At 46.3% G+C, this 71,134-nt stretch overlaps 2 protein-coding genes across 4 annotated transcripts in view; one reads left to right on the plus strand and one right to left on the minus strand.

Annotated features, from left to right (window-relative positions):
- Positions 1 to 15,985: 15,985 nt before the first annotated feature.
- Pafah2 (platelet activating factor acetylhydrolase 2) lies at positions 15,986 to 50,114 on the minus strand. 3 transcript variants are annotated; one of them, XM_042688711.1, is made up of 11 exons: positions 50,047 to 50,114; positions 42,950 to 43,090; positions 41,810 to 41,963; positions 40,798 to 40,894; positions 34,764 to 34,832; positions 33,983 to 34,124; positions 31,078 to 31,191; positions 28,410 to 28,501; positions 27,911 to 28,081; positions 24,317 to 24,471; positions 15,986 to 17,675 (listed from the first exon to the last, which is right to left on the minus strand). In XM_042688711.1, the coding sequence occupies exons 2-11, from the start codon at positions 43,037 to 43,039 to the stop codon at positions 17,581 to 17,583; spliced, it is 1,179 nt and encodes a 392-aa protein (XP_042544645.1). In that variant the 5' UTR covers positions 43,040 to 43,090; positions 50,047 to 50,114; the 3' UTR covers positions 15,986 to 17,580. The 3 variants fall into 3 exon arrangements, with proteins under 3 accessions (XP_042544645.1, XP_042544646.1, XP_042544647.1); XM_042688712.1 differs by lacking the exon at positions 24,317 to 24,471; XM_042688713.1 differs by lacking the exons at positions 41,810 to 41,963; positions 50,047 to 50,114 and having other exon boundaries at positions 42,950 to 43,019.
- A 20,380-nt stretch (positions 50,115 to 70,494) lies between these two features.
- Extl1 (exostosin like glycosyltransferase 1) overlaps positions 70,495 to 71,134 on the plus strand; it is an 11,457-nt gene continuing 10,817 nt past the window's right edge. Inside the window, exon 1 of the mRNA XM_042688677.1 lies at positions 70,495 to 71,134. This exon is cut by the window's right edge and continues 203 nt beyond it. Coding sequence (XP_042544611.1) covers positions 70,556 to 71,134 — 579 coding nt within the window. The 5' untranslated portion in view covers positions 70,495 to 70,555.

Here is a 71,134-nt window from a genome sequence, read left to right on the forward strand (position 1 = left end):
GACTGCAGGTGCGGGCAGAGAATAGGGTAAGTATTCCCTTACCCAAGGTCTCAAGCTTTTTAATGTTCAGAGAGCTCTACATCGGTCTTGCCTAGAAGGTCTGACCTTCACAGATACAGTGTTTTAGTCTTCCAATCTCTTAACCTTTTCCTGGCCTCACAGCTTGGCCTCAGAGCCTTACACGCTGGGCCCACATGGAATGCTTACAGCCAGGCTCAGGTAGATTGTTCCTGCCTGTGTCAGGCAGTCTGCGCATGTCTTTGGTGGCTTGCCTGATATCTGTATGCACTTGGGAAAACGGGGTGGGGGGGTGCTAATCCTTCATATTCCATCTTTGGATACATAGGAAGAATGGGCTAAGAGGGGAGAGACAAGTCCTTCAAAATACACATGGTCACAGGTTGGGAAGGTGGCTTAGTGGTAGAGTGCTTGCCTAGCATGCATGAAACCTCGGGTTCAATTCCTCAGTATCATATACACAGAAAAAGCCAGGAGTGGCGCTGTGGCTCATATGGTAGAGTACTATCCTTGAACAGAAGTAGCTCAGGGACAGTGCCCAGGCCCTGGCAAAAAAAGAATATACATGGGCTGGGAAGGTGGCTCAGTGGTAGAGTGCTTACCTTGCATGAGGCCCTGGGTTCAATTCCTCAGCACCACATACACAGAAAAAGCCAGAAGTAGGTGCTGCGGCTCAAGTGGCAGAGCACTAGCCTTGAGCTGAAGAGCTGAGGGACAGCACCCAGGCCCAGAGTTCAAGCTCCACAACCATGATATCAAGCCACCTTTAGTCACTAGAGGCCAGGGTTCTGGGTGGCCAGGATGAGTGCTTGATTATTCTAAAAACATGAAGATGTGAGCTGGGCCTACCCAGAAAACAGGGAAGATTGGTACATTTCAAGACATTTTCCCTTTGCTAGACATGTCCTCCAATTTCCTTCCTCTTTACCCATTTGAGAAGCGTTTCCAGCTTTTAACATCTCAGAGGAAACTCTACCAGTTGTCTTTCCATATTTCACAACCAAACTTTTTTTCTTTTTAATCCATCAAAGTCTTCTATCAAAAAGATGCCACTATTAGACATTAGTGTCTGATCTGTAAAGTTTAAAGGCCTTCAAAGTTTCCAAACACAAAGGACCAAAATTCAGACTAGAAGCTGGGTATGGTGGCACTGCTTATAATCCCTACTACTCAGAAGGAGGCAGGGGGTTCTTGAGTTCAAGGCCAGTGTGGGCTACAAAGCAAGACTGTGTCCAAGACAACATAAGGGGATTGGACATTGTGGTTCAAGTCTGTAATCCTAGCCACTTGGGAAGCAGAAGTAAAGAGGATCTAAATCTGAGGCCAGCTTTAGGCTCTCTGAAAAATGAACCAAAGCAAAAAAGGGTTGTGGATATGGTGGCTCAGGTGGTAGAACTCTTGCTTCACAAGGCCTGAATTCATTCTCCAGTACCACAAAGCAAACAAATAAGACTGATATTAAGCTGGGCACTGGTGGCTCACGCCTGTAATCCTAGCTGCTACGGAGGCTGAGATCTGGGGACCACGGTTCAAAGCCGGCCCAGGCAGGAAAGCCCTTGAGACTCTTATCTCAATAAACCACCAGAAAACCTGAAGTGGTGCTGTGGTTCAAGTGGTAGAGCGCTTGCCTTGAGCTGAAGAGCTGAGGGACAGTGCCCAGGCCCAGAGTTCAAGCCCCATGACCGACCCCTCCTCCACACCCCCCCAAAAAAAGAGATCAGCACCAGATAGATCTCTTACCAACCAAATTGCACATTGGAAGGTGAGTTTCTCATCTTCATAGATGAGATGTGCCTAGAATTCTGTATTTAGTATGTTTAAGCAGAGACACATTAGTGGCACCCAGCCCTTTTCAAGGGGCTAAACATATCCGAGCATGAAAAGAATGAAACTGTTAAGCACAGTCAAGAATGTTTATTTAAATACTGTTTAACTGAAAAAAAAAAGTTAATTCCAAGTCAGGTGCAGTAGCTCACCCTTGTAATCCTAGCTCCTTGCAAAGCTGGCAGCTGGAGGGTTTGGGTGCCAGATCCACAAGGGAAGAGAAGTCCCCAGGACCCCAGTTTCATGAGAGGGGAGCTGCATTTGGTGGTGCAGGGCATTGCCCCAACCTAGTGAGTGGGAGGCCCTGAATTCAAGTCCCAGTACTGCTAACAAGGGGCACCAAACAGGGGGCTGAGGACTTCCAGGGACAGAGGGGAGCAGGGACAGTACAGCCAACAAAATGCCATGAAGGACAGAGAGAATGGAAGTACTGAGCCAGGCGCCGGTGGCTCACGCCTGTCATCCTCGCTACTCAGGAGGCTGAGCTCTGAGGATCGTGGTTCAAAGCCAGCCCAGGCAGGAAACTCCATGAGAATTAGCCACCAGAAAACCAGAAGTGGTGCTGTGGCTCAAGTGGTTGGGTGCCCAGGCCCAGAGTTCAAGCCCCCCAACCAACAAAAAAAAAAAAGGAAAGCTATGAGGAACACGGACCCCATCATTAGAAGAGTTCCAGGAACTACCAAGCCTTAAGACCAAAGGTCCCACCACCAGCTGGAACACTGGACAAATGCTACCGCCATGAACTGCTGCTAAGAGCTGAGGATTACACTAGCTACTGAGTGCTGGTCATCAAAGCCGGGGCAGAACAACCTCCAACCTAAGCATCTACAGCTTTAAGGACCTTAAGCCTTGAGGACCAAGAGCCACAGCCTTTAGTTCTCAGGATTGAAGCCACAGAGCTTCTATGTCTATCAGCCCTACCTATAAACAAGCCTTTGGTCCTCAAGTGTTTGCCAACACTAGAAGAGTTACTCTTGGCCTTTCTAGATTTTTATCTGAGTAGAGCAAGAGGACCTCAAGCAGCTGGATTGTAACAAAGCCAGGTTGGTTTAAATGAACTGGCCTGGGGCAGGGTGGGGGTGGAGGGGTATGTTCAGGAAGTACTTTGTGTTAAATGGGAACCAGCATATATAAATCAGTATACATATTTATAGATAAGTCTGTGTGTGTGTGTGTGTGTGTGTATGTGTGTGTGTGTGTGTGTGTGTTCTAGCTACTGAAGATGCTGAGATCCAGAAGACTGAGGTTTAAGGCCAGCCAGGCAGAAAAATCCATGAGATTCTGTCTCCAAAAATACCAGCAGAAAGCAAAGCTTTCTGTATGTGTATCTCCAGAATGCCAGCCTAGCAAGTACAAGCCCCCGAGGTTTAAAAAAACCAACAGGGCTGGGAATGTGGCTGAGTGGTAGAGTGTTTGCCTAGCATGCATGAAGCCCTGGGTTCGATTCCTCAGAACCACATACACAGAAAAAGCCAGAAGTAGTGCTGGGGCTTAAGTGGTAGAGCGCTAGCTTTGAGCAAAAGAAGCTCAGGGACAGTGCCCCGGCCCTGATTCAGTCCCCAGGATGGAAGGAAGGAAGGACAACAGAAACCCTCACAGGTTTGAAGATTGGATGGAGGCGCTTCCTCCCAGCCGAAGGTCAGCCTGTGTGAGCTTGCCCCGAGGAGTCTGAACCGTAGGAGACTCAGTGAAGAGCAGACGTGAGAGGTGATTTCAGTCTCTGGTCTGTTCCAAAGCTTTAAAATGGCAATGAATCCTTAAGCAGTCAGGGAGCAAATGTAAGGAAATACTTTGAGTACGAGGAGTATAAATACAGAGAAGAAAGATAAACTCACAGACCAACAGGTTTCAGTGGATGGGAAACCTGAGAAGGGGACTAAGACTTCTTCAGCCCCACTGAAGAATTGGAACCCTTCCCTTGCCACTTAAGTCTCTTTTAATTACACAAAGCAGTGAAGTCAGGTGGGGCAAGAGGTCAGGGGTAGTTCCTATCACATGGATGGGGCAGGAGGCTCCTCCTGCAGAGATGGAGGCAGGCTAGGAGAGCAATCTTATCTTGAGTTACAGACAGGAAAGCTTTCTTTTTTTTTCTGCATGTTTTTAGCAGACAAGTCAACAAAGGGTATGGCCCTTAGTTCACAGGTTACCTCATTTACAGCCACAAGGTGTGTTTGGGGAGGGGTAGGAGGGGAGATGTTCCAGCAAGGGCTATAGTAAGGCAGTTCTAAGATTAGCTGAGGGGAAGGTGAATGTGTTTAGTTTAGCTCATTTTCTGTCAGAGAAGATGGGTGTGCTTGGCAGAAAAGAATTCGATCTAGAGAAGAAGCTGAAAAAGAAAAGAAGTTGATTAAATAAAACTACCAAATTGAATCAGGACCTAGGTGGCAAGTGTTGAGTAAGTAACACAGAATGATCTCAAAGAGGCTTGCCTCACAAACGTAGCTTACTTAGCTTAATGCTAAGTAAGTTGTACAAGACAGACCATACAGCCAGGAAGTGGGAGTGTTGGATTTGAAGCTTTTATTGACCCCAAAGTCTAGGTTCTTAGCCACAATGCTCTGGGAATAATCGCCATCTGTTACATAATATTAGTTACCTCACTTAATCCACACACAACCCCTGAGCTGGATTTGACCACCACTTAACTCTTCCAGGCTCACCTGCCTGCTCCCAGAATCCTCTCCTCAGTATCATCCTAGGAGTCAGAAGGTGAGGGGCCCAGCTCTGCACCTGATCAAGCTTTATTGCTGAACTTGGGAGGCTTTGTTTTTCATAGAGCAGAGTAAGGTCAGAGACTGATTTTATGTGCCTGTGGGGGGGGGGGGGCGCACACCAATCCTGGGATTTGAACTTAGGGCTTAGATGTTGTCCCTGAGCTTCTTTTGCTCAAAGCTGAGCACTTTACCACTTGAGCGAGAGCTCCACTTCTGGCTTTTTGGGGGTAGTTTATTGGCAATAAATAGGAGCCTCACGCACTTTCCTGCCAAGGCTAGCTTCAAACTGTGATTCTCAGATCTCAGCCTCCTAAATAGCTAGGGTTATAGGTGTGAGCACCAGTGCCTGGCTCTTATGTGCCTTTTTAAGTTCCACTGTTCTGATTGCTGCGGAGAAGTCAGTGTTTCAAGTAGGAAAGAGGGATGTGTCTAAGTCAGGCAGGATTTCCATCCCCATAGGACCACAGAACAACCCACAGAGATGCAGAGGCGCCGAGAGATGAAGCCAGGTCTCCAAACATTAGTCATTGTCTGCATCCATTTCCCGGGGGGGGGGGGGATGTCAGGGACACTGCTCCAATTATCCTGGATTGATGAGGGACTTCCAGGATGATGAAAGAGAGGGAGGGGAGACGGTCAGAGCACACAGCCAGAGCTCTGAACCATTCAGCCTGGAGAAGGCAAGAAGGCCATGACTGACTGCAGGTCTCCAGTGAGTAGGAGCTAGGTGGCAGAGTAAGAAGAACAGGAGGCCAAGGCTCAGGGTGTCTGGGACCTGGTCCCATTCCTGGCTCTGTCATTAAAAGCAGTATGACTTGCTTGACAAGTTAACTTATTTCTCCAATCTTCAGCTCCTATAGCTGAACAATAAAAGACATTCTATAGTATATATATATATATATATATATATATAATGTATAGTGTAGCTAAAGCTAGAAAGTACTTCAAGTAACCTGGCAATAAGAACTGCTAAGAGCACAAATGTGCGTGCATGGGTGTGTGTGTGCATGGGTGTGTCTGTGAGGGGAGTTAATTCAACAGAATATCATTATGCCATTTGGATACTGGAATGTTGAATAATTTTTTTTTTGGCTGAGATCAGGACTCAAACTCTTTTTGTTGTTGTTATTGTTATTGGTTGTGGGGCTTGAACTCTGGGCCTGGGCGCTGTCCCTCAGCTCTTCAGCTCAAGGCTAGCACTCTACCACTTGAGCCACAGTGCCACTTTGGGTTTCTGGTGGTTTATTGGAGGTAAGAGTTTCAGACTTTCCTGCCCGGGCTGGCTTTGAACCTCGATCCTCAGATCTCAGCCTCCTGAGTAGCTAGGATTACAGGCGTGAGCCACCGGCACTCGGCTTCGGGACTCAAACTCTTGATCAGACACTTTCACTCATTGTCTGACACTTTACCACCTGAGCCATATCTCCAACCCCCCTCCCCACAATTGAATAATGTTTATTGAACACTAACTACATGCATCCTCTGGGAGTGGTGTTATTTTCTTTTTTTTTATTAGTGGGATTTTGAACCCAGGGCCTTGCTTGCTAAGCTTTGCTTGTTCAGCAGGCCCTCTACCATGTGGGCTACACCTCCAGCTCTGGTGTGTGTGTGTGTGTGTGTGTGTGTGTGTGTGTGTGTTTTCTGCTGGTTTTTTGGAGATGGAGTCTGGTCTTTTCTGTCTAGCTTGGCTTTGACCCTCACTTCTCTTGATCTCAGCCTCCAAGGATTACAAGGGTTAGCTGGCACAGCAGGTGTTATCATTTTCTAACTGAAGGCTTGAGAAGTTAAATCACCTAACCAGTTGATAAGTGAAAGAATGGGGACTCCCATAAAGAAGTCAGTAGGACTCAGAAGCCCATGTCTAGAACCTTCACTTTTATACTTCATTGGCTTGTGCCATTGGTACAGGGAAAGAACAAGTACACACCTGCCAATGTGAGTAGGGAGTGAGTATGATAACAGAATGTTGCCATCGATAGCAGCTCTAGAGGTTTGTAATTATGACTTATGTGACTGTAACCCCTCTGAACATCACCTTATAATGATTTTTTTTTTAAAGAAGTTTGTAGGCCGGGTGCTAGTGGTTCATGCCTATAATCCTAGCTACTTAGGAGGCTGAGATCTGAGGATCGTGGTTCAAAGCCAGCTGAGGCAGGGAAGTCTTATCTCCAATTAATCACCAGAAAACCAGAAATGGCGCTGTGGCTCAAGTGGTAGAGCACTCGCCTTGAGCTGAAGAGCTGAGGGACAGAGCCCAGGCCCAGAGTTCAAGCTCCATAACCAACAGGGGTGGGGTGGGGGAAAGGAGTTTGTAAATAGACCTATGTCTACTGTAAGTAGACCTCATGTTTTCTTTCCTATGTGGAAGCTAGATCTAAAATACAAACATACATGATCACATATACAGGGTTTCATGCATATATACACGCACTGTCTACAGGATGGTATACATTGGGGAGAAATCCAAAGGTGTAACTCTTCTGAACAATTCCCTAACTGTTTAACAGAATGAGTAACAGGAAGTGGAAACATGTTGTGGGGAGGCAATGAGTGGGGTACACGAATGGGAGGGTGAGCACATGCAGTCATTGTGTTCAATGTGCATCATGTAAAAATGAACCATATAACTTGAGGGTAGAGGGGGGGGGACATGGGGAGAATGATAGAAGAGGTGACACTGACCCAGATGCATTGTGCTCATAGCCTGACTTATTGAATTTTAACCTCTGTACAACTACATACTACTACTACTACTATTACCGAAGTTTGTAAATAATGGGTCATTTAGGATTCTGGCGCTGCTACAGTTTAGCTGTTTCTGCTTCACTGTTGATTAGAGATGTTGAATGGTAACAGCTGAGGCGGGGGGGGGGGGGTAGCACACATGCCAGGGCTCTTCCAGCTCTGATACTGCATTTCCTGGATGAGAAGAGGAAGAAGGTACAGCCAAATTCTCTATCCCTGTGGAGACTGAAAGTCAGGTCTCCAGAAATCTCCTGCTTTGAGATTTTCAGCTGACTTCATGTTGCAACTTGGAATGCATATTGGAATTATCTAGACAATTTAAAAAAGTACTAGTGTCAGGCACCCTCTCTGAGATTCTGATTTAATTCATCTGGGTGGAGCTTTGGCACTGGCATCGGGGACACAAACTCTATGGGATTAAGGCTGGCTTCACTAAATAGAAGGCTCTTCATGGGGAATAGCAGATGCTGATGCCCAGGGATGTTTCTCTACACCACACTCCAAGTGAGAGCTTCTAGGAGTGTGTGTGTGTGTGTGTGTGTGTGTGTGTGTGTGTTTATCTGTCATAAGGCTTGAACTCAGGGCTTGGGCACTGTCCCTGAGCTCTTTTGTTCAAAGCTAGCACTCTATCACATTGAGCCACAGCTCCACTTCTGGTTTTCCGATGGTTAACTGGAGATAAGAGTCTCACAGACTTTCCTGCCCAGGCTGGCTTTGAACTGCAATCCTCAAATCTCAACCTTCTGAGTAGCTAGGATTACAGGTGTGAGCCATTGGTGCTCAGCTTCTAGGTGTTTCTTGTTGCTTTTGGTTCCATCCTAATGTGCCAAAACGCTACCACCAGTAGCCCTAGATTTTAATTCAAGTCTGTCAACTTCTTGCGGATCTTCTCTGAGCTCTGTGTTCCTCATGAACCAAAATACTTAGTCTTCCAATTTTAAATTCAATGATTTGATATTTTCAGCTAGCTCTTTCTCTTGCTCCCCCTAAAAGAGAAAATAGACTGATGGGCTTTACATCATTGCAAGGGTTCTCCAAGCTTACCTTGCCTTTTCCAGGAGATTATCACACACATCTGCTCCCTACCCAGGACAGTCTGGAATCAGCCTCCAGATTCACCCTCCATGGCCAGGGCATCTGTATTTTATACAGTAGTGATTGTGGAATCACTGATCTACAATATGTGGCTTAGAGATTTAAAAAAAAAAAAAGGGGCTGGGAAGATGGCTCAGTGGTAGAGTGCTTGCCTTGCATGCCTGAGGCCCTGGGTTCGATTCCTCAGCACCACATAAGCAAAAAGAAAAAAGCCGGAAGTGGCGCTGTGGCTCAAGTGGTAGAGCGCTAGCCTTGAGCTGAAGAGCTGAGGGACAGCACCCAGGCCCAGAGTTCAGGCCCCACGACCGGACCCCCCCAAAAAAGGGGGGGTAGTTGAGGAGGTGGGAGGGAAGGGATGGTAGGGGGAAAACAAAGGAGGAGGCAACAATGCTCAATAGGAAATGTACTCATTACCTTGCTCATGTAACTGTAACCCCTCTGTACAGCATTTTTACAATAAAAAACATACAAAAATAAAAACCCCTCAACTGGACCCTGATGCCTCAAACCTGTAATCCTAGCTACTCACGAGGCTGAGATCTGATGATAGAGGTTCAAAGGTAGCCTGGATAGAAAACTCCTTGAGATTCTTATCCTCAAATAGCAAAAAAAGTAAAAAGGAAAAAAGAAAAAACAAAAACAAAAACAGAAGTGAAGGTGTGGCTCAAGTAGTAGAGTGTCAGCCTTGAAGGGAAAGCATGATGTCCAGATTTCGACCTCTAGTACTGGTGCACAGAAGTGAGCACACATATGCACACATGCACACACATGTACAAATCCAGAAAACAAACAAACAACAACAACAACAACAAAAACACACCCTGTTGCAGTGAGTTGGCTCCCTGGTTTTGTGTCCTGAACTCTCCACTCTGTGAAGATGTATGAATGCATGATGCTCACTTATTTTTTTTTTTAGGGGGTGGTCAGTCATGGGGTTTGAACTCTGGGCCTGGGCACTGTCCCCGAGCTGTTCAGCTCAAGGCTAAAGTTCTACCACTTTGAGCCACAGCGCCACTTGCGGTTTTCTGGTGGTTTATTGGAGATAAGAGTCTCACAGACTTTCCTGCCCAGGCTGGCTTTGAACCATGATCCTCAGATCTCAGCCTCCTGAGTAGCTAGGATTACAGGCGTGAGCCACCAGTGCCCAACTAGTGCTCACTCTTATTGCCAGGAAAGTAGTTCAAGAGTGCATCTTCAGTCAGGATAGAAATAGTTCTTTGTATGACCCAAATGCATAGTGCATTTGGCTAGAGAACATAATGTGGGTTACTTTAGCCTACATAATGTCAAGGACCTCTTAAGAGCATTGGCTTAGAAGCACTGGAGCCCAATAGTATAGGTTCAAGTAGTGCATCCACCCACCTCCCAACAGAGGGAGTTAGCTTGGCCAGCAAATTTCTCTGACCCTCAGCTCCCTCCTCTGTGCAACAGATATAATGCATACTACCTTTTGCTAATAAGGCTAGACTACATTAGGTAGCAGTACATTATGACAAAACCAAAATATAACACTTCTTATAAACAGCAGCATGTGCCTTGGAGCAGTGGCTTACCTCTGTAATACTAGCTACGCAGAAGGCTGATGTCTGAGATTGAGGATGGAAGCCAGCGCCTGCAGGAAAGTCCATAACACACCTATCTCTAATTAAGCACCAAAAAGCTGGAAGTGGATCTGTGGCTCAAATGGTAGAGTGCTACCCTTGGGCAAAAAAGCTCAGGGGAAGTGCCCAGCACTGATTTCAAGCCCCAGGAAACACACACTCTCTCTCTCTCTCTCTCACACACACACACACAAGCCCCAGCAACATGTATTTGTCTTGTACTTTGCAGATTACAAAATGCTGCTACATATTACATCTGACCCATTTAGTCCCTCCACAAACACCCTGAAATGGGCAAGGCAAGGCATCAGTGACTCCATTTTATAGAGAAAGAAACAAAAGCTCAGGAGGGTACACTGGCTCCAGATCAAACAGCACAAAAAGTGTCAGTGACTGAATTCAGTCTTGGGTGTGATTCCGTGAAGATGGATAATTATATATACACACTTGGCAGGTTACGCATGGAGGGGCCATCTGGCTTAGCAGCCCGAGGAGGGCTGTATTTCTGAGCAGCTTCTTTTTTTAGATGAAAGCAAGATGGGGAAAATAAGCTGGCACACTGCTTTCCCTCATTTTCAACATTGGTGTGATTTGTGCTCATTCTGCCCTCCTTCTCAATCCCCAAATGCTGCTTTTCCATGTATTTCTAGAAGTTTGCTCCAAGCTGCCCTTGGCTGAACTGGTGCCGGCTCTGCTCTGGTCCCACAGCTGGCATGTGGGGAAACCAAGATAAGGAAGCATGGGCAGCTGGAGACATCAGAAGGCCGGGCCAACACCAGCTGGATCCGAGTCTGACAGAGGAAACACGGAGCTGCGGGGGGGAGGGGCAGGGGCAGGGGTCCCTGTTCCCCCAGGTCAGTCAACAGGGAAGCTCTTTCCTGTCCAACAGATGGGCCCTGCTCCTGGAGAAATATAATCAAGTGCAGTGTTCAATATGGCACAGACTGGTTCACTGGAGGAGCAGGAGGCCAAGGGATCAAATATTAATTGAAGATCCTCGAAGTGCTTTCCTTGAACAGATGGGTTAGAAATGGGCCTTAAGTGCTAGCAGTGTCAAATACACCAAAAGGAGTTTGTGAAAGCAGGCAAAGCGGCACGAGAAAGGGTGAAAATGTCTGGGGATTGGGACTGTGGCAGAACAGTGTTCAGTAAGAAACAGCAGCCCAGAGAGGAGAGGTGAGGTCAGACAATGCGACAGTGAGATGAAATTTTACAAGAATGAGGCATTTTTCTTTTCTTTTCTTGTCGGTTGTGGGGCCGGCATTGTGGGCCTGGGTGCTGGCTCGGTAAGCAATAGGATTATGGCAGTTGAGGGGGTGCCCAGATGCTGCTCGTAGGCCAGCACAGTCAGGTGTACGCGGGGGCTTCCTCCTGAGGACAGAAGGTGCTCCATCCTCAAAGGCAGCAGACAAAAATGGTGGCAACCAGCCTCTAATATCAGACTCCTCTCCCAGGTCCTCCCTTTGGCCAACTTCTGCAGATTCTGTCCTTGCTTCCCACTTGACATTTCAGAACCCACAATTTGCATCAGGTACATAGATGCATGTCTGGATATTAGGTGTGAAAAAAATTTTTTGGGGGGGTCAGTTGTGGGGCCTGAACTCTGGGCCTGGGTGCTGTCCCTCAGCTCTTCAGCTCAAGGCTAGTGCTCTACCACTTGAACCACAGCACCACTTCTGGCCTCTTCTGCTTATGTGGTGCTGAGGAATCGAACCCAGGGCCTCATGTATGCAAGGCAAGCAAGCACTCTACCACTAAGCCACCTTCCCAGCCCTATTAGGTGTGAAATTTAAAGAGCAGAATAGGAGTGAGTAGACTCCTGCCGGTGGTCCAGAGAGCCTGCAGGGCTACAACAAAGATATGGACTTTTTTTTTTTTTCTTTTGGCAGTACTGGGTTTGAATACAGGGTCTTTTTCTTGCTTGGTAGGCACTGTTCTATTGGGGACATGCAGGTAGCCCAAATTTTGTGTGTGTGTGTGTGTTGGTACTAGGACTTGAATTCAGGGCCTGGGTGCTGTTTTAGACCCTATCACTTGAGCTACAGCTCCATTTTTGGCTTTTTTGGGGTTAAAGAGTCTAATGGACTTTGCTGCCTTGACTGACTTTAAACCTCAATCCTCAGATCTCCACCTCCTGAGTAGCTGGAATTACAGGCAAGAGCCATTGGTACCTGGCTTGGAACTGCTCCCCCCACCCCCCCTCCCCAGTCATGGGGCTTAAACTCAGGGCCTGGGTGCTGTCCCTAAGCTCTTTCTGCTCAAGGCTAGCACTCTACCACTTTGAGCCACAGGACTACTTCCAGTTTTCTGGTGGTTAATTGGAGATAAGAGTCTCATGGACTTTGCTGCCCAGGGTGGCTTTGAACTGTTATACTCACATCTCAGCCTCCTAAGTAGCTAGGATTATAGGCATGAGCCACCAGCACCCGGCTTGGTAGTGTTGAGATACCACCAAAATCCAATATGGGTCATACAGAAATTGCTGGACATACTAAGTCATTCAGTCATGTATTATACTCCTGGAATCTATTTCTTTGTTGTTGTTTTGTTTTTGGCCCTGGAGCTTGAACTCTGGGCCTGGATGCTGTTTCTCATCTCTTCAGCTCAAGAGTGCTCTACCATTTGAGCCACAGTGCCACTTCCAGTTTTTAATGGTTAATTGGAGCTAAGAAGCTCATGGACTTTCCTGCCTCGGCTGGCTTTGAACTATCTTCATATCTCGGCCTCCAGGATTACAGGCAGGAGGCACTGGCGCCCAGCTTTGAAACTTTTTCTTTCTTTCTTTCTTTCTCTCTTTCTTCAGCTCAAGGCTAGTGCTCTACCACTTGAGCCACAGCGTCACTTCTGGCTTTTTCTGCTTATGTGGTGCTGAGGAGTTGAACCCAGGGCCTCATGCATGCAAGGCAAGCACTCTACAACTGAGCCACCTTCCCAGCCTCTGAAACTATTTCTTAATAGTGCTGAGATTCCACCAAAGTCCAACAGAAATTGTTGGATGTACTAAGTCATTCAGTCATGAATTATAATGCTCATACATGGACAGGTAAGACAAGTGTGAAAATAAGTATGCAGATAGCCAGGTACTGGTGGCTTACGCCTGTAATCCTAGCTACTCAGGAGGCTGAGATCTGAGGATCATGGTTCAAAGTCAGCCTGGTCAGGAAAGTCTGTTAGACTCTTATCTCCAATAAACCACCAGAAAATCAAAAGTGGCACCGTGGCTCAAGGGACAGTGCCCACGTGCCCAGAGTTCAATCCCCACAGCTGACAAAAAATGAAGCATGCAGGTTATCACACACAAAATTCTGAATGACAGGAAAGTAAAACAGCCTGTTAGGAAGGTGGGATCCATGGGAGGGGGAGGACTAATGAAGAGCGTTAATTAGTATGACTATGGTAGAAGTAAGTTATTTGCATGTATAAAAACAGAACAATGGAATTATTCAAAGGAGAAGCGGGGGTAACAGTAATAGAGGGGTGAGGTTGATCAGGATACACTGTGTGTACAGGATTGTCACAATAACCCCCTACCCCAACCCCGTGCAACTGATATGTTAATTAACGGAAAAAAAAAAAAAAAGAACTGAGAGAAAAGGGGGCTGGAGATGGGCTCAGGTGGTAGCATGCCTGATTGGCAAGCAGGAGACTGGGTTCAATCACCACTCCTGCACCAGTAAAGTAACTATTGTAAAATATTGAGGTCCAAGCTGGGCGCCTGTGGCTCATGTCTGTAATCTTAGCTACTCAGGAGGCTGAGATCTGAGGATTGCAGTTCAAAGCCAGACAAGGCAGCAAAGTCTGTGAGACTGATCTCCAATAAATCACCAGAAAACTGAAAGTGGTGTTGTGGCTCAAAGTGGTAGAGCGCTAGCCTTGAGCTGAAGAGCTCAGGGACAGCGCCCAGGCCCAGAGTTCAAACCCTGCCACTGACCAAAAAACATAGAAATAAAAAAATAAAAAATTGAGGTCCCAAATTACATAATCAGATAACATTCTTTTAGTTTATTCACATGCTGGGGACAATTGGTTTCAGAACCCCTTTCAAGGGGCATAGTATTTGCATATAACCTATACGGAACTTCCTTCTCTGTACTTCTTTATATTTTGTGAGTGCTGGCCATTTTTTGGGGTCAGTTATGGGGCTTGAGCTCTGGGCCTGGGTGCTGTCCCTCAGCGATTCAACTCAAGGCATGTGCTCTACCACTTGAGCCACAGCGCCACTTCCGGTTTTCTGGTGGTTTATTGGAGATAAGTCTCATGGAGTCTCCTGCCCACATTGGCTTTGAATCATGATCCTCAGATCTCAGCCTCCTGACTAGCTAGGATTACAGGCATGAGCCACCAGTGCCCAACTGGTGCTGGCCCTGAATGTTCTAGGCAAGAGCTCATGACTGAGCCCCAGTCCTGGGTCTGTAATGTTTTTAGAATGTACATATATATAGTTAAACTATGCCTCATGGTCAAGAGCCCGGATACGGATACCTAAACCCTAGCTTTGCCAAATTCTTGAGAAGTTATGAGATCACTGGTCTAGGCTTCTGCGCTCTCAGCCATCCACTGAAGCTAATGCCACCTGACTTGGTGAGGTTTCCGTGAACAGAAAGAGGTAATTCATGCAGAATGCTGAGTCGTTCCTGACACTCACAGTACGGGCCCAGGAATTGTTGGCTGTTAGGCTTATTATTGCCATCACCATGGTCCTTTCGCCATGCGGCTACGGCCAGGGGCTCTTGGCCACTGCATCTGGCTGTGACAATGAGTCCAAGTACAGAGTATGGCCTCTCCTGTCCTCTGTCACTTGGTGGGCTTAGAGGCAAGTGGCACTCAGTAAAAAGGGGAGCAGGTAAAGGCTCCCAAAAAGCCAAGACTTGGAGTTAGGATGCACCTGACTTTTTAGTTGTTGTTGTTTGTGGGGTTTGAACTCAGGGCCTGGGTGCTGTCCCTGAGTTCTTTTGCTCAAGGCTAGAGCTCTGTTACTTTGAGTCACAGCACCATTTTCAGTTTTCTGGTGGCTAAGTGGAGATAAGAGTCTCATGGAGGGCTGGGAAGGTGGCTCAGTGGTAGAGTGCTCGCCTTGCATGTTCAAGGCCCTGGGTTCGATTCTTCAGCACCACATAAGAAAAAAGCCAGAAGTGGCGCTGTGGCTCAAGTGGTAGAGCGCTCGCCTTGAGCTGAAGAGCTGAGGGACAGCGCCCAGGCCCAGAGTTCAGGCCCCACGACCGGACCCAAAAAAAACCCCCCAAAAAATAAAAACAAAAACCTTAATTCTGGACATCATGTTTTGCTGGAGGAGAAAGAACAAATGAGAAAACAACTGAGGAAAAACCAGGAGCAAGCTGGGCCCTGGTGGCTCACACCTGTAATCCTAGCTACTCAGGAAGCGAGATCTGAGGATGCTAGTTCAAGCCAGCCCAGACAGGAAAACCTATGAGACTTTTTTTTTTTTTTTTGGTTGTGGGGCTTGAACTATGGGCCTGGGCGCTGTCCCTCAACTCAAAGTAAGCACTCTACCACTTGAGCCACAGTGCCAGTTCCAGTTTTCTGGTGGTTTATTGGAGCTAAGAGTCTCACGGACTTTTCTGCTTAGGCTGGCTTTGAACCATGATCCTCAGATCTCATTCTCCTTAGTAGCTAGGATTACATGTGTGAGTGAGCCACCAGCACCCGGCCTATGACACTCTTATCTCCAATTAACCACCAAAAAGCTGGAAGTGGAGTTGTGGCTCAAGTGGTACAGTGCTATCACTCGAGCCACACCTCCAATCTGGCATTTTGCTAGTTAATTAGAGATGGAGTCTCAAGAGATTTTTCTGCCCAAACTGGCTTTAAACTGTGATTCCCCAAGTCTCAGCCTCCTGAATAACTAGGATTACAGGTGTGAGCCACTGAAGCCTGGCTTCATGGAATCTTGAAGGAAAGAAATCATTTGGTCACTTTCCCTATCCATAAGCCATTAATCTAGAAAATAACATCTACAACCAGAAAACCTTCATATTTCTGCAAAGCAGGAAACACATTTTAATAACTCATGGGTTACAAATCTTCTCACAATCCTCATAACAATTCATATTTTTAGAAATACAGGAACTGAGATTGGAAAGAGAACATAATTTGCTCAGATTTACCTAGTTAGCAGTCAAACTAAGGTGTCTAATTCCAGAGCCCAGGGCATCAAGGAAATCCTTTAGATCCTACGTCACACAGAGATTTACAGGCCCTTTAGCAGCCCTGACCTTGTACTACTGGGTAGATTGTAGATGTATTCCCTCTAGCATTTGTCTCCTCTGGGCTCCTCTCGTTAGACTGAGATGAGAAATCTTTTTTTTTTTTTTTTTTGTCATGGTCTTGCTATGTAAACCAGAATGACCTTGAACTTGTGCCTCAGCCTCCTGGGTTCTGAGATGATAGTCAAGAAGCTGAGTAAAGGAGATGGAGCTTTTCAGGCTGGCTTTCCTATATGGCTTGGAACTAGATTTCTAAGACTTCCTTTCCTTATAAAGGTTTTTCCACAAAGGCCCACGTGGTTAGTGAACAAAGAAATGCAGAAGGGAAAAAAACAACACTTCCAGATGGTCCCCTGTCTTGCTGCAATGCAGATTAAATAGATTCTTTCAACATGCCATCAGGCAAAGATGAGTATCAATAGTTTTCAAATTATAAATGGAACAGAATAAAAATTGGATCTGTATGTGGACTTAAAATTTGAGGTGTCTCAGAGCAAAACACAAAAACAAAAAAACAGCCGACTAAAGCACCTTGATTCTGAGCACGTTGTTAGTTCACCACATTTGAGGTAAGAGGCAAGACCAAGCTGATCCCAGCCCTCCCTAGGTGTGGTCTGGTAGTCTTCTGAATTTGAGACGACCAGCATAGCGCCCTCTGGTGGCAAGGGCTGGTTGTGCTAATGGTTACTTGGTAGTTTCGCTACCTCCCATCTTAACCTACTCATTTTTTTTTTTTCCTCACAAGATTAATTTCTGGCAAACCCCAAAGACACCTAGAGCTTCTGAAGAACTGTTGTGTACTTTAGCATATCTCTCTGGGTTATGGGAATAATACTTTCTGTCCTCCGACAGCACTGATTTGAGTACCAATTCTGTGTTTCAGGCAATGGATGATAGTCCCTAGTGTAGAAAGTTACTTAAAGTGCTAATTAAGCACCAGTGCCCCCTGGGAAGGGCAAGGTTGAGGAGCAGGGAGAGAGTGCCAGGCAGGGCTGAAGACCCCTCTACTTGTACCCCAGAGGCAACATTGGTCCAAGTGAGACAGCAGGCTTTCTGGTCTGTCTTTATATCCTGGCTTCACAGGGTTCAGCTTGTGGCCTGGGCCGCCCCCAGCCCCATCCCCTGCTTAGTTCCCACACCATTGGGGCGCAGGCCCCAGAGAGTCAGTTTGTCAATCAGTCAGTGATCTATGTCCCAATGTGATTTTAAGATCAACAAACCCCAAATCAAAGTATCTAGTTATCCAATCAGCAGTGTGATACATTCTCTCAATCAGGTTGACCACTTTCTGATAGGTTATGGGGTGCCCCTTGGCAGCCCCTAAATGGAAAACTCAGCTCGAGAAAAGGCCAATTGTGCCTATAGATTAGAAAGGTAGTGTGGGGCCCCTGGAGTGAGCGATGGTCCAATGCCTTCAATGAGGTTGTTCCATTGATCATAGTCCTCTTTCAGATCTGACAGGGAAAAAACAAAGTCATTGTAAGGTTAGGTCCAAGCGCAACTATCACAGGTCCAGCAGATAATCCGAGAGAAGAGCACCTAGGATACCAAAAGAGCTGGTTCTAGGCTGGGATGGTGAGAGCAGTAGTGAAAATCTTTACTATTTATTCAGGGCCTATAGAAATGACTCAGTAAGGGCTGGGAATGTAGCTTACTGGTAGAGTGCTTGCCTAACATGCATGAAACCCTGGGTTCAATTCCTCTGTACCACATACACAGAAAAAGTTGGATGTGGCGCTGTGGTTCAAGTGGTAGAGTGTTAGCCTTGAGGAAAAGAAGCTCAGGAACATTGCCCAGGCCCTGAGTTCAAGCCCCAGGACTAGCAATAAATAAATAAATAAGTAAAAAATAAAAAGGGTGATTAAGAGCTGGGCACTGGTGGCTCATACCTGTAATCTTTAGCTACTTAGGAGGCTGAGATCTGAAGGTTGAAGTTCAAAGCCAGCCCAGGCAGGAAGTCCATGACACTCTTACCTCCAATTAACCACCAAAAAGGTGGAAGTGGAGTTGGGGCTCAAGTGGTAGAGTGCTAGACTTATACAAAAAAGCTCAGGGATTGTCCCTGAGCTTCTTTTCCTCAAGGTTAGCACTTTACCACTTGAGCCACAGCGCCACCTCTGGCTTTTTCTGTTTATATGTTACTGAGGAATCAAACCCAGGGCTTCATGCATGTCAGACAAGCACTCTACCACTAATCCACATTCCCAGCCCTCCCTCCCCCCCTCTCTCCCTCCCTTCTTTTCCTTTTCCTTGTGCTAGGGATGGAACCCAGGACCTCATGCATGCTAGGAAAGTACCCTACCAGTGGGCTGCACACCCAGCCTCAAGAGGTTTTTGTTGTTGTTTTTAAGGTAAGAGAAATGTTGCCATGAAATGAAGCAGCAGAGAGGGAAAATGTGTAGTTGTGAAGATGTGAATGGAGCGCAGCCTTGGCAGGGCACCGAAGGGGGCTCTGGGAACCAGGGAAGCTGGTCTGCCGAGCCCCCTCTGCAAGATGGCAGGTGTGGAATGGGGGTGGAGGAGGTGCCGGGGCTTCTATTTTCAGCCAAGTGTGAGGCAGTTATTCTGCAGGCAGAGGGAAAAGGTACTGGAGACCTCAGGAGGAAGAGGAAGGCCGAGGGTGGAGATGGTCCTGTGTATAGGTAATGGGAAGGAAGCAGCCATCTTACTGGAAGGCGCATCCTCCCGGGCTCTCGAGAAAATTTTTGTTTCTGTTTTAGCATACATGAGCGATACAAAGGGGCTTCCATGCTTACCTCACGCTTATCATGTACCCCAACCTCCCTCCCCTCATCATTAACCCTATCCCTACCTCCTCCTTGTTAAAACTGCAACAGGTTTCATTGTTCTACTTTCACACAATGCATATCAACTACCTGGTGCACATCCACTCTCATTCACCCTCTCCACTCCCCCGCCCTCCCCCTAGCAAAGCCTGTTTTAGTCTTCTGTCTCTCAGGTATTTTTTAGGAGTAGGAGGTGCCGATGAGCCATCCAGAGGCCATTTTAGTTTCCCATGTGACTACTCACTGTGACACACACACACACACACACACACACACACACACACACACACACACACACACACACACACACACACACTCACTTTCCTCTTTGGAATGTGAAGCAGTCCAGGCCCAGAGCCTTTTTTCTGACTTTGCCATATCTATCTGTCTTACGAGCTCTCTTCCTGTCAAGCCGCCCATTCGCCCACCCTCTGCATATAACCACGTGGTCAGCACAAGTCTAATCACTACACGTTCCTGCTTAGAAGGTGCCACAGGCTCCTCATGGCCTGTAGGATTAAATTCAAACTAACTTTAGCCAATACCTGGGCTTTTGTTCACGTCTCCACCTTTATCTGTCAACAACTCACTGTCCCAAGCTCCAGAGTCACTGCACAGTTTCCCGGCACCAGCCGTGCCCAGGCCTTTGTGCTTCTGTCTTTCTCTACTTGTGAGCTCTCTTCACCTGTCAAGACCAAAGGCAAGCATCGCTTTGTCCAGGGAGCCCCCTTGCTGCCATTCTTCCCCTCCCAGCAGTTAGGTGCCTGAGCTCTGGGGCTTTCTAGACTGTGTTCGCCACGCTCATGAGCTTGCTCCTCTATTGTCATCAGAGTCACCAACAGTGCAGTGCGACAAGGAAGTGTGTGGGTTCTTTGGAACCAGACAGCTTAGGTGGCATTTTGGCTTTGCCACTTAAAAACTACCTAAACAGCTAGGCATTAGTGGATTATACCTGCAATCCTAACTACTCAGGAAGTTGAGATCTGAGGATTATGGTTCAAAGCAAGCTCAGACAGGAACGACCATGAGACTCTTATCTCCAAAAAAAACCAAAAAAACCCAGAAGTGGAGCTATGGCTCAAGTGGTAGAGCACTAGCCTTGAGCACAAAAGCTTAGGGACAGCACCTAGTCCCTGAGTTCAAGCTCTAGGACAGGTAACAAAAAAAAAGAAAAGAAGAAAAAAAGAAAGACTAAACATACAAACCTTAACAAATTACTCAATCTTCCTTTCTTTTTTTTCTTTTGTTCTTCCCTCTCCTCCCTCCTTCCCTCCCTTCCTTCCTCCCTCCCTTCCTTCCTTTTCCCTCCCTCCCTCCCTTCTTTCCTTCCTTCCTTCTTTCCTCCCTCCCTCCTTCCCTCCCTCTCCTTCTCCTTCTCCCTCTCCCTCTCTCTGGGTGTGAACTCAGGGGTCTTGCATTCTGAAACTGAGCCATGCCCCAGGCCTTGGCCTTTTTGCTTTTTGTCAGTAATGGGGCTTGAATTCAGGGCCTGGGTGCTATTTCTGAGCTTTTTGCTCAAGGCTAGCACTCTACTACTTTGAGCCATGGCACTGTTTCCAGTTTTCTGGTGGTTAATTGGAAAGAATAGTCTCGTGGACTTTCCTGCCCAGGCTAGCTTCAAACTGCAGTCCTCAGATCCCATCCTGAGTAGCTAGGGTTATACAGGAGTGAGCCACCGGCACCCGGCATTGCCTTTGTTTTTTATAAAAATAGGGTCTCACATGCATACCTAAGGTGATCTGGACTGTGATCGGCCTGTTTATGTTTCCTATGTAGTGTCAGCTATTGAAAGAGATAAGGTGTCAAGTTTATGCCTTGGCTGGCCTCACACGACAATATACTGTGTCCAGTGGGGGTGACAGGTGGATTCCACCATATACAGCTGTTGACTGGATGAGATTTATATGTTTATGTCTGGACTGGCTTTGAATTGTAATCCTCATGAGCTCCACCTCCTAAGTAGCTAGTATTACAGGTGCCAGTCATTCTTGCCCAGCTCAAATAACTTTAATCTTTCAGTATCTTCATCTGTACAATGGAGTTAATAAATAAAAATGCATTCTAAAAAGGGCTGGCTTCAGAATTACATGTGATAATACAGCTAAAGTACGAAGTAGAAAAATACTGCCAGCATAAATTATCTAGTATAAATAAGTCTCTGGCAATCTTCCTACAATCTAATCTCTTCTGCGTTCTAACAGTCCTTCTGCTTATCTGTCACAATGAGTATCTCAGGTCCAATCTTTCTCCTCCTCTTCCCTCCCTCCCTCCTTCCTTCCTTCCTCCCTCCCTCCTTCCTTCCCTTCTTCCTTCCTTCCTTCCTTCCTCCCTCCCTCCTTCCCTCCCTTCTCTTATTTTGGCATTACTGAGGTTGTAGAACTCAGGGCTTCCCACTTGCTAAGCAAGTATTCTACTACTTGAGCCAGGCCCCCAGCACTTTATGCTTTAGGTTATTTCTTTTTTCAAATAAGGTTTCACATTTGTGTAGGCCTGGCCTCAGATCTTTCAATCCTCCCACCTATACATACCTTCATACCCAGCTTATTTTGTTGAGATGGGATCTTGCTAACTTTTTGCCCAGACTGCCTTGATTGCAGCCCTGATAATCACCTATGAGTAGCTAGGACTACAGACCTGCTTCATCGTGCCTGGCTTCCCTTCTCATCTTTCATTTTACTCTATTTTAATTAATTAATTAATTTTTGTCAGTCATGGCCTAAGAGCAGCCCCTGAGCTTTCCTTTTGTTTTTCTTTTTTCTTTTGTCAGTCTTGAGGCTTGAACTCAGGGGCCTGAGCGCTGTTGCTGAGCTCTTTTGTTCAAAGCTAGTATTCTACCCCTTGAGCCACAGCTCCACTTTCGGCTCTTTCTGTGATTAACTGTGATCTCAGCTTCCTGTGTAGCTAGGATTACAGGTGTGCGCCATCTGTGCCCAGCCTCATCTTTCACTTGAAACCCTTATAGAAGCATGGAGCCTAGGAGGAAAAAAAGAAAGGCTGATCAGGATCAGGCAGCCAGGAATCAATCATTCAAGTCTTATGAGGTGGACCCATTATCCTCCTTGCCAGGTGAGAAGAAGGATGCTCTATTAACCTAAGCCTCTAAATACTGGAAGACGATGCACAAAATGAAATGAATAGGACTAAATGTAAGAATGCAAATTTGATTCTAAGTATCAGCACATTCATAATAGGGCAGATATATTTTAAAAGCAAATTCAATTCAAACCAAATGTATGGCACGTGTGTATTAATTGTGAACACACCTAGGCCAGCCGATTGGATAGGAGTCAGTGTGCAGAGCACAGAGGTGAGCAGCCTTCTATGCCAGGCACTGGTCAGACCATATCTAGCACTCCAAGTCAGGGTATCGCTCTTTAAGGAGAAACTGATAAATAGGAGCCTACAGGAAAGGAGTAAGAAATGGCAGCATGGGGAATGGAATAGGAAACAGCTTTAGGTACTGGCATTTAGCTTCATGAACACAGGCCATCAGAGGTGACTAAATATCTAAAAAACTGCTGGGTGCCATTTGAGGTGGGAGGCTGGGGGTGTGCAGGGCGTAGCAAAGTATCAGACCTTGCTGTCAGGTTAGACTCGGTAGAACAGTCCAGGCAAGCCAGGCCCCTTCCTGATGTGAGCGTGCTATGCCCAGCCCTGCAGGGGCTTATCTCACACACTCCATTCTGACTACATCAAACAGGACAGCTGATCAAGGGAGCTCCGAACCTAGGCTGCACAGGGGCCAACAATGTGTTTGACAGGAAAAGATGTGCTATGACAATCATGTATCTCTCTAAGGAACAAGTCAAGGGAAAAAATGTATCTATCTCTATACATGTATCTATAGATACAGCTATATATGGCTATGGGCTGTGCGAGCTTTAGAGGAAAGGTGTAAAAAACGTCAGGTAGAGAGAAGGTACCAGTGGTTCAAATCAAGCAAAGTTACAAGGAAGCAGAAATGGAATGAACAGACATAATTAGAGAAAAAAAAAAAAAAAACACCAAACAGCAGAAATAAAGAAAAAAGTCTAGGACACAGAACATGGGGAACGGTGCAGGAAACAGGCAGGCACCATGGGTGTCGAGAGAGGAAGAGCCAAAGACAAGCCGTGAGACAGACTTGCAACAAGTGGCCTTGGCTCTTGTAACTGCGCTCCTGTACCCAGTCCAGGTGCGCTCTCAAAAGCACGCTTCCTTTATCCCCCCCACTCCTGCCCCCGATAAATTAGTGAACTTCCACTGTTTGTAACAACAACAACAACAACAAAAACCCAAAAACTTAAGTAGAATATCAGCTCCAGTAACCATTCATATTCCCCCTGGAGAAGCTGGCTTGATTATTGATTATTAGGAAGACAGGCAGGGGTACCTCCTCTGGGTAAGGCTCCAAAACTCTTGCTGGTTAGCTGCTGAATGGTTTGTGACATTTTTGCATGATCAGTTTTTTCTTTTTTTAGTTTGTTTGGTGGTACTGGGGTCTGAACTCAGGGCCTTGTACTGGCTAGGTAGATGTTCTACCACTTGAGCCACACTCCATGCATGGTCTGGTCTCCCTCCCCTCCCCTCCCAAGGAGATCTGAACTGTGATCTGCCTGATTATGTTGTCCAGCTATTGAACAAGATAGTGTCTCAAGTTTATGTCTAGGATGGTCTTACACCATAATATCTTGTCCTCAGCTCCCCTCCCCTCCCTTCCCCTCCCCTTTTCTTCCTGCCAGTACTGGGGCTTGAAATGAGGGCCTGGCTTCTGTCCCTTAGCTTCTTCACTCAAGGCTAGCCTTCTACCACTTGAACCACAACTCTACTCCCAGCTTTTTGGTGGTTTACTTGAGATAAGAGTCTTATAGACTTTCTTGCCTGGACGAGCTTTGAACGGTGACCCTTAAATCTCAGCCTCCTTAGTAGCTAGGAGTACAGGTATGAGCCATTGGTACCCAGTTCATGCATGGTTTCTTAAAAGTATACTTGTACACTTAGCTCAATTATCATAACTTCCCCGACAGGCTGATGAGGTGAGTGATGGTAAGTGTGGGTCAGGACAGAGGCAGTGGAGCTCAGAGGTGAACGCTCAATTTCTAGTGAGGAAACCAAGGCTCGGAGAGGTCAAATGAGAAGGCAAGGGCATTCACCTAGTAAGAGTTAGAGTTAGGATCTCTAAAGTTTGCAGGCAAGTGTTTTTTCTATGCTTCTATTTAACGGTCCTTCATTCGGTTTTCCTTGCTATAAACATGTCAGGACAGACCACACCATGCTATGGAGAAAGTAGAGTCCCCACATCTGCCCACTGGCCCCGGTTCTCAGCTTACCAAGGTGCTTCTGCAGGAAGGCCAGCATGGCCCGCACCATAACCTCCTGACCTTCATAGGGGTCCAAGCTCCCACGGGTGTGAGAGGAGAAGAATTTACCAAACAACTTTCCAGTCACAAAAACAAAGTCAGTCTGACTCCGATGAATGGAACCACTAGAGGAAAAGAAAAACAACTGGTAGGAATCTGGAGGGTAAGCATCCCAGTGTCAAGTACCTACTATGTGCCAGATACTTTCCACACATTATTACAGTAATTTCCCCAGAAACTTCATCAAGAAACTTCATACAAGAAAGGCTCTTGTAACTGCGCTCCTGTACCCAGTCCAGGTGCGCTCTCAAAAGCACGCTTCCTTTATCCCCCCCACTCCCGCCCCCGATAAATTAGTGAACTTCCACTGTTTGTAACAACAACAACAACAACAACAAAAACCCAAAAACTTAAGTAGAATATCAGCTCCAGTAACCATTCATATTCCCCCTGGAGAGAGAGATAGAATCTGAAGAAATGATCTCTCCAAAGACACTGGTGATAGGGAATATAGTTGTAGTTGTGTGTGTGTGTGTCTGTGTGTGTGTCTGTGTATTTGATACAGGGCTTGAACTCAGGGCCTTTTTTGCTCAAGGCTATAATGTTCTATCACTTGAGCTACAGCTCTATTTCTGCCTTGTTCATGGCTAATTGAAGATAAGAGTTGCGAAACTTCCTGCCCCTGCTGGCTTTGAATTGTGATCCTCAGATCTTAGCTTCCTGACTAGCCATGATTACAGACATGAGCCACTGTTGCCTGGCTCATAGAGCTATAATTTGAACCTAGGTATGCTTGATTTCAAAACTGATCTAATCCCTAGACAACCATAAGCCAGACAATGCAGGAAAAGGGCTGAACTTGGTAGAGTGCTGAGGACAGGAGGTAGATCCCAGTGCTTACTATTCCTATGTTTTAATCTGTTGGGAGCAGGTGACAGTTCTGGGGTTTGAACTCAGGGCGTTGAGCTTGCTCAGCTTGTTGACATGGCCAGGTACCCTACTATTGGAGCCACACTTGGCTTATTTTATTTTTATCAGTTGTGGGGCTTGAACTCAAGGCCTGAGCACTGTCCTTGACCTCTTTTTGCTCATCTAGTGCTCTACCACTTTGAGACACAACTCTACTTCCAGTTTTCTGGTGATTAATCAGAGATGAGTTTCTTAGACTTTCAAAGCCCAGGCTGGCTTGAACTGTGATCCTCAGTTCTCAGCCCCTGAATAGCTAACATTATAAGCATGAGCCACCAATGCCTAGCTTTTACTGGTTATTTTATTTTATTTTATTTATTTTTGCCAGTCCTGAGGCTTGAACTCAGGGTCTGGGCACTGTACCTAAGCTTCATTTTTTTGTTCAAGGCTAGTACACTACCACTTGAGCCAGCACCACTGCAAGCCTTTTCTGTTTATGTGGCACTGAGGAATTGAACCCAGAGCTTCATGAATGCTAGGCAAGCACTCAACCACTAAGCCACATTCCTAGCCCTTACTGGTTATTTTAGAAGCAGAGTCTATAATTTTTTTGGGGGGGTGGGGGTAGGGCAGGGCTGACTTCAAACTGTGTTCCTCCAGGTCTCAGCCTCCTTCCTAAGTAGCTAGGATTACAGGCTGAGCCACCAATACCCAGCTTATTATACTCTATTATGCAATGGCGTTTATCTGGTCACTTCCAAACATTCACAACATATTAAATATATTAACTTCTTGTCAGAACTTCACCATAGAGTTAATAGGGGAAAAGGAATTAGTTGCTTTTACTTAAATAATAATTTTTTTTTTATTTTATATAAATAATAATTTTTTAAAAAAGGCAAATGCATGTAGGAACAGGATTTTGAGTTCAGTCCTTAGGCTCTAAATACACTCAATCATTCATTTATTGGTCTGGGGACCAAATCTAGTGCCTTACTCATGCTAGGTACTGTGTACCTAGCTTCAGGTACCACTAAGCTACACCCCAGTCCTTTAAATACATTTAATTTGCAGGTGGAATTTTCACTAGGTTCATTTTGAGCTAAATTACTTATAACTAAATTTATGACTCAGTTCAATGGAGGAAGAAAAATCTTCCTGCTATCATGCAGATACTGATTTATTTATTTATTTATTTACTTACTTCTTCATTCATTCCGGTCCTGGGGCTTGAACTCAGGGCCTGGGCTCTGTCCCTGAGCCTCTCTGTGCTCAAGGCCAGTATTCTACCACTTGAGCGAGCCGCAGCCCCACTTCCAGCTTTTTCTGTTTATGTGGTACTAAGGACTGAACCCAGGACTTCATGCATGCTAGGCAAGCACTCTACCATGAAGCCAAATTCCCTGCCCTGATTTATTTATTCATTTACTTGTGGTACTATGGATAGAACCTAGAGCTTTGCTTATGCTAGCAAGCACTCTGGCACTATGCTATATCCATAGCCCCTGTCCCAATTAGTCTCCCCTCCCTTCTCTGCAGGCCATAACTGTCCATGTCTGACTGGCCTGGAGAAATATCCCAGGAATATCCCTATCCTCTCCGATGCCATGAAACAGCTGGTCCTGGGGAAACCTGGACGAAGATAGGCAAGCAGGAAAGTTACCATCTATCAATAGTCTCTGGGGCTCTGGCATTCAGGAGCTTGGCTTGGGCAGCTCAATGACCTGAGTGATTTCAAAGGCCCCTAGCACATGACTACCAGTGGTCTTCCTGGAATAGAGAGTAGGATACTGGACACATACCATATGTGGTGCTAGGCTTTAGTGTAGGACAAAAGCAAGTCAGCTCTGCCTTCAGCTCTATACTACCACTTTTACAGGGGTTTTCTTAAATAGTCACTGCCTTTTTGTTGTTGTTGTTCTTGATAGTGGAGCTTAAACCTTGAGCTCTTTTGCTCAAGGATTGTTCTCTACCACTTTGAGACAGAGTTTCGCTTCCAGTTTTTTGGTGGTTAATTGGAGATAAGAGTCTCACAGATTTTCCTGCCAGGGCTGGCTTTGAACTCAGTCCTCAGATCTCAGCCTCCTGAGTAGCTACGAATATAGGCATGAGCCACCAGCACCCAGCAATAGTCACTGTCTTAAAATCAATCAATTAATAAATCCAACCAATATCACTAATGATGAAGATGAAGTGAAAATAAGTGATTTGGGGAAGAAGTCATCTTATATTGATATTTATGAGTTTAGAGATTCATGAAAGTTCTGAAAATCTGATAAATGTCAAAGATCTATACATCTACTATATCCATACATTTCAAAAAAAAGAGAGAGAAAATTTTCAGATCTCTAGAACCCAACCAGACCCGCACCACACCACTTCTCCAACACACAATCTCACAATACTTTTTTTTTTTTTTAAATAGAAAGCCCTAGGTTAATCCTATCATGCAACCATATAAATTACTGAAGAAATCACTATAGACAGAGCTGAGTGAAAAAGACAAATATAAAATCCCAACGAAATTAAGATTTTTGGAAATTTAGGAAGTGTTCAGGTGCAAGGTTCTGGATAATCTGGAAGGAATGAAGGGAGCCATGGCTGCTGGGAAATGGAAAGGACGCTGGGGTTATGAGCTGGTTGGGACTTACTCACAGGACAGTTATGATCCTCGACTGTTCGTGCTGAGTGCATATCTTCTTCATCAAGTTGACACTCTCCACAGTCTGGAATTTCTCAGCATTGATGAAGAACACAGGGCCCCGGGCCTTTGGGTAAAAGTCGTGTTCCAGAGGAAACATCCAAGCATCCAAGGCCACAGCACACCTGGAAGAGGCAGACATGAACAGTGCTCCCGAGTCTAGTCATGAATAATTCTGGGACAGGGGAGGAGTTCTTCCTTTCAGTGCGCTGAAGACTCTGGAAGTCTCACATGGCTGGACAGACCCGAGAGGTGAAACTCCTGGAGTTTAGGCTTTGAGTCTAAATTCTAGTATTTAGAATTTAGCATCTGGTATCTAGCTCCTTTAATTTGTCTTCTCTTGGAATAATAACCTAATTCCCAGCCTCTCAAATAGTGATGAGAACACGATGTGTTTATAACAAACTTGCAGGATGGATGATGGGCAACAGCATCACTTGGAGGGAAACTCACCGGAACTGGGCCTCCTTGGCTAAGGCCAGAATAGCTGTGGCCCCTCCAAATGAATGTCCCATCACAGCCACACGGCTCATGTCAATGCCGCCCTGAGGAAAGCAGAGAATTTACTAAGCTAGACACTCAGGATTGCTTTTTTAAGGATTTCCTCAGGAGCAAGAGGAAGAAATAGTGAGGGAATGAGGCAAGGGCATGATACAGTGGGTGAGCCCACCCAAACCACACTATTAAGAGACTTTGGAGGTGGGCTTGGTAGTGCCTGCCTATAATCCCAGAAGTTAGGAGGCTGAGGCAGGAGGATCACAAATTTGAGGCGAGCCTGGGCTACCAAGCAAACCCTATCTCAAAGGGAAGATAGAAGGAAGGGAAGGAAGAAGGAATGGAATGAAGGGAGGAAAGAAAGGCAAAAAAGTTAAAAACAAGAACAACAACAACAATAACTTCTAATCTGAGCATAGTGATACCTGCGTGTGATCCCTGTACTCAGAATGAGGCAGAAGGATCATGGGTTTGAGGCCAGCCCAGGCTAGGTAGTAAGATCCATTTCCTGTGTAGAGAGCAGGAAATATTTCTCTCTACTTTTTTCATGTCACACTAAAATAAATCCTTTGGGACTGGGAATGGCTTAGTGGTAGAGTGTTTGGCTAGCATGCATGAAGCCCTGGGTTTGACTCCTCAACACCAAATAAACAGAAATAGCCGGAAGTGGTGCTGTGGCTCAAGTGGTAGAGTGCTGGCCTTGAGCAAAAGAAGCTCAGAGACAGTGCTCAGACCCTGAGTTCAAGGACTGACAAAAATAAATAAATAAAATAAAGTAAATCCTTGCTAAAGCTTACAAATAAGTAAAAAAAAAAAAAAATTAAAAAGAACACCTGGGCCAGGTGCTGGTGGCTCATGCCTAAATCCTAGCTACTTAGGAGGCTGAAATCTGAGGATAGCAGTTCAAGGCCAGCCCAGTCAGGAAAGTCCGTGAGGCTCTTATCTCCAAGTACCCATGTAAAAACCAGAAATGGAGCTGTGGCTCAAAGTGGTAGTGTTAGCCATGAGAAGAAAAGCTCAGGGACAGCACCCAGGCCCTGAGTTCAAGCCCCATGACTGACAAAAACAAAACAAAAGAGAACATCTAGGAAGATGGCACAGTGGTAGATCACTTTCCCAGCATGCCCAAGTTCTGCATTCTACCTGTAACACCACAAAATAAAACAAAACCCAACAAAGAACCTCTTGCCTACTAGAGAGCAGACACACAAACAGTCCTTGGTATCAGCAGCCCTTTGTAGCAGGAATTCTGAGAACCATAGTTTTCGTCTTTGTACTTCTATCATCTCCTAGTGCTAATACCTGCCAAAGATGGACATTCAAGTACCTATGAGTAAGTGAATGGAAAGGAGTTGCCAGATTACTGGCTCATCAGTCTAAGACTGCACTGAGAGTAAGCTCCCTCCAGCCTCTCCAGCCCTTGCCTCATGAGCTGGAACTACGGAAGGCTGCATGACCCATGCAGAAGAGAAACAGAGGAGACTCCTGTGGCGCCTCCGTTTCTCTCTGGAGCAAGGACTGCTTATGCAGAAATAACTCAGGCTTACACTTCCTCTCTGGCTATCTGTCCTGATTTTTCTCCAAAGCTCAAGAGACCAAACTGCATCTGTGTGTTCTGACTGCTTGGCTAGTGTCTATTTCTGGTTGTCCCAGGTGCCTTCAGGGCATAGTTACATAAAAAATCACCACAGCTGCCTGCTAGAAGGCTCAGGAATTCTCTCTAGGCTTTGAAGTCTAGCCTCTGCTTGGTAGAACCTTTACTGTTCTCTACTTCTATCCCAGGGCTTTGTACCTATATTCTCTCCCTTTGCTCAATACCTTCAGACTAGTATCCAGGATGGACTGCCTTTATAGCTACTTTTTAATAGGTGAATATATTCATATACCTCCAAACCAGAAGTACACAGAGAAGTCTCTCACTCAGTTTCCTTTCCCTACCCCCACGAAGGTAAATGTTCTTTAGTTGTCCTTGAGAGGACTGCTTCTGCATGGGTGAGTGAACACAAATGTACACTTGTCCTCTTTTCTCACAGGTGCTTCTGTAACCAATGGTTTTATGTAACAATACTAACACAGAAAGAACTTCTTTCTTACAGCTATGTTTGATTCTATCATAAAATAGACAGCTGGCAGTAACCAGTTCTCTCACTGGTGAACATTTAGGCTTCTGCTGATCATTTGCTATTACAAACAATACTGGCGTGAATATACACAGGCAATGCCGTATATATGCAGGTATTATGGGATAAAATTCCCAGAACTGGAAATTGTTGGTCTAGAGAACAGGTATTAATATTAATAGTGTTGACAGATCTTGCCAAACTGCCCCAAGTTGGGCAACTGCCCTCCCCAAGTGGAGGATACCAACTTCCCCATAGCTTATCAACAGTACCACTTGAGCCACAGCTCCACTTCTGGCTTTTTGCTGGTTAATTAGAGATAATAATCTCTTAGATTTATCTGCCCCAGCTATCTTTGAACCAGGATCATCAGATCTCAAGCTCCTAAGTAGCTAGGATTACAGGCATAAGCTACCAGTGCCCAACCCAACATATGTTTATTGCATATATAACCAGAAAAATTTTGATGAATATGTAACTCTGTGACATACCAATTGGGGCCATACCTTGAAGGTCATCAGATCCAATCCACCAGGCAAGACATTGGGGACAGTCCTCCCAGCAGTGACTTCCTGCAGGATCCTCAGCACCTGCATGCACTCTCTCACCCGCTGGTGCACCTGCAACATAGTCCAGTAGGAGCTGAGGCACTCCACAGCTATCCAGTGAGAACAGTGCCCATCCACATGACTGGGGCAGATGTGGGAGGAATTTGCCACCACATCCCAGCAAGCACTGCAGGGCCCTGTAGCTCACATACATACCACCAAATGGCATGATGGAATTAGCTCCGTTCAGACTTCACCTACTTACCTATAGGGCTGTTAGAATGACTAAGTGAGACAATGTACATTACAGCTTTTTTTTTTGGTCGGTTGTGGGTCTTGAACTCAGGGCTTGGGAGCTGTTCCTGAGCTTTTTCACTGAAGGCTAGCCCTCTACCACTTTGAACCATAGGTCCACTTCCAGTTTTCTGACGCTTAATTGGAGATATGAGACTCACAGACTTTCCTGCCCAGACTGCCTTTGAACTGCAATCCTCAGATCTCAGCTTCCTGAGTAGCTATGATTACAGGCGTGAGCCACCAATGCCCAGCTGCTATAGCATTTTGAAAACAAAATAATTTTTTTTGGGGGGGTCTGGTCGTGGGGCCTGAACTCTGGGCTTGGGTGCTGTACCTCAGCTCTTCAGCTCAAGGCTAGCGCTCTACCACTCGAGCCACAGCTCCACTTCCGCTTTTTTTCTTTTTGCTTATGTGGTGCTAGGGGATCGAACCCAGGGCCTCATTCATGCAAGGCAAGCACTCTACCACTGAGCCACCTTCCCAGCCCCTGAAAACAAAATAAATTTTAAGGGTGTTCTTTTTTATTTTTTTCCTGGTCGTAGGGCTTGAACTCTGGGCCTGAGTGTTGTCCCTCAGCTCTTCAGCCCAAGGCTAGCGCTCTACCACTTGAGCTAAAGCACCACTTCAGGTTTTCTGGTGGTTTATTGGAGATAAGAGGCTCACAGACTTTCCTGCCCAGGCTGGCTCTGAACCTCGATCCTCAGATCTCAGCCTCCTGAGTAGCTAGGATTACAGGCGTGAGCCACCGGCGCCTGGCTAGGGTGTTCTTATTAACACTTCAGCACTGGGTTCTGCTTGTCTACTTATAGCACACATCAGTTATTTTTGTCTGCCTAACAACCAATGCCCTGTTCTCTTAACTCTTCTGAGCACCACCCCATTCTAATCTAACACTGCGTTGCTGGTCACCCCATTCTAATCTAACACTGCGTTGCTGGTCACCCCATTCTAATCTAACACTGCGTTGCTGGTCAGAGCTTTCACCTTGGCATCCCTCCTCAGACTATGAATTCCTCTCGATTCTGACAGTACCAGGGTTTGACTGAGGCTCCATACTCATTCAGCTCCCTTCTTTTTTTTTTTTCCAGTCATGAGGCCTGAACTCTGGGCCTGGGCACTGCCCCTCAGCTCTTCAGCTCAAGGCTAGCACTCTACTACTGGAGCCACAGCTTCCAGCTTTTTCTGCTTATGTGGTGCTAAGGAATCGAACCCAGGGCCTCAGGCATGCAAGGCAAGCACTCTACCACTGAGCCACCTTCCCAGCCCCATCAGCTCCCTTCTTTAACCGAGGCTTTAACACTAGAGAGAGCCATACCTCCAGACCACTTTTTGCTGGTGGTTGCTTTGGAGTTGGAGTAGGATTACAGGTGTGAGCAATCAGTGACTGGCTGGCTCCAGTGGTCTTGTCCCTCCTATAGCCCTCTTAGATGAGCCAGTCAGCTCCCCTTTTCACCTATGCAAGCTTGAGTTGGATTTCTCCCACTGACAATTTTAAGAGTCCTGATCACTACCCCATTTATTCCATGGAATGGCAGATGTGCTATGATTAAAATTTTCAGAGAGGGTACTGGGGGTGTGGCTCAGTGGTATCTTGTCAGCCTAGCAAGAAGAGACCATGAGTTCAAACCCCTAGTATCACAAGCGTGAAAGAGAAACAGAGAGAGGGAGAGAAAGAGGTTAGTTAAAAGTCTTGTTTATGAGGGCTGGGAAGATGGCTCAGTGGTAGAGCGCTTGTCTTGCATGCATGAGGCCCTGGGTTCGATTCCTCAGCACCACATAAGCAAAAAAGAAAAAAGCCAAAAGTGGCACTGTGGCTCAAGTGGTAGAGCGCTAGCCTTGAGCTGAAGAGCTGAGGGACAGCGCCCAGGCCCAGAGTTCAAGCCCCACGACTGGAACCCCCCACCCCCCAAAAAAAGTCTTGTTTATGAGACTGGAGTATGGCTCAAGTGGCAGAGCATCTGCCTAGCAAGTATAAATGAGTTCTGAGTTCAAACCCCACAACTGCCTCCCTCCTCCAAATCCATAAGAGCTGGCTCAAGTGAGAGAGCGTCTGCCTAGCAAGATCCTGAGTTCAGTCCCTACAATCCCTAGCACCACACACATGTGCGCGCGCGCACATACACACACGTATGCATGCATGCACACAAATCTTGCTTATGAAGCACTATGGTCTAGATAAGTGTCTCCCACATGGATGTGTTAGAAGGCGTGGTCCCCAGAAGGGTGCTACTGGGAGATGCTCGAACCTTTAGGAGAGGGAGCCTAGAAGGAGATCTTTTAAGCCACTGAGGACTTGCCCTTAAAGGGGATTGTGGGATGTTGAACTTTTCCTTTCTTCTATTTCCTAGTTCAAGAGGTGAGTGACCACATTCCCCCCTACCCCCATCAGAGCCCCAAAACAGTAGGTTTGCTGATCTGGGACTTGAACTCCAAAAACATGAGCTAAATAAAGCTTTTCTGAGTTAATTTTCTAAAGTATTTCACTATAGCGATAGCCCACTAACATGACAAATATAGTAGAGAAGGCAGGCTTATTAACTTTTCCTACTCAACTGGCACAGCCTACCTGAGGATTCCGGATATGGAATTCCTTCTCCCCTTCCTCGATTCGGCGGTAGGGGATCCATTCCTCCTCCAGTGACTCACCGGTGGGCTGGTTCTCCTCTAGGGGCTGCTTATAGAAATAGGTGGTTGAAGCTGACTGGTCCCTGAGATACACATGCCATCAGAGAGAAGACAGAACACACTTGTTAGCTTAATTTTCCTCTTCCCCAACTCTTTCCCAATATCTTGGGTACCTTCTATGACAAAAAAAAATAAATAAAATAAAATAAATAAAAATGAGTATAATAGCCCAGTGCCAGCTCACATCTGTAATCCTAGCTACTCAGGAGGCTGAGATCTGAAGATCACTGTTCAAAGCCAGCCCAAGCAGGAAAGTCTATGAGACTCTTATCCCCAATAAACTACTCAGAAAAAGCTGGAAGTGGCACTGTGGCTCAAGTGGGAGAGCACTAACCTTGAGTAAAAGCAAAAGAATCTTAGAGTCAGTGCCCAGCCCAGAGTTCAAGCTCTAGGACAGGCCAAAAAAAGAAAAGAAAATGGGGGGAAAGGGTATAATGCTCACTTTATATGACTGTGGGAAGATTAAGAATAATACACTGTGGCTGGGGATATAGCTCAGTGGTAGAATATTTATCTAGTATGTCTGAAGCCCTGTGTTTGATACCTGGCATTGTAAAACCAAAACAAAAATTCTAAAAAAGAAATAATGCATTGATGAACACTAGCCTAGTTCACTGCAGGCACCCAGTCGAGGACAGTTCATTGTGATTGTTGTCCCTTACCTGTGTTCTGGCACTGCAACCACAAAGCCACGGGAGGCCAGCTCCATACAGAAGGCTGAATACACTGTCCTACAGATTCACAAGAGAACAGAGGTAAGGAATGAAGAGAATAATTAGCTTTCACTCCCACTGTCTGCTGGTGGCCATCTTGAAAGGCTGACGGGCAAAGTACCCTCCTCAGGTGCTGTACCTCATCCCACCAGCGGTGCCCATGTCCATGTCTAGGACATGTTTGCAAATCAATCCAAGGTGCCTTCTAACCCCACAGAGCCGGTCCAGCCCTGCACCCAATATATTCTAGCTGTTCTAGTGGCATTCTGATTATCCTATTTTGATATATTGTGTTTCCCAAATTAGTGGTCAAACTCCCTAAACAGGAACACTGGATATTTCTTTCTTTCTTCTTTTTTTTCTTTTTTTTTTTTGTTGGCCATAGGGCTTGAACTCTGGGCTTGGGCGCTGTCCCTGCGCTCTTCAGCTCAAGGCGAGCGCTCTACCACTTAAGCCACAGCACCACTTCGGGTTTTCTAGTGGTTTACTGGAGATAAGAGTCTCACGGAGTTTCCTGCCCAGGCTGACTTTCAACCGAGATCCTCAGATCTCAGCCTCCTGAGTAGCTAGGATTATAGGCATGAGCCACCGCGCTCAGCTCTGGATATTTTTTTATAATTCAACTCATATGCAATTTGATGTACGAATCTTTTTGTCTGTGCTCCAGCTTTCCAGGGAAAAAAAGGAATATGGCAGAATCTGCTGACTGCCTATTCTAAACCCCTACATTCATTCCCCTTTCCCTTCAGTAAGAGAATCTGATTTTCAGCTAACACTGCCAAGCCATCAAAATTCCACATCTCCTAGTCTCTCTTGCAACTATGTTAATCTGTGTGATTAAGTGCTAGCGCAATATGATGAACAGAAATATGCTAAATTTAAAAGGAACTTTCTGTACCATTTTTTTTCTTTTAAGATGATGAGACTGAGCCCAGGGCCTTGTTCATGTTAGGTAAACATTCTACCACTGAGCTACATACATCACCAACACCTAATAGACATGTTTTAAAAATAAAGAAGAGGGGCTGGGAAAGTGGCTCAGTGGTAGAGCGCTTGCCTTGCATGCATGAGGCCCTGGGTTCGATTCCCCAGCACCACATAAACAAAAAGAAAAAAAGCCAGAAGTGGCGCTGTGGCTCAAGTGGTAGAGTGCTAGCCTTGAGCTGAAGAGCTGAGGGACAGTGCCCAGGCCCAGAGTTCAGGCCCCACGACCGGACCCAAAAAAAAAACAAAACAAAAACAAAAATAAAGAAGAAAGGCGCTGGTGGTTCATGCCTATAATCCTAGCTGCTTAGGAGTCTGAGATCTGAGGATCGCAGTTTGAAGCCAGCCTGGGCAGGAAAATCTGTGAGACTCTTATCTCCAATTAGTCACCAAAAAAAGCTAGAAATGGAGCTGTGGCTCAAGTGGTAGAGAGCTAGCCTTGAACAAAAAAGCTCAGGGACAGCTTCCAGGCCTTGAGTTCAAGGCCTAGGGTCAGTACAAAAAAATAAAAGACATTAACTTAATAATATATTTTATTTAATCTATGATAGCCTTTTATACTTGTTATACTTTGTTCAACCTGTATTTAACTTACTGTAATTTCAAGATAACTAGACGTTTAAAATTAGCAACTTTTTTTCTATTCTTTTTTTTCTTCTTTGAGATAGGGTCTCATTAAATAGTCTCGGTCAGCCTGAATTCATTATATAGTCTAAGCTGGGCTTGAACTTTTTTTTAATATGTATTTTTTATTGTAAAAATACTAAAAAAAAAAAAAAAGATACTGTACAGAGGGGTTACAGTTACATGAGTAAGGTAATAAGTACATTTCCTATCGAGCAGTGTTACCCCTTCCTTTGTTTTTCCCCTACCATCCCTTTGGCCTTGAACTTTTGATCTTTCTGTCTCAGCCTCTCAAGTGTTTGCCACTCTACCTCACTTATTTATGATTTTTTTTTCTATAACTAGTATAGGGGTTTGAGCTAAGAGACTCGAGCTGACTTGGCTGGCTTGCTTGGCTTGCTTGTGCTACTACCACTTGAGCTATACCTCTAGCCAACCCTGAATTTTACTGGTTATCTTGGAGATGAGTCTCACCAGGCTGGCTTCAAATAGTAATCCTCTAGATCCTCTAGCCTCCTGAGCAGCTTGGATGACAGGTGTGAGTCACTGGCAATTGGGTTTGAAATATTTTATGTTCTTTTCATATCTACTTTCTGAAATCTAGCGTACATTTTACACTTGTAATAATCCCAGTTTGGACCAGGCTCATTTCAAGGATTGCAGAGCTTCACGGAGCTAGACACTATAATAACTGACAAACCAACGCTAGTCAATGAGCTGCAATCAGTTGTTATACACAACTTCCAGCAAAAAGGGAAAATGTTATTGCCTAAGGTGTAGATATAATGGCTAGAACTAAAGCAGACACCCTGGGTCATGAGATAACTGTAGAAATGAAAGCCACAAAAAACGGTACAGAAAATTATATGAAAGTCTGGTTCTCTGGTAACTTCTTTACATCTAGCTTTTTTTTTGGGGGGGGGGGTCTGGTCATGGGGCCTGAACTCTGGGCCTGGGCGCTGTCCCTCAGCTCTTCAGCTCAAGGCTAGCGCTCTACCACTTGAGCCACAGCGCCACTTTCCGGCTTTTTTCGTTTTTGCTTATGTGGTGCTGAGGAACTGAACCCAGGGCCTCATGCATGCAAGGCAAGCGCTTCTACCACTGAGCCACCTTCCCAGCCCTACATCTAGCTATTTTTCGTCAGAAACTTTTCTTCTCTTTTTAAGACAGGTTCTTGACATGTTGCCAGAATGGCCTCAAACTCGTGATCTTCCTGCCTTTAGCAGGCATCCATGAAAAATAAACTTTAACATGTTTTAGTCAGTATTATTTGGATTTTATGTGTGTGTTGGTCCTGGGGTTTGAACTCAGGGCCTGGGCACTATCCCTGAGCTTCTTTTGCTCAAGACTAATGCTCTACCACTTGAGCAACAGATTCACTTCCGGCCTTTTTTGATGATTAATTGTAGATAAGAGTCTCAGGGACTTTCCTGACTAGGCTGACTTTGAATCAGCCTCTTGGATTATAGGCGTGAGTCACCAGTGCCTAGCTCTCTTTGGACACGTTATGTGAAATATACCTTCCAAAGTCCTCCATGATACAGAAAAGTCAATTTTTTCTTTTCTTTTCTATCTTTTTTTTTTTTTGTGTGTGTGTGTGTGTATGCCAGTCCTGGGACTTGAACTCAGGGCCTGGGCACTGTCCATGAGCTTTGCTCAAGGCTAGCACGATACCACTTGAGCCACAGTGTCACTTCCATCTTTTGATGTTTATGTGGTACTGAAGAATCAAACCCAGGGCTTCGTGCATGCTAGGTAAGCACTCAACCACAAAGCCACATTCCCAGCCAAGAAGATCAATTTCTTAAGTTTCCTTTAGTTTTTTTTTTACATTTTTCCAGAGGAGGCAGTAAACTGGACTGAAGAGGCACAATGATTTCTGATCCTTTCCCAGCTCAGTTCAAACTGTGTTACCTTGAGACTGTCTGCCATTCAGAGCCTACCACTCAGCCCAAAGACATACATCCCCACCTGCCTACTCCAACACTGAAGCTGAATCCTCTCCAGTGACTCGAACACTTGGGAGGCTAAGGCAGGAAGATTGAGAGTTTGAGGCCAGCCTAGGCTATATAGCAAAATCTTGTCTCAAAAAAAAAAAAAGAGGATGTAACACTGAAATCATCTGCTTTCTTTTCTGGCCTCATCTCTACATCTACTTTCCACTTTCGACCAGGTACAGAAGCCTATGTCCCAGCTCCTCCAGCCCACAAGACTTTCTTGATGTATCTTATGGCAAGGAGCTGGCACTGAACATGTGCTCAATAGATATCTTCTGGACGAATGAAAGCCCAGAAAAACACAGCAGATAGATAGATAAACAGATACATATTTGGGAAAGTATTACTTTTTAGGCATATAAGCTACTGGGAAGGCAGATATAAAATAATAATCCACAAATAAAAAAAACTTATGTGCTATTATGTTAAAATATCCAGAAGCACAGAAGACACTGAAAACTTAATATAGGGGTCAGGATGGGCCTAAAGAAGTGGCATCAAGGCCAGAGGTGGTGTATTATGCCTAGAATCCAAGCACTTGGGAGGCTGGTCAGAAGGATTGTGAATCCAAGAACTGTCTGGGCTACACAGTGAGACCTTGCCTCAAAAACACAAAGTGGGAGCTGGAGGTGTGACTCAAGTGGTAGAATACCTGCCTAGCAAGCTCAAAACCCTGAGTGCAAATCCCAGTAATGCCAAAACAACAACAAAATCCAAGTGGCATCCAAACTACGACCTTGAAGGTAATTTGGAATTGACTATACAAAAGAGGGAGAAAGAGGAAAGACAAGCTTGGCTATCTCCAATTAACCACTAATTAAGTTGGAAGTAGAAGTATGGCTCAGGTAATAGAGTACCGGGGCTGGGAAGCTGGCTCAGTGGTAGAGCGCTTGCCTTGCATACATGAGGCCCTGGGTTTGATTCCTCAGCACCACATAAGCAGAAAAAGCCGGAAGTGGCACTGTGGCTCAAGTGTTAGAGTGCTAGTCTTGAGCTGAAGAGCTGAGGGACAGTGCCCAGACCCAGAGTTCAGGCCCCAAAACCAGCAAAAAAACAAAGTAGTAGAGTACCAGCCTTGATTGGAAAAAAACTAAGGGACAAAGCCTGGAACCAGTACACATACAATTTTTTTTTAAAAAGTGGGATTAACTTCAAGAGTTATTTAATTAGAAGAGGAACATTCATTCACTTAATCAACAAATATTTCCTGAGCATCTCCTATATGTCAGGCACTATTGAAAGTGACGAAATGACAAGATAGTATTTGATTTTAAAATAGCAATCTAACTAGGCACTGGTGGTTCAGAAGGCTGAGATCTGAGGATCACGGTTCAAAGCCAGCCTGGGCAGGAAAGTCCATAAGACTCTTCTCTCCAACTAACCACTGAAAAATCAGAAACAGAGCTGTGGCTCAAAGTGGTAGAGCTCTGGCCTTGAGGTAAAACGCTCAGGGACAGGGCCCAGGCCCTGAGTTCAAACTCCACAGCGCGCGTACGCACATGCGTGCGTGGACGCGCACACACACACACACGCACGCACACGCACATGCACTTGCACATGCACGCACACACGCATGCATCCCTGGCTATAGGTGGACAATGGTTTGAGATTGGGGAAGCCTCTAAGATATGTGACACACTCTGAGACATAAACTAGCCACAGATGTTGATAGATAAAACAGACAAAGCATTCACAAGCTTAACTATGAATACCTGTACTATAACTCCTAAGCCATATAACACACCAAGGGATAGAAACTAAGAGGAAATCATGGGAAGAATCCTGAATGGACACTAAATTATTCCCAAACTGGTGAAAGAGATCTTGGAGTCTGGCAGTGCTACGTCCCTCCATGTGGAGAAAGGGAGAGAACTGGCAAGGTGATGCCTAAGTAGGCGTCAATCCAGCCCAAGCCTCAGAAGTCATCCTGTGGGAGAGGCATTCTCATCTGGCAGATGCTAAAATCCAAAGCCTTCTTCCATTCACACAGGACACGAGTATGGGGTATGGTTGGGGTTTGGAAGTTAGGCCGCTAGCTCAGTGAGCACAAGGAATGAGCCTGTCTTATTCTCCTGTCAATACCACGCAGAGTGGATGCACAACATAGATTTAATAAAATTTCTCTTAAACTCTTCCTAGTACTTTGGGGTTGCAATAGAGGAAGACAATAAGACATGTATATTTATATAGCTGCTGGAAGCTGAGAAGAAAAGGCTGCTTGAGAAAGGCCTTCTAGAGAAGGGGGACCCAGGGTTATCGCAGGAGGCAGATGGCAGATAAGACAGCGAGCAGACGGAGATGTCTGGTATTCTGCCCTTAGAGAATAAGATACATCTTAGCAGCTGTCACTAGGCAAAGAACATGATAGAAACTCTTACCTGAAGGCTCCCAAACCATGGGAGAAGATGATCAAAGGGTATCCAGAGTCTTTTGTCTTAAAGGAGCCATTCCAGCTAACAGGCAGGCGACAAGATCCTGGTATAGAGACATGGGTATAGAATCTCTGGCTGCCCTGGTTGTATAATCCCAAAGGCAGTCTACACACAAGCATTGAGGGTGGGGAAGCATTGGTGGTTTCTCTCCTCTAGACAATCACCAGTCACCCCTGCTCCAGCCAGGGCCATCATCATCATTTACTCTCTCCTCTTCACTTCCCTAGGGAGAGTGAATACCATGAAAAATAAATGAATGAATTAGATAGTACCAAAGGAACAGGGCTGGTGTATAGCTCAATGTAGCCCAGCATGCAGGAGGCCCTTGGTTCCATCTCCAGGACAATATTGAATAAACTGAAGGCAGATCCCTGAGACGCCAAGACTGTGGGTACAGTTCCTGGGCGTGGATGATTTAGTCAGTGATCCTACCCAGAAGACGGTAGGACCAAAGAGAGAACTGTAGGAGCCTATGCTCTCTGTAAGCTTGGAATGTCTGAGATAAGGGCTGGGGGTGTAGCTCAGTGGTAGAGTGCTTTCTAGCATGCCTAGTTGGGTTTGATCCCCAGCACTACCAGAAAATGAAAAAGAAAAAAGAAAAATGATCAAATGTATACAACAGTTGATTCAGAGTAAGGATTAGTGCACACTGGATAAAGGAGTCATAGCTTCTACTTCTGCCCCCAGTTGATATCTCAAGTGTTGCACAAGTGGCTTTGCAGACACCTCACAGATGGGGTAAGATCTCACTTAGATGGGGTAAGTAACTTGCTCTAGTAAATCATAAAGTCTGGAGAGTCAACCTCAATGTCCAAAGCTCTTATCTATGTGATTCTCTCCCAATTCTCCCACACCACCCACTAAGAGATGGCTGTATATGCCTGGGTATCCTCTCAGGGTGTTTCCTAGGGATGTAACCATGCAACTGGGCAAGCATCTGCAGCCAGGCCAGCCTTACCCACAACCAGGTTGAGCAGCAACCCCACCCAGCGCTTGTTAAACTGCAGGTAATCGGCCAGGCCAGTGCAGTACTCGTATCGAGGAATCCAGAGAGGCTGCTCTGGGGTCTCTTCCACCTCTTGGCAAGGGTAGAAGAGTCGAAAGAAGCTCCCCTGTAGCAAAGAGAGCAGCTGCTCAGTGAGAAGACAAAGCACTGCTGGGTCTCCCAGTAGACATACTCATCAGGTGTCTGGGGTACAAGACAATCAGGATACCAACATGAAGAAACTTAGGCTTCTTCAACATACCTAAACTTTTCTCTGTGTGTGCCAGTCCTGGGGCTTGAACTCAGGGCCTGGATGCCATCCCTCAGCTTTTGCTCAAGGCTAGCACTCTACCACTTGAGCCACAGCTCCACTTCCAGCTTGTTGGTGGTTAATTGGAGTCTCACAGACTTTCCTCCCTGGGCTGGCTTCAAACTTAGATCCTCAGATCTCAGCCTTCTGAGTAACTAGGATGACAGGTGTGAGCCACCAGCGCCCTGCCAACATACCTAAACTTTACATTTAGAAAATCCAAAGAGAAGCAATCTTCTTTTGAACATACATGGAAAGCTTATGTTATTACAAATAGCTAACTATATTTTTGAATTACATCTTGGCAGGGCACCAAAATATTTTAAGTGCTTGGGCCATTGAAAGATTTCAATCTGGTCCTGAGCCCAGGCTTGGAAGAGTCTAGAGAAGTTAAGATTTGCCCTTGTGCCAAACAGGGTGGCATCAGTGGGTCACCCAGACTGGTCCTCCAGGGCTGGCTCTCAGGAAGCAGTAGCATACTCATTTGACAGGGGAAGAGATGAGGGGGTTACTAGAAGTGGGAGCCTCTTACAAGGGAAAGAGGACCCAAGAGCTAGCAGAGTAAAACCTAGGGGCAGGTGGAAGAAAAGTTCAGAATGGAGCAGGAGGGAACTAGGTGAAGGCAGAGAGGAGGTCATCATCTTTCCACCCATGGCACATGGCTCACTGCTCACTGAAAGCCTTCCAGGGTCAGCATCTGCCCTCAATTCCTCCTACTCAGTACCTATACGCTCACTGAAGCCCAGAGCAGGCAGCAGGCAGAAGCAATGGAGCTGTGCAGGGGTGGAGCTGGGTTCACATACCTGGAGACTATGACCTTCCATCACATCCCCGCAGCCTACATGGTAGGGGCCGGAGATGGGTGGAAAGCTCACAGACTGGCCGGTCCCCATGGCATCGCCAGTGGATGGACTCAAGTGTCAGCGTGGTTCTGAACTTGAGGGCTGGAGGGTGGAACACAGAACAGCCTCTTGCTGGTTTCTTCCTAGTTTCCTTTGTTATAAGGGTCACGTGCCCCTTGTCAGCACTCCCTCCCCCCACTCTCCGCCCTCATCACCACATCCTCCGTGGCCTGTCACTCACTGAATCATGCATACCATTCACTTGGCAATGTTTAGGGCTGCATTTCCCATCCTCCTCCCCTGCCCCTACCGTTGATGGAGTAAGAAGATGGCGGTGAAGAAGAGACAGAACTTTCATATGCCACAAAACCTACTACCAAGCACTTATGCAACCCTATCACATGCCAGGCATGGCAGCAACTGCTGTAGAGACGTCTACGCAGGCCTGGCCCTCACCAGGGCCCGCTTACCTGTCCACACTGTACCAAGAATCTCACATACATCATCTCATTTCACTGCCTTAAAACTCTCTGTGATAGCTAGTGCCAAGACCTATTTTACAGATGAGGAAACTGAGGCACAGAAAGGTTCAATAACTTTCCCCAGTTACTCTGCCGATGGGTGACAAACCCAGGCTCTGTCATCTTCATGACTGATCCTGCTCAAGAAGAAAGTCACTCCTAGTCTTTTAGTTATCTTAGTCCTACCAATTTATTGTTTAAACCAACAGAATTGAGATTTATTTGGAGGGGGGTGTTTTGGATTTGGGGGCAGTACTGGGGTTTGAACTCAGGGCCTCATGCTTGCTAGATGTACACTCTACCACTTTACACTCCTTTTTTGCATTAGTTTGGGGGATGGGATGGCTTTATACTAAAATCCTCCTACCCATGCCTCCCATGTACTAGAGGTTATAGGCACATGCTACCATGCTTGGCTTATCAATTGAGATGGGAAGAGGAGGGTCTCACTATTTTTTTTTCTTTTTTTGATGAGTGGGCCTCATACCACAGTCTTCCTACTCCCCAACTCCAGAACTAAGATTTCTATTGCTTGCAACTAAAGGCATCTAAATAGATATTGAGTTCTGGGTCCACATGATTAATTATTATCACATTATTCTGCCTGCTTTAAGATGCTCTGGGAGGGATCAGAGCTTGTCAAAGCATGCCTGGGCAAGAAGAGACCTTAGACATGGTTTCTGCCAGTCCTCCCCACGGTCAGGTATGTGCTTCACTGACAAACAAACCAAGTTCCTGAGAGATCCAATGAGCCTCTCAATGTCACAAGCAGAACAATTATTTAATTTTACTCACTTTTGTCTGTGGTATTGGAGGTTGAATTTGGGATCTTATACTTGCTAGGGAAGAAGTCTACCAGTGGAGCTATACCTCTAGCCCTTTACTTATTTATTCATTCATTTGTATTGTTTGTGGGACTTGAACTCGGGGACTAGGTACTGTCCCTGAGAATTTTTGCTCAGGAATAGCACTCTACCACTTTGAGCCACAGTGTCACTTCTGGTTTTTGGATAGTTAATTGGAGATAAGAATCTCACAGACTTTCCTGCCTGTGCTGGCTTTGAACCCTGGTTCTCAGATCTCAGCCTCCTGAGTAGCTAGGTTTATAGGCGTGAGCCCTCGGTGCCTGGCTTTATTTTGTTTTTGAGATAAGGTCTCACTAACTTTGCCCAGGATGGACTCCAACTCAAAATCATTCGGCCTCGCTGGTCACTGGTGGCTTATGTTTGTAATCCTAGCTATTCAGGAGGCTGAGATCTGAGGATTGTTGTTCAAAGCCAGCCAGGGCAGGAAAGTCCGTGAGACTTTTATCTCCAATTAACCACCAGAAAGCCAGAAGTGGAGCCATGGCTCAAAGTGGCAGAGCACTAGCCTTGAGCAACAGAGCTCAGGGACAGTGTCTAGGCCCTGAATTCAAGTCCCACAAAAAAAATTGTTTGGCTCTTGTCTCCAGAGTAGCTGAGATTATAGCTGTAAACCATCATGTCAGACAGTTCTATTCATTATTAATTTTAGGGATATTGGCAAGTGAACCCAAGACCTACTGTGTGTTAGGAAAGTGCTCTATTATTGATTGGGCTACATCCACAGCCTTTTTTTATCCTCCTCTCCTCTTTCCTCCCTTCCCCTTCTCTTCTTCCCTTTCCTCTTTTTTACTTTTCTTCCCTCCTCTCTCCCTCCTCTCCCTTTTTTCCTTCCTCTTTTCACTCCTCCTTTCCTTTTTTCCTCCCTCCCTCCCTTCCTGTTACTATCCACAGATCTCCTGATTGTCAACTTCCACTTGTCTGGTCTAAAGGAAACCCCAAAGAATCCCACTGTCATCATGCTACTTAATGTTGGAAGATGATAAAACAAATCATTTTTTTTTACTATGCACCTCCCTCCTTCGTTTCACTGAAGCAAAAGTTAAAATTAGCCCACTTCTTTTAAAGAAGCAGCTACAGTCTGAGGCAGTCAGTGACTCAATCAGTTTAGACTTAGTCACTGCCTCTGACCTTTTTCCCGTGTTGCTGAAGGCATATGCATGAGACACACGTCAGCCACATGACAGCAGAGCAGCTGCAGTCCTAACGGGTATAAGCAAAGAGTCAGATAAAATACCACAGCAGTTCTGAAGAGAGAGAGGGCTCCCAAGCTTGGGCACAGAGAGTGAGAGAATGTGCCTCAAGCTTGGGCACAGATGGCAAGGGAAAACGAGAAAGGCCAATTGTCAAGTCAAAGAAAGTGTGAGCAAAGGCAGGGTATGAAGGAAGGACATGTGAGAAACAGAGGCCGTTAGTGATGGACCGGGGGAGAGGAGGCTGTGACAAGGCCCACATGGCAGTCCCTGAATAACTAGGCAAAGGTGTCAGAATCTGCTCTAGGTGAGGTGGTGGGTAAGAAAGAAATCAGAAAAACGCATGGAAAGACTCACCCAAAGAAGGCCTAACTCCTTTGCCACCTAGTCTGGGCAAGTTACCTGACCTCTTCTAAGTCTGATTCTCTATGTATATAACGCAAATCTATTCATTCTCAGGGGTTGCTGTGAAGATAAATAGAACTAATACATTTAAAACACCTACTATAGTATATTGGCTCTTGGCAAATAACCAAGAAATAGCTGTTGATTTCAAAAAAGCAAAAACAATAGCATATTTGATAGCAGATTGGATGTAGGATCAATGGAGAGGGAAGAGCTAAGAAGAGCTTCAGAAAAACAAAAGGAAGGAGTGAAATGGGTAGTAAAAAGAAAATGGTTTGTTTTACTATCTTCCAACATTAAGTAGAATGATGACAGTAAGATTCTGTGTGTGTGTGTGTGTGTGTGTGTGTGTGTGTGTGTGTCATGGGGCTTGAACTCTGGGTCTGGGCACTGTCCCTCAGCTCTTCAGCTCAAAGCAAGCGCTCTACCACTTGAGCCACAGCACCACTTCCGGTTTTCTGGTGGTTTATTGGAGGAAAGAGTCTCATGGACTTTCCTGCCTGGGCTGGCTTTGAACTGAGATCCTCAGATCTTAGCCTCCTGAGTAGCTAGGATTATAGGTATGAGCCACCAGTGCCCAGCTACAGTAAGATTCTTTAGGGTTTTCTTTTAGACCAGACAGGTGAAAGTTGACAATCAGAAGAGCAAATTCTAAAAGGATGATCAGATAAATTTGTCTAGAAACAAATAAAAGCTAAAGAAGATAATTGGCCAGAGTAAGGGCTAACATAAAAAGGAGTCTGTGTTCCCTATGCTCACATAAATAATATTTTCCAGGAAAATCAGTCCAGGGATCTCTACCTTCCTTTGTTCATCTCATCTCAACAATTATGGTAGTGCCTGTGCAGAAGCCTCTCCATCCCTTCCAGTGAGATTTCTGAGTCCTCTTGGGAGCTTTCTCAAGTCTTCCCAACCTTCTCTCCTCTCATCTCTGAGCACTGTCACTATCCCTCATCTGGAATCCAGTCTCAGGCTGACACAGATCAAGTCAGTGACCACCACAACTAGTGGTCCATGTGGAATCTAGATTATGGGTGTCTGAATCCATAGCCCGATTGGCTCAGAAACTTTACTTTCCTGCATTCCCAGAGACCAAGTGTGAAGGTGGCTTGGTGGTAGAGTGCTTGCCTTGCATGAATGAGGCCCTGGGTTCGATTCCTCAGCACCACAAAAGCAGGAAAAAAAAAAAAAAAGGAAGTGGGGCTGTGGCTTAAATGGTAGAGAGCTAGCCTTGAGCTGAAGGGCTGAGGGACAGCACCCAAGCCCAGAGTTCAGGCCCCACAACTATTGGTGGTACTAGGGTTTGAACTCAGGACCTCATGCTTGTGGCTTGGTTGTTCAGCTGGTGATCTACCACTTGAACCACATCTCCAGTTCAGCTTTTTCTAGTTATTTTGGAGATGGAGTCTAACAGACTTTTCTAACCATCCTTTAGATCTCAGCCTCTTGAGTTGGTACAATTATAAGTATGCACTACTGACCTCAATTGGAGTGTTTTGTATGTGTACTTCTTGTGGTCAATTAGAGCTAAGAGTCTCCACACACTTTCTTTCCCGGCCTGACTTTGAACTGTGATCCTCAGATCTCAGCCTCCTGAGTAACTAGGATATAGGTGTGAGCCATGGGTACACGGCCCCAACTACTCTTTTTAAAAGCTCTATGTGTGTTTGACCAGCAAGGTTTGACATGCTCTAGTGCAGATGAGGAAAGTTCTTTTCCTTCATTCAGATATGCATGTATGAACAGAGTGTACACTGTTTTTTTGGGGTGTGTGTGTGTGTGTGTGTGTGTGTGTGTGTGTGTGTGTGTGTGTGTGTGTGTGTGTGTATGTGTGTGTGTGTGTGTGTGTTTGCCAGTCCTTGGGCTTGACCTTAGGACCTGGGTACTGTCTTTTGCTCAAGGCTAGCACTCTACCACTTAAGCCACAGTGCCACTTCTGGCTTTTTCTGTTTATGTGGTACTGAGGAATTGAACCCAGGGCTTCATGCATGCTACCACTAAGCCACATTCCCAGCCCATGTACACAGTTTTTATAACTTCAGTTTCATTGGATGTGATCTTCATGGTCACTGAAAGTATGTTCCTGAAAATCACCAAGCTTAATGTAGTGCCCTGCATTGTGTGAGTCTTAAACTTTCACATACTGATACCTTTCTCTTCAGATGTATTCCAGGGGCAAAACTGTATTTTATACTTCTTTATAGCTCAAGCCATCTATCTGTATGCTGTCTATACACAGTGGTGACTTAATAACTGTATCTTCCCTTGGCTTTGATTTAAACTCAATTTCTTTGGATCTTTTTGATCTAAAAATAAAGCTACATAATACAGTGTGGAAAGAAAGGCTTTGTTGACTCTGAATTCTACCTCTCCTACTTACTAGCTTATGAGTGTGTGTGTGTGTGTGTGTGTGTGTGTGTGTGTGTGTGTGTGTGTGTAAGTATGTATGTGTGTGGGTATACTGGGGCCTCTCACTCTTGCCTGTTTTTGTTTGTTTTTACCATGCCTCCATTTCTGACTTTTTGCTGGCTAAAGAGTCTCTTGAATTTGTCTGCCAAGGCTGGCTTCAAACTTCATTCCTCAGATCTCAGCCTCCTGAGTACCTAGAAATTTAGGTATGAGCCACCAGCTCCTGGTTAGCTGTGAGATATTGAGCAAGCTTCTTTAAATTCTAAATCTCTGATATCTTATCTACATGATAGAAATAACTCTCAAGTTTGGTGAAGATGACTAAATAATGTATTTAAAACACACACGTAAAAGGCCCTGTAATCAACAATTGTTGGTTAGTCTTACCTCTAAGACTTTTCTGATCCTGTTTTTTATATGTAAAATAAGGACACTTCATAAGTGAAATTTAAATAAGAAAATCGATACTGCCTAGGGCCTGGTATATTTAAGTGCTCATAAAATGTCCAGAACTAATTAACAGTGCTAAGGCTCTCTTTTAACATACCTAGACAAGACCGCTTTCATTTTTCCTGGGTTAAACTATTGCAAAGTGAATTCTTGCCTTGCAGCCTTTTCTTTCTCTCTTTTTTTTTTTTTTTTTTTTGGGGGGGGGGTCAGGTTGTAGGGCCTGAACTCTGGGCCTGGGTGCTGTTCCTCAGTATTTCAGCTCAAGGCTACCACTCTACCACTTGAGCCACAGCACCACTTCCGACTTTTTTCTTTCTGCTTATGTGGTGCTTAGGAATCGCACCCAGGGCCTCATGCATGCAAGGCAAGCGCTCTACCACTGAGCCACCTTCCCAGCCCGCCTTGCAGCCTTTTCAAGTCTAAGAGGCCCCTTACCCAAGCCAGAGTCCACTGAGCAAGGTCAGGAGAGCCCTTTAAAAGTTATGACCAGGGCTTACAGTGCAGCTGTCCTGCTGCTTGCACTCCAAACTTCCCCCATCCTCCCCACCCCTGAGGTTTCTGGGCTGCATCTAAGGTTAGGGCCACCAGATAAACCTCCCTAAAGAATACAGGCTCATTGGTGTGGCTCAATCTTTGGTCTCTGAAGGAAGTGGGGTAATAATAGCGCCCTGGTCTCAGATGGAGATATCAAAAGCTCAAAGGACAGGTTTGAGCAATAAGGTGGCAGCGCTAGAAAAGAACCCCCATAAGGCTTTTCCAGGACACTACCCCATGTCAGAAGCATAAATCTTGTTGCCTGCAAGCTCTCTCATAGCACAACCTCACCCCAACAGCGATGCCCAACTCCACTGTATCCAGGCAGAAAGTGAGTCCGAGGTCAAGTTCCGGGCACCGGGAAGAAGGAATGAAGACCGGGGCAGCCGGAGCCGGAGGAGCACACGGAGTGTGGAGGACACGGGAGAGGTGAGCTGTGCGGCCGGGGGGGAGGAGGCAGGGGGGGCGCAGTGGGACGAGCGAGGCTTAGGGTGCGGTGGACACGGTCAGGAGAGGAAACAGAGAGGACGAAGATCAAAGAGCAACGTGCGTTACTTCGGAGTTTAATGCAAGAGCCAGTGCCTGGGATTGAGAGTTCAGGAGACCCCAAGCCAGATAGGCCGAATTACGAAAAAAAGTCTCGTTACAGTCCAGTCCGGAATGGAAGCTTCCACCACACTTACCAGTCAAGGTGATGCCCTCAAGAGACAACCTGAGACGTTTCGCCGACCGAGACGAGAACCTTCCGCAAGAACCCACTGACCCCCTGGTAGTTGTAGTTTCCAGGGATCAACCTGGAAAGCGCAAAAGCGCTTCCCGCCTCTCCGCTGGAGACTACAACTTCCAAAGCACACCGCGCGCGCTCGCACCTTTGCCACGCTAGGACTGCAATTCCCATCGGTCTCTGCGACCCGGTCAGGCCGACAGAGCCCGCCCAAAACCCGGGATGCGGTGCGATTTCGCCCCCTGGTGGTCTTGAGGAGCAGCATCCGGTGATAAGGCTGAGCGGAGGGTTCCTGCTAAGTAGTTCCGAGACGTAACCCTCCGCCTCGCGGCGGCTCTCCCAATTCCCGGGCGCGTCTGGAAGCAGCCTGGGCTCCATCCATTCCCCGCTCCGAAAAGGGGGGAAGTGGTTGCATCTGGTTCTGTGTGTCATGCATGGCTTGCTGTGAGAATCGGAGACTGATCGTTTAAAGGCACGTTTCCTACCAACTCGCAACCTGCTGACATTTGTGATTTTCCAGTGTCCTTTCTCAAGAGGCTTAACAGCCCGGGAGGGACCTGGAGGCACCTGAGCTGGGCGGGAGCGGGGGTGGGCGGGATGGGGGCACAGGCCAGCCCTCCACGCACCCCCACTTTACTGCCCCATGTGAATTCTTGGGCACACACCATAAGCCAGGTATTATCTCTAGCCTCAGAGTTCACAGAGTAGCCTCCAGTTCCCACAAAGGAATAATTACCACACCGTTATCTGGGCTCTAGTGCGAGAAACAGTGAAGGTGTCAGCCTTGAAAGGAGGGGAGAGGGGACTGACCCGCCCGGGGAGTAAAGGAGCAGACTCCGAAGCTTCTTGTAGGAAGAGATGTTGAACTTGAGACCCAGGGAAAGGAATGAGGCAGGGTATAGGAAGACAGGGCGTGTGAAGAATGTCCCAGTGCTTCGAACTACAGCACTGATTGATGGCATGGAGAGAGAGATGCCGGGAAGGTATGCAGGATCCTATATGCAGTTTAAAAACGTTCAGCATGGGTATGATGGTTTACACCTGTAATCCCTGCTCTAAGGAGACTGAGGCAGGAGGATCTCATGTTGAAGGCTGGTCTACATAGTGAAACCTTGTCAAAAAAACAAAAAGAACAAAACAATAAAATACTACCAAACAAAACAGTTCTCCACACCTTGCTGGGGAAGGTCCTAGCTTCTTAGCCGGGCATTTAAGATCCTTCTCAGCCACATCTGGCCAGCCTAGTGCTCATGTTATTCCCAGATCAGAACCGCCTCTTCTCTACCCTGTCCCCAGCCACATATACCTCTTTTTGGGGGGGGGAGGGGTCGGTTGTGGGGCTTGAACTCTGGGCTGAGTGCTGTCCCTTGGCTCTTCAGCTCAAGGCGAGTTCTCTACCACTTGAACCACAATGCTACTTCCAGTTTTGTGGTAGTTTATTGGAGATCAGAGTCTCCCGGACTTTCCTGCCCTGACTGGCTTTGAACTGTGATCCTCAGATCTTAGCCTCTTTAGTTGCTAGGCCGACATATACCTCTTGTACCTCCTGACCATTCTCAGGATGCTTCAGTTTCTTGTTGCTCTCTCCAAACTTTAACTTAGGCTGTTCCCTCCACCAGCTTCTCTGGTACCAGGAGTTACTTTGTCCTGTCTGGCAGGCTCTCTAATCAATTCTCTTCTGCCTTTAACATTCCTCTTCAAGCTGTGTGTCATGGCTCACACCTGTAATCCTAGCTACTCACAAGGCTGAGATCAGAGGATTCAGGTTCAAAGCTAGCCCAGGCAGGAAAATCCATGAGACTCTTATCTCTAATAAACCACCAGAAAACCAGAAGTGGTGGGGCTGGAAAGGTGGCTCAGTGGTTGAGTGCTTGCCTTGCATTCCTGAGGCCCTGGGTTCGATTCCTCAGCACCACATAAGAAAAAAGAAAAAAGCCGGAAGTGGTGCTGTGGCTCAAGTGGTAGAGCGCTAGCCTTGAGCAGAAGAGCTGAGGGACAGCGCCCAGGCCCAGAGTTCAAGCCCCATGACCAACAACAACAGAAACAAAAAGGTTCCTCTTCAGTCCTTCCTCACCATGAAGTTTCTTTGACCTCCTCAGTCACAAAGGATCCTGCCTCATCTCGGTTACTTTGACAGTTGTATGTACTTTTTGTTCGAGAGCGTTACTCTCATGATCTGTAACATCTACAAGATTGGAAGTCTGAAATCTCCAATAAAAACCCTGTGAGAGCCAGAGAATGGACGTGACTCAAGTGGTAGAGAGCCTGCCTAGCAAGTGCAAGGCCTTACGTTCAAACAGCAGTCCCACCAAAAGAAGAAAAAAAATGAGTTCCTTAAGGCCAAGAATCCTTTTGGGGGGGTGGCGGGGGGTCCGGTCATGGGGCCTGAACTCTGGGCCTGGGTGCTGTCCCTCAGCATTTCAGCTCAAGGCTAGCGCTCTACCACTTGAGCCACAGCGCCACTTCTGGCTTTTTTTTCTTTTTGCTTATGTGGTGTTGGGGAATCGAACCCAGGGCCTCATGCATGCAAAGCAAGCGCTCTACCACTGAGCCACCTTCCCAGCCAAGGCCAAGAATCCTATATATGCTCTGTCTATATGACCCTCAACCACCAGTATCTATTGTCCTTACTTTAAGTTCTCATCTCTTCTCCTGAAACACTATCCCCACCACTGTCCTTCCAAGATAGAGCCATCAGGAAAGTGATGACAGAACAGCACTGTGGTGATTAAACTTCAGATTTAACTAAAGCTGTGGTTGGTGGCAGTAGCCACAGAACATAAAACACTTCCTGTATACTGCAGAAGAGAGCTCCCTTTGGCTAATTAATCATGGCTGAGCAGCTGGTCCAGAACACTGTGACAAACCAGAATCCTGGTCATGAAAAGGGTGGCTGGGGGTCATGTTTTCCAGTCTTCTACTCCCAGATCATGACATGCCAGGGTCATTTGCTAGCCAGCCTAGTTTATAATATCCCAGATATACTCACTCCTGTAATCTTAGCTATTCAGGAGAGATAAAGATCGAGGTTCAATGCCAACCCAGGAAGAAAAGCCCTGGCAACTCGATCTCCAATTAATCCACAAAAGGCCAAACTGGTAGTATATCTCAATGATAGAGCACCAACCAGGAGAAAAAAGAAAAACCTGAGTGAAGCCAGGCACCAGTGGCTCACACCTGTAATCCTAGCTACTCAAGAGGCTGAGATCTGAGGATTGTGGTTCAAAGCCAGCCTGGGCAGGAAAGTCCCTGTGGAACTCTTATCTCTAATTAATCATTCAAAAACTGGAAGTGGAGCTATGGCTCAAAACGGTGGTGTGCTAGCCTTGCACAAAGGAGCTCAGGGACAGCACTCAGGCCTTGAGTTCAAGCCCCACAACCGACAACAAAAAACAAAACAACGGGGTGTGTAAGGCCCTGGTATTCACACACACACACACACACACACACACACACACCTGAATTTATCCCAGTGTGCTTTGCCACCTTTGTATAAGGGCGACGACCTTCCCTGGGCCTGATCAAACTCTTTCCTGTTGCAAAATAAGACAATTGCATTTCATTATGTTTCCTTCCAGTCCAGTGCTTTTTGGGATGAAGAATCTCAGTGTCTTTAAGTTTGCAGGAAGTGGCTGGTCTTCTAACCTTCTCATCAAATTTCAGCCTCCAAAGGCCCAAAGTTCCCTGCAACTCAGATACCATCCCAATTTTGACCTTGACCTTGTGGCCAAGATACTTTTTTTGAAGTTGGTATTTGGAGAATCAGCTTCGGATTCCTATTCTTCCCCTTACCTTCTAAAGTTGGGGGTCAACACTTTTAAAATCAAAGTATAGGGGCTGGGAAGGTGGTTCAGTGGTAGAGTGCTTGCCTTGCAATCATGAGGCCCTGGGTTTGTTTCTTCAGCACCACATAAGCAGAAAAGGCTGAAAGTGGTTCTGCAGCTCAAGTGGTAGAGTGCTAGCCTTGAGCTAAAGAGCTGAGGGACAGTGCCCAAGTCCATGAGACTCGTATCTCCAGTCAACCACTCAAAAGCCAGAAGTGGTAGAACACTAGCCTTGAATAAAACAAAACAAAACAAAACAAAAAACTAAGAAACAGTGCCCAAGCCCTGAGTTCAAGCTCCATACCAGAACAACAACAACAAAAAACAAAGGAAGATTTCCTTAGGCTCAGGGCATCAGTCATGGTCCCCCGGTCCCCTGGTCCCCTGGCCACTAGACCTGTGCAGTTTAAGGCAGAAGAGCATGGCAGGAGAATGTAGTGAGGCAAAGTGGCTCCCCTCATGATGGACAGGAAGCAGAGGCTGGGCCAGGAAGTTACAGGGACAAGCCAACCCTTTCTAGATATATCCTCAGTAACCTCCTTCCTTCATCTGACTCCCTCGTCCTAATAGCTCATTCCATATGAGCCCATCTGTGGATTCACCCACTGATGAAGTTAGTCACCTTGTGATCCAATCACTTCTCACCAGTGGCTCTAGCTGGGGACCAAACTTTCAACACAGAGCATCCAAGGGATGCCAACCCTCTCAGTCCCTCCTCGCTCCCCTCCCCTGATGAACTCTAAACACCATTGTCCAGCACAAATTTGTGCTGAGTTCTTGGTATTCCTGACCCCACTCAATCAATATAGTGATTTTCAAAAGTGGGTAGCACCACCCCTTATTTGCAAGTAGGAAACTGAAGTACATCGAGGCCAGGTAGCTCACTCAAAGTCTAGTTAGTGACCAGAAAAGGCAGTGTTAAAGCTCTTATCTGTCACCTACCATCACTAGATTCCTGGCTGGAGGGAAAGGACAGGAACTGGGGTGTCTGAGGTGCTTCCACATTCTCCTTCTGTCAGGTCTAACTCTAGGACATCTCCAGGGTTGTCACCAGAGCCTTAGCTGGGAGGAGCAGGGATTGAAGGCCTGGAGGAAGGAGCTGAGGCAGAGGGGGCTTCTTGAATGGACCGGGGAAGCTGTTGAGAGCACCGCCCTTTCTAGTTGCTGGCTTCTTGCGGGCCTTTGGGAGTTCAGCAGCATTCTGCTTCCCAGAAACCCTCACCAGAAATGTTTCGTAGAAGCTGTGCCAGTTCAGAAAATGCCGGAGGCCAAGGCAGACTCCACTTCTCACTCCCCATCTCCTCCATCTGGCTCCAGCTCCATGGGGTTCATCAAATGGCTGGTGAAGGCTTGTCAGTCTACATGGCACAAGCTTGGCTGCTGGGTACTGGAGTCAGTAGTGCACAAGGCTTACCCACAGTACTGCCTCTGTGTGTGTGTGTGTGTGTGTGTGTGTGTGTGTGTGTGTGTGTGTGTGTGTGTGTGTATACTGGGGCTTCATCTTAAGGCCTGATGTTCCTGCTCACTTTTTTTATTTGCTGATGGCTGGCACTCCTCTACTTCCTACTTTTTGTCAGTCGATTGGAGATCTGAGTCTCCTGGATTTGTCTACCAGGACTTGCGTCAAACCTCAGTCCTCCAGATCTCAGTCTCCTGAGTGGCTAGGATTACAGATGTGTGCCACTGGCACCCAGCCTGTCCATCTGCTTTTAAAGCAGTCTCTACTTAAAATCCTCTGGAAATCAGGTGTGGCAGCACACATCTGTAAGCCCAGCTATTTGGGAGTCAGAGGCAGGAGAATGGTAAGTTCAAAGCTAGGCAAAGTTAGTGAGACCTAGCAAATTAGGTAAATGGGGCAATGCTCTAGGGAGTAGAAGGGACTGTGGCAAGCTGAACAAGGAAAAAACTGCTAAAGGAATTCAAAAACAAAATAAAAACCAGAGGGCTGGGCATGGCTGAAATGATGGCAAGGTTTTTGCCTAGTAAGCATGAAGCCCTGGGTTCAAACATAGTGGAAGAAAAGGAGTCTGGGTTTAAGGCCTGGCTCTCCTGCCTGGTAGCTGTTAAGACTTTGATGGTACTACTTAACCTCTCTAAGTCGGTCATCTATCTGCAAAGTGGAGATGGTAATCATGGTTGTGGTGACAATGTATAAAACAGTGTCCAGCTCATGGAAAACATCCAAAAGTATTTGTTGTCACTGTTATCACCTTGATAGTGACTGTGCTCAGAGGCTTCAGAGTTAGTCGCATGTATGCTCAGTACTGGATGTAAGGAAGGAACCACTAGGCTGAGCTCTAGAGACCAGCTTCAATGTTTGGCCAAAGGCCAAACTGGCTTTTTGGGGTCTAAGGAGCTGAGAGAAGACCATGCAGGGCCCACAGAGGCTGATCTAGGCCATGGATAAAGAAGCTAAGACTTAGCCAGGCGCCAGTGCCTCACACCTGTAATCCTAGCTGCTCAGGAAGCTCTGAGATCTGAGAATCATGGTTCAAAGGCAGCCCAGGCAGGAAAGTCTGTGAGACTCTAATCTCCAATAAACCACCAGAAAACTGGAAATGGTGCTGTGGCTCAAGTGGTAGAGCACTAAGCCTCCTTGAGCTGAAGAGCTGAGGGACAGCGACCAGGCCAAGAGTTCAAGCCCCATGACTGACCAAAAACAAAAAAGCCAGGATTTTATCCAAAGTCACTGGAAGCCATTGGGGCCTGGTTTTAAAGTATAGGCTGGCTGGGTGATGGTGGCTCATGCTTGTAAGCCTAGCTACTCAGGAGGGTGAGATCTGAGGAATGAGATTCAAAGCCACCTGAGGGAGGAAAGTGCTAGACTCTCATCTCCAGTTACCAAGCAAAAAGCCATGCATGGCGGTATGGCTCAATTGTCAGAGTTCAAACTGTGAGTGGAAAAAGCTAAGGGACAGCATCTAGGCCCTGAGTTGATTTTACTCATAGATCCTACATCATGGCATGGGAAGGGAGCACCCAGGGAAGTGCAAGACTAGTCAGAAGTAGACACAGCAATCGAAATGAGGGCAGGATTCCTTATTAGGCTCTCCTTGGGGAAGAAACAGGCGACATGGGGTAGACAAGTCAAGACTGGCTAGTTGGGCTCAATTCAGCAGGTTCTGAGGCCTTGAGGGTGTCCCAAGCTATTTAGTACCTGGCCTAGATGATCAAAGAGGGAATAGTGTGGCCTTGAATGTGGGCCAGCAGATGATGTGTGGGGTGTGGGCTCTTGGCGGGAGAGCATGCCTTTGAAGGGCCTAGTCCCAGGCCAGCTTTACTTTCCTAGGGAATGGCTAGCTCTGGCAAGGCACTGGGGTAAAAGCATCAAAATGCAGAAAATGGGGCCAGGTGTATGTGGTAGCTCACACGTGTAATCCCAGCTCTTCAGGAGGAATAGGTAACAGTTTGATGCCAGCCCAGGCAAAAGTGTGAGACCCTATCTGAACAATAAACAAACTACAGACTATGCAAAATCTCTTATGGGTGGAGGGGATGGGGTAGGGGCTTGGCTTCAGTGATAGTATGCTTGAAACAAGGGATTTAAGTGTTTGTTTGACAGGACATAATGAACATCCAGTGAGGCCTAGCTGTACTTGTTTCTGAGGTTCATACCTGTGCTGCCCTCTCCTGGTCATGGACAGCACTGCCTCATGCTTCTAGTATTCACAACTTCCTAAAGAGGCTCAAGGAAATGAAATTCGTCTCTGTGGACTGGAGACTAATAAAAAGTGTCTGACACAGTGCCTGGCACAGAGCAGGTACTAAGAGTGTCAAAATCCTGGCAGATCTGATGTCAGGAAGACCATGGCATGAGCCCCAATTTTACCACCTGCTAGAGGGGTGACCTTAATCAAACGATAAGAGCATTCTTTAAACTGGAAGCAGAGCCCAGAGGCCTAAGAGGCTGTAAGAAGTAAGTGGAGTCGTGTAATTGTAAGAGGCCCATCAATTCTAGCAACAATGATCAAGTATTAAGAAATGTCAGCCTGGGGCCAGGCTCCTGAGGCCAGGCCAAGACTCAGAGAAGAGCAGGACAAAACTCCCTCCTCCTCAGAGCCCGCCCCTGGCACTCTTTGCTGTCCAGCTTGACCTCAACCCCAGCTCCCACCCTCCGTGGGGCATCACCACAAAAGCTATGTTGGGTACATCTCTGAGGAGGGAGGAGAGGAGAAATAAGTTCTCCTACCTCTGTTGGAAAGCAGACTGTTAATTACCTGGGTTAGCAGCAGCCTGCCTGCGTAGGTAACACTTGCCAGGCTGGCTCTTCTGATTAACCCCTTGAAAACCAGGACTTAGGTGTGAACTACTTTGGGCTGATCCCAAGAACTGACTTAAGGCCCCTAGAACCTTCAGGGTCTAAGTCAGGGGACAGCTACTTGAGGGAAGAACAGAATGACTTCAGGATCAAACCTTCAAAATGTACTTACTCTGCTCGACCAATCCTGCTACTGGCCATACTTTTTGTCCTAGAGGAGGAGTAGCCAGGACTCAATGATCAGTCTGTAGTTTGTGGCATGATCAGGGTCTAGTATGTGATGTCTGCTCACCTCGATTGCCTGTGGCTTCCCTTGGGTAAGAGAAACCTAGTTCTTAAAGGAAGGGAGCCTAGACCCTGGGTGGTATCCAAGCATGGCTGCCTGGAAGGGTAGGCTAAAGTTATGTGCCTGTGTACAAACCCATACAGTTCACCAAACACTTTCTCAAGTATCATCTCAGATGAGAGTCACCCCTAAAAATCCATGAAGAGGGCAACAGCCCCTCTGATGCAGTGATTCAAAACTAGGTTCAGTTGTTTGATGGTTGGGCAGTCTCGGGACAACCCCTTTTTGAACCTCATCAACCTCATCTATAAAATGGGCAGAGGAGCCACCTGCCCTGGCAGTTTTAAGCTACGAAGTTTGAATGAAACTGCCAGGCATATATAGAAAGGAGTCAGTAGTGGCACCTGACACGTGTTCAACAAACGTGTTAGCCTCTACCTCCTTGGATTTCTCCATTTTACAAAAGAAACAGATGAGGCCCCATGAGCTGCCAAATTAAGCCAAATTACAATCCTCTGGATGTTGAAATCATATAAATACATGGGTCACAGTTGTATTTCAGGCTCAGTGGTAGAACACTTTTCTAACACAAACAAGGTCTCAAGTTCAATCATAAGCAGAGCAAAACAAAGAAACAAAAAAGCCCTTTAAAACAACAAGGAAGCTGGGTGCTGGTGGCTCATGCCTATAATCCTATATACTCAAGAGGCTGAGATCTGAGGATCACAGTTCAAAGCCAGCCCAGCCAGGAAAGGCCATGAGACTCTTATCTCCAATAAACCACCAGAAAACCAGAAGAGGCTCTGTGGCTCAAGTGGAAGAGTGCTTGCCTTGAGCTGAAGAGCTGAGGGATAGTGCCCAGGCACAGAGTTCAAGCCCCACGACTAACAAAAAAATTTTTTTAAGATTATATTTCAGGGGCTGGGAAGGTGGCTCAGTGGTAGAATGCTTGTCTTGCATACATGAGGCCCTGGGTTCAATTCCTCAGCACCACATAAGCAAAAAGAAAAAAGTGGTGCTATGGCTCAAGTGGTAGAGCGCTAGCCTTGAGCTGAAGAGCTGAGGGACAGCACCCAGGCCCAGAGTTCAGGCCCCACGACCGGACCCCCCCCCAAAAAAAAAAAGAAGAAAGAAAGAAAGCAAGAAATAGACCAGAAATTGAAAGAACACAGGGTCGAAATATCAAAAGAGCTGCAGGATATCAAACAGGAGATGCATGCAAAAATAGAGGCAGAACACACCTCACTAAGAGCTGAGACTAGTGCCACAATAGAGGCAGCACACACCTCATTAAGAGGTGAGATCAGTACTTTGAGAACCAACATCGAATCCATAAATGAGTCCATTTCCTCCATGCAAACCACAATGGAAGACACAGTTAACAGAGTGAACGAAATGGAATGTAGAATGTCAGATATAGAAGACTGAATACACCAACTGGACCAAAAAATGACAGATATGGAAAAATCACTTAAATTATGCCATAGGGAAATTCAAGAGCAAGCTGATAGTGCCAAGAAATTTAGCCTTCATATAATTGGAGTGGACAAAGGTGAGGAATATTAAAGCAAGGGAATGCAACACCTATTCAACAAGATAATCAGTGAAAATTTTCCCCATCTCAAAAAAGAACATCTTACCTACATAACAGAAGCATACAGAACACCCAACAAGCAAGATCCCAGGAGAAACACTTCTAGACACATTATAGCAAAATTTATAGATCTGAATAATAAGGAAACAATCTTGCATGCAGCAAAAATGAAAAAGGAGTTATACTACAACGGGAACAAAAATAGAATCACTGCAGATCTCTCCACACAAACACTGAATGCAAGAAAGTCCTGGGAAAATACCATACGAGCCCTGAGAGCCAATAACTGCCAACCCAGACTGATATACCCAGCAAAGCTAGCATTCACATTTGATGGAGAACTGAAAAATTTTAATAGCAAAAAAAAACCTAAATGAATACATAAACATTAAGCCAGCATTACAAAGAATACTAAGAGGGGGAACAAAACCTGAAGAAAGCAATCAGGAACAGGGACCTGCACCCAGACAGGCATTAATAGAAGTCTAACTGAGCAAGCACAGGAGGAAAGGTAAGAAGAAAAACTTAGGAAAACAGGGAATGACAGGGACCACAATGCATCTCTATGCCATCTCAATATTAATGGGCTTAATTCGCCAATCAAAAGAAAAAGAACTGCAGATTGGATTAGAAAACATGACCCATCCATCTGTTGCCTTCAGGAGAACTACCTCTCAGCCAAACATACAAACAAACTCAGAGTGAAGGGTTGGAAAAGGGTCTGCCAATCAAATACCCCCAGTAAAAAAGCAGGTGTAGCAATCTTGATATCTGACAAAATAAACTTTTCATTAAAATCAATACAAAAAGACAAGGACAAACACTACATATTAATACAGGGAACAACCAAAGAGGAGGATATTACCCTCATCAACTTATATTTCCCAAACATTTGTGCACCCAAATATGTTAAGCAAATACTCTCAAACTTACAAAATAAAGTAGATCCCAATACAATAATACTAGGAGATTTTAACACCCCACTCTCACCAAAGGACAGGTCTACCAACCAGAGGATTGGCAAAGAAGCTACCGAATTAAGTGAGGCCATACTTCAAGCAGAACTAACTCACATCTACCGAGTATTTCACCGTAAAACAACACAGTACACATTCTTCTCAGCAGCTCATGGAACTTTCCCCAAAATAGACCATATCATAGTTCATGCAAAGAACTTAAGCAAATACAAGGGGATCGACATCATCTCCTGTATCTTATCTGACCCCAGTGGAATCAAGCTAGTTCTCAATAACAAAGCATACCGCAGAAATTACTCAAATACATGGAAATTGAACAGCACACTTCTAAGCAATGCCTGGGTAATGGAAGAGATCAAAGAAGAAACTAAAAAATTCCTACAACTCAATGATAATGAAAACACATCACAAAGGTACTTGTGGGACACAGCAAAAGCAGTCCTGAGAGGCAAATTTATTGCCCTCAGTGCCCACATCAAGAAAATAGAGACAGACCAAGTAAATAATTTCATGTTGCAATTAAAACAGCTAGAAAAACATGAAAAAATGGAACTTAAAGTTACTAGACCGAGCCAGAAAACCAAACAAAGGAGATGAATGAAATAGAGAATTGGAGAATCATAGCCAAAATTAACCAAACAAAAAGCTGGTTCTTTGAAAAAATAAGCAAAATTGATGGACCATTGGCAAGATTAATTTAAAAAAGAAGAGAGGAAACCCATATTAACAGGATTAGGGATGCCACGGGAAAAATCACAACACGTACCCAAGATATCCAAACAATTTTAACAGACTACTTTCAAAAGTCATACTCTCTAAAGAAAGAAAACCTGGCAGAAATGGATGCATTTTTAGAGAAATACAAGTTGCCCAAACTGAGCAAAGAAAAAATAAATCAATTAAATAAGCCAATAACCTACAACAAGATATAGGAAGCAATCAGAAGTCTTCCAACAAAGAAAAGCCCAGGACCAGACGGATTCACAACAGAATTCTATAAGACCTTTAAAGAAGAACTAATACCCATATTCATCAAGCTCTTCAGAGAAACAGAGAAGGAGGGAGCTATCCCAAATTCATTCTATGATGCCAATATCACACTCATCCCCAAACCAGGCAAAGACTCAACCAAAAAAGAGAATTACAAGCCAATTTCCATGATGAACACAGATGCAAAGATCCTTAACAAAATTCTAGCTAACAGAATCCAGAAACACATAAAAAACAAAATCACAAACTACGACCAGGTAGGCTTCATCCCAGAAATGCAGGAATGGTTTAACATATGTAAATCAGTAAATGTAATCCAACACATCAACAGAGCCAAGGCCAAGAATCACATGATTATCTCCACAGATGCAGAAAAGGCCTTTGATAAAATTCAACATTCATTCATGCTAAAAGCTCTGGAGAAAATAGGAATAGAAGGAACATTTCTTAAAACAATAAAAGCCATTTACAACAGACCAATAGCCAATATTATACTTAATGGGGAAAAGCTACAACCAATTCTTCTAAAATCAGGAACAAGGCAAGGATGCCCACTGTTTCCACTCCTCTTCAATATAGTCCTAGAACCCTTAGCCAGGGCAATAAGGCAAGAAAAAGACATTAAAGGGATCTGCATAGGGAAAGAAGAAGTTAAACTATCCCTTTTTGCAGATGACATGATACTATACCTTCACGATCCCAAAAACTCCATCCCCAAACTCTTAGAAATCATAAATCACTTCGGCAAAGTAGCAGGATACAAAATAAACCCACAAAAATCAGTTGCCTTCCTATACACTGATAACGTACAGGAAGAGAGGGAAATAAAGGGAGCAACCCCATTCACAATAACCTCCCCAAAAATAAAATATTTAGGAATTAACCTAACCAAAGATGTAAAAGAACTATTTAATGAAAACTACAAAAAGTTAAAGAAAAGAAATTGCAGAAGACACTAGGAAATGGAAAGACCTCCCATGCTCTTGGATAGGCAGACAATATAGTGAAAATGGCAATACTGCCAAAATTAATATACAAATTCAATGCAATTCCTATTAAAAATCCCAATGACGTACATCTCTGAAATACAGAAGACAGTCCAAAAATTCATATGGAACAACAAAAGACCTAGAATAGCCAAAATAATTCTAGGGAATAAAGACAACATGGGAGGGATATCCATGCTGAAATTCAAACTCTACTATAGAGCCATAATAACAAAGACAGCATGGTACTGGCACAAAAACAGACCTGAAGACCAATGGCATAGAATAGAAAATCCAGAAATAAATCCACAGACCTACAGTCAGCTGATATTTGACAAAGGAGCCAAAGACATACAATGGAAGAAACACAGCCTCTTCAACCGCTGGTGCTGGGAAAACTGGGCGGCCACATGCAGAAGACTAAAAGTGGACCCCAGCCTGTCATCATGCACCAACATCAACTCAAAATGGATTAAAGACCTTAACATTAAACCTGAATCTCTGAAAATACTTCAGGACAGAGTAGAGAGACACTTGAACTTATAGGCACAGGAAGGAACTTTCTGAACAGAGTCCCAGGGTCACAACAAATTGGAGAGAGACTCGACAAATGGGACTACCTTAAAATAAAAAGCTTCTGCACAGCTAAAGCTATCGCAACCAAGCGAGAAAGACAAACAACTAATTGGGAAAAAAATATTTACCAGCAATATATCAGACAAGGGGTTAATATCCTGTATATACAGGGAACTCAAGAAACTAATCCCTCCCAAACCTAACAAACCAATTACTAAATGGGCAAGGGAACTAAAGAGGGAATTCTCAGATGAAGAGATAAAAATGGCAAAGAAACACATGAGGAAATGTTCACCATCCCTGGTTGTGAAGGAAATGCAAATAAAGACAACCCTGAGATACCACCTTACGCCAGTCAGAATGTCACATCCTCAAGTCAGCCAACGACAAATGCTGGAGGGGATGCGGAGAAAGAGGAACCCTATTACACTGCTGGTGGGAATGTACACTTATACAACCACTTTGGAAAGCAGCCTGGAGGGTCCTCAGAAAGCTAAATATTGACCTCCCTTACAACCCAGTCATACCACTTCTAGGCATCTACCCTGAACAACAGGAACCAGTATACAAGGACACATGCACCGCCATGTTTATTGCAGCACTGTTCACAATAGCCAGGATACGGAAACAACCCAGATGTCCCACCACAGATGAATGGATCCAAAAATTGTGGTATCTATACACAATGGAATATTATGCAGCCGTTAGAAATGACAAAATAATGGCATTTGCAGAGAAATGGAAGGAGCTAGAAGAAATCATGTTGAGAGAGGTAAGCCAGGAGCAAAGAGACGAACAGTACATGGTCTCCCTGATAAGTGGATGTTAAAACTAAAATGTTAGGTGATACAACAAAATTAACAGGACTTAAGAAACAAAGGCTTCCACTCATCTGGTTGAATCACTACTAAATAACCCCATGCTGCTGATCACATGTATGGTATATATGTGTACACCGAAGGACGACACAGAACTAGAGGGAATCAGGGAAAAACATACAACAGCGGGACCCATCAGCCGCACTGGTCATTGACCAAAATGAACTAAGCAACTCAATGGCAGCGATGGGAGGGAGGGAACAAGTGGGAAAGAGGGAACAGCTGATGCTATGCAAAACAAATGTACATATCACCCAATGTGGGAGAAATAACTGTATTGCAAAGCTCATAGGACTCATAAATGTTATAGACCGTGATAGACAATTTGCTCCAGGAAAGTTAGAATGTGTTTGTGACTTTAACTGAGCATCACTATCCCACAATACTGTGAAATTTGGGAAATTATATAACCACTTAATCACAATAAAAAATTTGAAAAAAAAGAAAGAAGAAAGGAAGGAAAGAAGGAAGGAAGGAAGAAGGAAGGGAGAAAAGGAGGGAGGGAGAAAACAAAAGAGAAACTATTTGTGTCACTTTAAAATATAAACTATTTGGGGCTGGGAAGGTGGCTCAGTGGTAGAGCGCTTGCCTTGCATGCATGAGGCCCTGGGTTCGATTCCTCAGCACCACATAAGCAAAAAGAAAAAAAAGCCGGAAGTGGTGCTGTGGCTCAAGTGGTAGAGCGCTAGCCTTGAGCTGAAGAGCTGAGGGACAGCGCCCAGGCCCAGAGTTCAGGCCCCACGACCGGAGCCCAAAAAAAATAAAACATTAAAAAAAAAAAACTATTTGTACCTTATCTCTTTTCTACAAGTAACATCATAGTTCTCATACTTACATTTGGGCTCCAATGCTTGGGACTAAAAGTAGAACAAGTGATCTTCCCTCAGGGGACACTTGGGGACTTGTTACCCAGTGAGGGGGGGAGAGAAAGAAAGAGGGGGGAGAGGGAGAGAGAAGGGGAGAGGGAGAGAGAGGGGGGAGGGAAGGAGGGAGAGAGGAGGGAGGGAGAGGGACAGAGAGGGGGAGAGGGAAAAGGAGAGAGAGGGAGAAAGAGGGAGAGGGGGGAGAGGGGGAGAGAGAGAGGGAGAGGGAGAGAGCACGCAGAACTTGTTTTCCCAAGCTGCTTCCTTGGTTCTGAGCAGCAGGGGCCAGGAGAGGGCTGACCTCTCTCTGGGGGCAGGATGCAGACACTGCAGCACAGCAGATCGATGTTGCTCTCTGGTGAAGATGCCTGATCACTCCGGCTTATCTGTATTCAAGGAAATGAGAGCTGAGAACCCCACGCCTCTAAAACCTCCAGCTCTCTGCTCCAGAGCGCCCAGAGCTGGAGGAGCAGCAGCAGACAGACAAGAAGAGCTGGTGGGTTTTCTGTGGGGTGCCATCACCCCAGACATTCCAAGACTAGGTCCTGGTCCTCTGGGATGGACAGCTAGGTATCCTAGGGCAAGTCCTCCCCCTGATCTGGGGAGGGTACGGAGTGATGGGAATGCCATGTGGTTAGGTGCTTGTTCTGTGCCAGGTATGGCAGCCATGTTGTCCTGAATGCTGAAAACTTCTTATCTTATTTGTTCCTCTTAAACCTTTAAGGAAGGAGCTATTATGAACATCCTCATTTTACAGATGCAGAAACATAAGCATAAATGAAACTGCACATGAACACAGAGATTGTTAAGAATCCCTGGGCTTTGTGTGTGTGTATGTGTGTGTGTGTGTGTGTGTGTGTGTTCATGCATACATACATGTATGTGTTTGTGTGTGTGTGTGTGTGTGTGTTTTGGTTGGCCGTGGGGCTTGAACTCTGGGCCTGGGCGCTCAAGGCGAGCCACAGCACCACTTCCGGTTTTCTGGTGGTTTATTGGAGATAGGAGTCTCACGGTCTCTCCTGCCCGGGCTGGCTTTGAACCTCGATCCTCAGATCTCAGCCTCCTGAGTAGCTAGGATTACAGGCGTGAGCCACCAGCGCCCGCTGTGTGTGTGTTTGTACATGCACACACATGCACCAATACTGAAGTTTGAACTCAGGGCCTGGATGCTGTTCCTTAGCTTTTTCACTTAAGGTAGTGCTTTACCACTTGAGCCTTTCCTCTGCTTCTGGATTTTTGGTGGTTTATTGGTGATAACAGTCTCACAGATTTTTCTGTGCATGTTGGCTTTGAACTTTGATCCTCAGATCTCAGCCTCCTTACTAGCTAGAATGACAGGCATAAGCCACTGGCTGGGGGCTCTGCTCTTACTACAACACCATTTAGTGTTCCAGGCCCCTTCCTCTCTGAAGACTGTGGCTTTCTCTCTGGAGATGGTAGGCCAGGCCTGAAGAGAAGCAAGGAGGGAGGGAGGCGGCCCAAAGAGTACATTCAAATCAAACATGGGCAGCCTTGGGCAGCAATCAATTTCATACCCAGATAGCTCCTAAGCTGCAGTGGAGCCACCACACTGTGAAAGAAACTCTATAGTGCTCTGAGCTCCACTTCCTGGCTCCCACATCCACAGAAAGGCCTGCTTCAGTCCTGCCCTGCCTCCTCCCACCCAACAGCTAGGCTTGGTCCTCCACTTCACACCACTCCCTGCTTCCCAACATGTACTGGCTTCCGTCCCACAGATGAGAGCCAACTCTAGGACAAGGTCTCCTGATGGCTTCGATGAGCGCTGAAGAGCCCTACAGATGCCCAGGAGCCTTTGGCAAAGCCCAGGTTCTATTTTTAGGATGAGCTCAACTCGGCCCTCCTTGCCAGGATGCCTGCCTTCTCTGCCTCCATCCAAGCCCGGCAGGCCTGTGAATGGTGGGCTAGACAAGCCCAGGCCAGCCGGCCTGAGAACCGCCCCTGCAGGGACGGAGGGAGGAGGGGCCTCCTGAATGTGCATACACATAGGCCTGGACACAAGCCAGCCAGGAGCCTAAGGCCGGCATGGGCAGCTAAAACAGGGTGGAGTTTTCCCCTAAATCTCTAACCTGCTGGCCCTGGCTTCCCAGCCACCCTGATTTTCTTTTTTTCTTTTTGCCAGTCCTGGGGCTTGAACTCAGATTCTGAGCACTGTTCCTGAGCTTCTTTTGCTCAAGGCTAGCACTCTAGCTCTTGAGCCACAGCGCCACTTCCAGCCTTTTCTGTTTATATGGTACTGAGGAATCAAACCCAGGGCTTCAGGCATGCCAGGAAAACACTCTACCACTCAGCCACAGTCTCCACCCCATACCCTGACTTTCTGTGTCCATCTAGTAGGTCAATTATCTGCCTCTGTGAGACTTTATTGTCTTGGTGCTGGGTGAAAAGATGGTCGAGACATGACTGCTAGACTCAGGACTGGTGTCCTAATCCTCCTCCTCTTTCTCAGTGGTGGACAGATCCATCCGCCAATGGCTGAGGCCACACCTCACACCTGACCCATCAGCAAACCTGTCCCTTTGCTTCTGTCAGAATATCTCCAGAATCCAGCCACTTTTTACCCCTGCTACCCTGCTGCTGGCCACCCTCATGACTCCCCTACAGCGTGGCCCAGCAGGGCTCCGGGCTGTGTCAATCCTCAGCCCTGCAATCATCCTCTCCCGGGGAATCAGGGGAAGGTGAGGCTTACCCCGCCCAGCTACCATGTGTTCCTGCCCCGTCACCTGTGCCCAGCTGTCCCCCTTCTGGTGCCATCTTCTCTTGGGTCACCTCTACTCCTCTCTTACCTCCTCAGAACTTCACTCAGACAGTGGCTGCTCAGAAGGCCTACCCCCATTCCACTGAACATTGAGTACTCCCACAATCCCTAGTTTTCAAAACAGGAAGAGGATAGTGTGTGTTTGGTTTTTGTTGTCTTCTCCTCCCTTAACACTATGCTTCATGAAGGCTGGATTTTTTTTGGGCGGGGGGACTTCAGTCTTGGGGCTTGAACTCGATCTGGGCACTGTCCCTCGGCTCTTCAGCTCAAGGCTAGTGCTCTACCACTTGAGTCACAGTGCCACTTCTGGCTTTTTCTGCTTATGTGGTGCTGAGGAATCAAACCTAAGGCCTCATGCATGCAAGGCAAGCACTCTACCACTGAGCCACCTCGTCTGGTGGTTTTTATTGGAGATGAGAACTCATGGACTTTCCTGCTCTGGCTGTTTTTGTTTTTTTTTTTCTGCTTTGTGGTGCTGAGGAATCGAACCCAGGGCCTCATGCATGCAAGGCAAGCGCTCTACCACTGAGCCACCTTCCCAGCCCCTCTGGCTGGTTTTGAACCATGATTCTCAGACCGAGATCCTCAGATCTCAGCCTCCTTAGTAGCTAGGATTACAGGTGTGAGCCAGATTTTATCTGTTTTATCTACTGTCTTAAGCACCTGCCAGGCCCACAGAGATGGCTATTGAGTGAGTGGATAGCTTGTAGGATGACAGATTAGTAAAAAGCAAAACAAAATTAAAAACCCCTATCCCTGTCCCAGGTCTGTCATTTCTTTCCTGTCATTTCTTGCCTGTTCCCCACCCAGCCACAGTGATTTTTTTTTTCAAAAAAATTTTTTTTAGTACAGGCTGAGGATGGGGCTCTGGGTACAGCACACTTGCCAAGCATGCAGGAGGCCCTGGGATCTCTCCCCCAGTGCAAGAACAAAGCAAAAGCACAATCCCCAAACACCACATGTGCTGTGTCCTTCCAGTCTTAGAGTGGGCATCACTGCCTCCGATCAGGCAGACCCTCTACTCCCACATCACCTTTCTCCATGCTAGTCTCTCTTTCACCTAAACAATGAGCTCAAGAGAGGGAGGATCTGTCTCACTCAGCAGGTAAACTGGTTATAGGAAGGGATGAGTTTGATCCTGGCTACACCATGGGGATGTAAGCCCTCTGGGCCTCAGTTTCCTCATCTGTAAAATGAGGACAATAATAGATCTTACAGAATTGGGGAAAGGACCACTCTGAGCTTGGATCTAGTCATGATAGCCATTACCCTCCTTCATTGTTGCACCCCAGTGTCTCCTGTAGTACCCCTTTAGTACCTGCTAGATAGATGAATGAATGAGTATGGAGACAGAGGGATGGAGAAATGTCATGAGAACTCAGAAGAAGATCCTGACCAGATACATTTCTGTCTTGTTGAGTTTCTAGAGGATTTGGAGACAGGCATTATGCAAATTCTTGCCAAGTCTAAGTCCTGGTGCTTGAAGTGATTATTATCAGCAAACCTGGGGATTGGTTTGGAAGGGGTTAAGTGGAGACCCTGCCTCCCACACAGGAGCCAATCACGGCTGTAGGGGGCGGAGCCAGGCTCCCGCTAGGAAAGAGAGCTGAAGCTGTTGGCCAGATGCTGCCTGGATGTGGGACCGAGAGCTGCTGCTGGCCTGGCTTGGGGTTGTGGGACTGGGAGTTGGTGCTGAAGTCCTGCCTGCTACACCGTGACAGCTGCAAGCCCGAGGGTGCGGGGCAGCTGCGGAGCCAGAGAGGGGCTGCATACAGTGCCTGGGCAAGTGGAGGCAGCAGACTCGAACAGGATCAGGACCGAGTCCTCTTGGTCCCCCCAGGCAGGGGATCCTGGCTGCATCCAGTCCCTGGCTTCCACTGGCTCCGATGGTTCATATCGGTGCAGGGTCGTCTAATTTTAGCTCCAGCCTCAGGAGCATCTGCCAGCGGTTGCAGGGGTAGCCAGGGCTGCTTAGAGGCTGATGGACAGGGGGAAGAGTCGGAGAAACCAGCCCTGCTTCTTCCAGCTCTGGCCAAGCTGCCCTCTGTGGGAGCACTGACCCATCCTCCACAGCCTGGCAGACAGCTTTCCTCTCCATCAAGGGCAAGGTCAGGCTGTGTAGCTAGGAAGGTAGAGGGACACAGCCTTGAAGTCTGGACAAGGGTTGCATCTTCCTGAGCAGTGCTCTGGGCAGGGACAGGGTTGGGAGGACGAAGGCTGGTTGGTTGTCCAAAGATAGAAGTGAGGAAGAAGAGTCCTGAGCATAAGGAAGCAAGTCTAGAACTCTGGGTCCTCAGTAGCTTCCCATGGGTGGCCTGAGACTCCCTGTTTGGCCTTAGGCAAGGATCCTGCCCTTGTGAGCCTCAATCATTTGTCTGTACAATGAGTGCACAGGGCTAGAAGGCCGATCCCAGCTCTGGACCCCGCTCCTCCTGCCTCACCCTGGCTGTGAATGACCATATGCAGTTGAGAAAGAAGGCACGCTGGCTGGCACTGTCAGCCTCCTGGCTCCTGCTTGTCCTCCTGGGAGGTACCCCCCTTCTCCGCTTGGCAGTGCCCCCCAAGCCTCAGCCAGGCCCCCCCCAAGGCTGGCCCCGCTGGCTGGATGCCGCACTCCTGAAGAGTTTCTCCCAGCCTGAAGAGCTCCCCGAAGATGCCGTCTCTCAGCCTCCTTCAACCCTCCGTGGGGGCAGTTGCAACTGGGGGACCTGCTTTGACACCTCCAAGTGCAGGAGCGATGGCCTGAAGGTCTTCGTGTACCCAGCAGCTGGCCCCATCTCCAAGGTGCATGGCCAGATCCTGGCCTCTCTGGAAGGCTCCCACTTCCACACACACAGCCCTACAGAGGCCTGCCTCCTCGTCTTCCTCCTCCTGGGCAAGGATGTCCTGGCCCCACTGAGCAGCCTACAACCTCCGCACTGGAACAGGGGCCAGAACCACCTGGTTCTCAGTCCGTACCTAGCCCCCTGCCCCTGCGCCTCTTGGCTGGGACGGGCAATGGTGGCAGAGGCCAGCCCGATGGTGGACACCTTCAGGCTG

This window comes from Dipodomys spectabilis, unplaced genomic scaffold (assembly GCF_019054845.1).
Source record: "Dipodomys spectabilis isolate Male_0828 unplaced genomic scaffold, ASM1905484v1 ptg000118l, whole genome shotgun sequence".
Classification (NCBI taxonomy): Eukaryota; Metazoa; Chordata; class Mammalia; order Rodentia; family Heteromyidae; genus Dipodomys; species Dipodomys spectabilis.

Coding starts and splice junctions, on each gene's coding strand:
- Pafah2 (XM_042688711.1), bottom strand. CDS start 43,039: ATGGGGACCGGCCAGTCTGTGAGCTTTCCACCCATCTCCGGCCCCTAC. Junction 41,964..42,949: donor TGGAAGGTCATAGTCTCCAG/GTATGTGAACCC, acceptor TCTTTGCTACAG/GGGAGCTTCTTTCGACTCTT. Junction 28,502..31,077: donor TGGATCTGATGACCTTCAAG/GTATGGCCCCAA, acceptor TGCTTTCCTCAG/GGCGGCATTGACATGAGCCG.